Below are 72,089 nucleotides of genomic sequence, written 5' to 3' on the forward strand. Positions count from 1 at the left end.
GGTATAAGGGGTGCCATTGCTATGGGGCCCTGAGGCTTAGGGGGCCTGAACCCAGGTTATAAAGATGCATACAAATTTCCCAGATTTGCCTGCTAATTAATTGGGTCTGATCCATTGCCCAGCCTGAATTGTGTGACATTACATTTTCAGTGAGAGAATTGTGTAGTGGATGTTATAATGGTAAGGGGGCACTGTAATGTGGCATAATATGAACTGGAGGCCACTGTAATGTGTCATAATCTAATCTGCTCATTGTAATGTGGGCGTTATAATGTTACATAATATGAACTGGGGAAACTGTGTGGCATAATGTGTACTGGCAGCCCTACAACGTGACATCATGTCAACTAGGTGCTACAATGGTTTTTATAAATAAAACTAGCTGTTCTACCCATTCTTCACACGGGAGTTTCTGATTTTCACGGATGTACATATAAATGAGTGTTAATATCTATAGAGATGTAAATTTGAGACGTCTTAGTGTAAGTAAATATTAATCCATGGTTGTTGGCGTGACCCAAGGAGCACCCGCAGCAGATACGATAAAAAGTGACAGGACCATTTCTGTAGTTTAGTAAATTCTACACACTGGAGGTGCAATCCAAATTTTGATCCGATTGTCCGTTTGGGTGTTATTGTTTACGCGACGCAAGCTACACATCGGTAATGACATCATTATGTCAACCCCCTTTTCATCCCCTTAGGGGAGGTTTATTAAGATTCTAATTACATAGTTTTCCTTTTTCCCACCTGCAGAATACCTTTGTTACATTTCATCTTCCTAACATATCGGGAAGTAAGAGAATTAGTGATGAGTCAGTGAGTCAGTGAGTCAGTGAGTCAGTGAGTGAGTGAGTGAGTGAGTGAGTGAGTGAGTGAGTGAGGGCTTTCGCATTTATATACTGTATATAGATAGGGCCCTACTATAGTTCAGCTTATAAACTGGGGTACTAAATTTGGCCATAAAATTAATAACTGCTGGGGAGAGGTGTCTCTTTAGAAGCACTGGGACAGGGACCCCTTCAATATATTGCTATGCGGCCCATAAAGTCCTGTTTACTCCCCTGCATACAAGTCTTATGAGGTGCAGATGTGCAAGAAAAGGTAGGGGCGCCCTGTATGTGAATGCTCACAAGTACTTCGCTTTATAGAAGTATATAATTAATGAGGAATTTGTTATTGAAGTGCAGTTTAGGAACTTACAATTGACAGACCCAGTGCTACTCGGAATTGAGCAGGTACTCTATGGGGGGTATTCTATTAGTCGCGAGGTATAGCCCGCAAAGAATCCTTGCGGACCTCGCGCCCAGTTTTGGATTACCGTATGCATGCCCCAATTTAAAAAAGAATGTATGCTGGTTTTTCTGCTTAGAAAACCATGCAGTGTGAAAAAAAAGACAGATACTTACCGATCCGGTGGTCTCCGATGGTCAGCGCAGCTCCTGGTCATTTTCTCTTCATATTCCCACTGGGGCAGGGGCTGCTGGGAGGGGAGGTGACTGGTGGGAGATGTAGTTCTCCCTGCTGCTACCTCTGGACACACATAGGGGATCCCTCACACACACTTACTACACACACTGCTGCAGAAGACTGGATCCTGACAGAGGGGAGGAAGAAGACACCACTTCCCATTGGTTAATTAGTCATTGGGGGGGGGGGGGGAGGGGACAAAAATATTTTAGGAAATATCAGACTTGGTCTGGGGGTGCTTGATAAAAGACGCAGTGATTTGTCGTTTAATTGAATAGGAATAAACCTGCACCATATGGTTTTTAAAAAATAAGCGCACTATTGAATATGCCCCTATGGGTCTGAAAATGTTTGGCCAGAGTACTGGCCAAAATGCTGAGAATACTGTTCTTTTACAAAATGGAACTTTAATGAGCCTTGTTGGATGGATCCGGACCAGTACTTAAAGCTGGGCAAAGTACACCCAGCCAGGCATCCATTTCACCAAACTACAAGGAAACATAGAGGGTTACTGAGCTGCATGCGATTTGGAAAATTGCAAAGTTAGTGCGAGTTCTTATGTATTTCTATAATTTTTTATGTTATTTTGCCTACTGAGAATATGACTGATTTGGGAAGGAGGGAAGGGGGCATTTTTATCCCTCCTGGGGCGTGCTAGCACCCCCAAGATGCTGGGCTGCCCCCGGACACTCATTTGCCAGGACTGCCTGCCGGCTCCTACACTGCTGAGAGCCGAGTGCTGCACATAGTGTCACACTGCAACAACCAGCCTCTGTCACTGAGGAGTCAGCATTCTGGTGTCACCCCCTCCAAAGGTGACAACTGGGTTCAGCCCGCACCCCCTGCACACCCGTAGTGACACCTGTGGCAATAGGTCACATATGAGGTTATACTATGTAACAGTAATGTTCAGCATTCTGGTGTCACCCCCTCCAAAGGCGACACCTGGGTTCAGCCCGCACCACCTGCACACCCGTAGTGACACCTGTGGCAATAGGTCACATATGAGGTTATACTATGTAACAGTAGTGTAATCAGTACAAGAATTGAGGCGTATGCAAATAAAGGTAATGTAATTGCAGACTGCAATCCAGGAGCAGAACTGCTAGAGACAATGGAAGCAGTCCACTGTCCCGCTAAGCCCCAGCAAACTTTCTTTGTGATACAGCTATGGAGGGGTTGTACGGTAGCCTGGTGGGTGGACGTGGGGTGGAGGTGTGATGCCATGCCGATTGGTGCTATATGTGGAGCGGGAGCCGTGAATGCCTATGGGGAGTGGAGACGTGAGCCAGCAGTGATTGATGACTCTGCCCGCCAATCATCTTTCTCCTCAATCCAGCGCTGCAAGCTGTCAGAACGGAGGGAGTGAGTGGGATAGCTCAGAACTGATGTGGAGCACACACAGAGGTGTACCCATTCAGCACTGACAGGTGGATGCAGGCAGAGGAGAGAGGATCAATTGTTTCCATAGAGGGCACCTCTTCCTGTGCATATGCTGTGCCCCCCTGTGCTGCGCTCCTCCTCTACCATCTGCTATGACCTGCTTCCTCCAGTGAGTATGTCTACATGTCATCCCCAAAAAAACTCTAGTGTGTACAGTAAATCACTGTGCCCCCCCCCCCCCCCCAATGTGTGCGTGTCACTATGACCTCCCCTCCCCCCAGGTCCAACTGCCCCCAGGCCCCAGCATGAATGACACAATTGCATCCCCCCCCCCCCCCTCACCTCAGGCCACAGTGTGTGTTACCCTGTACCAACCAGGCCTCAGTGTGTTTGTCTCCATGTGCCCCTATGCCCCAGTATGTGCATCAGCATGTCCCCCCAGTTCCCACCAACATCTCTCTTGCCTCTGGATGCCTGGGATGAAGTTACGCCGTTGCTAGAATCACACAAATATATTAGGAAAGTTTCCCTACAATTACAGATTTTAAGATATTTAATATAGTACGGAGTATACCCTTGATGGCAAACTAAGTTTTATAGCAGCATATGTTACTTACAGTATAATTGTCAGCGCACGCAATGAGATATTCAGTTATTGATGCACCAAAGTAATGTTAGACCCCCTAGTGTTCTGTAATATGTAGCTCAAATGATGTCTCTGAAACAGACATTTCCAAAATATAAATAAAAATAACAGTAACTAGCTGCTGAAAAGCTTCCACCTAATGCAATAAAGATTTCTGCATTATAGTGCCAAGATCACCATGAATTTTTGCTTTTGGGAAATTAGCATAAGTCACAAGGAACCAGAAGGTTGTAATAAATCTAACGCACAACATTTATATTTTATTTTTTTTAATAGTCAAGCAATTTGTGCCACACAGCAGTTTTATCAACACTTTTTCCAACTTGTAATATGTACATAAGCTTCTAAGACTCCAAAGAGCTTTTAATTGGGCGAATGTTGAAAAGAGTTGTTTCTAAATTCACTATAGTAAAAGTAAGTTAAAAGTTAATTATCCCTGCACTGTATTCAGCGTCGTAATACCAATATGTCAAAAATGTGTCTAGAATTAGGACTGTCTAGTGGAAGCACTCTATAGGGGTCTTGCTATAAATGTGATTTGTGGGAATCATTAATGAAGTGCTGGACCTAACTGACTTCTTTTGGCTTTTTGTCAACATATAAAGTGCTGTATTAGCAATCATAACTTGCATGAAACTTCTGCAGCAAGTACCATGATAGAACTGGACTTTGTGCAATAAAAAAGGGCCTGACCTTCACCTACTATTGTACAGCGTAGTTTAATTCAACAGTGGTTAACTGGGGAATCATATAGAAATATACCTTAAATATAATTTTTTAGCATTTAAACTTGGTCTATGAAGCTGTCATCATTGTACTCACGTCACTACCAACATTTGGTATAATAATATCTAAATAAATGATAATATAATAATAACAATAATAATAATAATAATAATAATAATAATAATAATTGTACTTTGTTTTATTTTGTTTAAAGATGACTAGGATTTTTTATTATTATCGTAAAACCTTAACTAACCACACTCTCAAAATTTTCATTACATCTCCTATATAATATCCCTGTGATTCTGTGCCTGGGTCTCTAACGCTGGGCGTGGCTAGGAGCTCTCATTGGGTTAGTGGCAGGTCTATCACACCCAGTCCACAGCTGATTGGGCGAGAAACGCCCTCCCACACAGGTTACATCCAATGGGAGGCTCTGCCCTTTGCCTGCTGTGTTTTCACAGAGCAGGATTAGCAATGAGACAGATGGAGCTGCAGCTCCAGCCCCACACCCCAAAATAGGCCCCCTGCATCTGCAGCATCATACCCTCCAACACTTTACACATAAACATTGATGCAAATTCAGAAAGGGGGCATGGCCACGGGTACAGCGGAGTGGCCACGCCCCTTTTTCTATACTTTCAATGGAAGCTTGGAGAGTCAAAAAACGGTACAGACCATAAAAAATACGTCCTGTACCTGCCAAAAAGGCCCAGCTGGAGGGTATGTCACTGCATCTGCAGCAAGTCTCTGCGCTGAAGATAGGGGAAAAAACAATCCTTTTACTGCAGCGTCCTATGGGGGTCATTCCAAGTTGATCGCTAGCTGCATTCAATCCCTGTGCAGCGATCAGTCAAAAACTCGGCACTTCTGCGCATGCGTATGCAGCGCAATGCGCACGTGCGGCGTACTATTACAACGAACGATGTAGTTTTACACGGGGTCTACCGATGCTTTTCAGTCGCACAGGCAGTCGCAGAGTGATTGACAGGAAGAGGGCGTTTCTGGGTGTCAAGTGACCGTTTTCAGGGAGTGTTCGGAAAAACGCAGGAACTGAATTGTCTGAAGTGATTGCAAGCGCCGAGTAGGTCTGAAGCTACTCTGAAACTGCACAAAATTTTTTTGCACCCGCTCTCCGATCCCTTCGTTCGCACTTCTGCTAAGCTAAAATAACACTCCCAGTTGGCGGGGGGCATAGCGTTTGCACGGCTGCTAAAAACTGCTAGCGAGCGATCAACTCGGAATGACCACCAATGTCTTGCTGCCAGTCCACCTGCCCCCTCTGCCATCAACAATCCCCACTCTCTAGCCGCGCCGCAGGTAGAACAAAACCTGCTGCGGCCACCGGCATAGATGTGTATGAAAGCGGCGCAGCGGAAGGCTTTCATAGGCCTCCCTGCGCCGCATACTCTCTGAGCCCCGGAGCCTGCTCTGCGTGTGATGTCACAGAAGTGCCTCCCCACCACAGCCACACCCAGATCCCCAGAGGCCCTGACTCCGCAACACAGCACCTGGCCTGCCAGCCTGGAAGCCCCGAGATGGCTAATGTAGCGGATAGAGTGGGTGATATCGCAGAGGGTAATGTCTGGACGCTGAATCAATGTAAAAGGTGACAGTGCTGTGCAGTGCAGTGGGTGTGCAGTCAGGTCCGTTGCTAGAGTGTTCCGCGCCCCCCTGCAAACTATAAATTTGCACCCTCGCATGCTTTACAAACGCACAGCGCACATAATGACCCCTGTATTACAGACACTTACACATGTAATGCCCCCTTTACCAGAGATGCTTACACATGTAATGACCCCTGAACCAGTGACGCTTACACTTGTCACGCCCCCCGTACCAGTGACGCTTACACAAGTAACACCCCCTGTAGCAGTGATGCTTACACACGTAATGCCCTCTGTACCAGTGCCGCTTAGACACGTAACGCTCCCTGTACCAGTGCCGCTTACACACGTAACGCCCCCCTGTACCAGTGACGCTTACACACGTAACGCCCCATGTATCAGTTATGCTTACACACGTAATGCCCCCTCTACCAGTACCGCTTACACATATAACGCCCTCTGTACCAGTGACGCTTACACACGTAACGCCCCCTGTACCAGTGCTGCTTGCACATGTAACGCCCCCTGTACCAGTTACGCTTACACACATTATGTAGCAGTCACACATAACACACACACAATAGACACATATATATACAAACACACACACATACATACTGTACATACATTACACACATACACAGTCACACGTATATACAGTATACACAGACACTGTATACACACACACACACACACACACACACACACACACACACACACACACACACACACACACTCACTCTCTTTCCAGACACTTATCTAATGAAGTCTGGCTGGCCAAAGCTGTAGCAGCTCATCCTCCTGCTGCAGCATGGTCCCGTGTAGCTCCGCCACTTACTCCCATCTAGCTCCGCCGACTTTGGCTCCCTCCCGGCCACTGAATGTCACACAGAGGAGGGGAGGGGGGAGAGGAGGTTTTGTGCTGACGGCGCCGAGGGGGAGAGAAGGCTTTGTGCTGCCGGCGCCAAGGGGGAGAAAAGGTTTTGTGCTTCCGGCGCCGCTGCATGTGTGACAGCAGCCGGCAGCAGCAGGGATAGCAGCAGAAGCTCAGCACAGGGATGCAGAGCAGGGAGAACGTCTCTCCTTCCTGGTGCCTCCCTGCACTGCATCCCTTTGCTGAGCAGCTAGCGCCGGCCCTGTGTGCAGTGTTAACTGACACTGCACAGCACTCTCACCTTTTACATTGATTCAGCCAGTCACACAGTTCTGCCAGCCAGTCACTATTGTTAGCACCAGTGTCCCAACGCGCCGCATTATAGGGAAGTAGACGCACAAAATAAACTACAGCTCCCAGCAGCCCTTACCACCAAAGCATTCCGCCCCTTAGGGCTGCTGGGAGCTGTAGTTTATTGCGTACATCTTCTTCCCTGTAATGCGGCGCATTGGGAGACCGGCGCAAACAATAGTGACTGCCTGCTGTGCGAGTCTCTGGGAGAGCCACTGCCAAAGGGAGGACAGCAGCTTAGCTGCTGACAGGAGGAGAAGCAGGATAAGCATTACCTGCTCCTCCCCCACTCACAGTACCTCCGGGCCCCATCTGCAGCACCCCCACACAGCCCCTCCAGCAACCACGATAGCTCCAGACCCCCTCCCCCACCCGCAGCGACCCCACATCCGTACCTTCTGCCGCACCACCGCATCCGCCCCTCCCCCACCCGGGGCAACCCCGCAACTGCTCCTCCCCCACCCACAGCAGCTCCGGACCACCACCCACAGCACCCACGCACCCTACTCCACCTGCGGCACCACCGCAACCGCCCCTCCCGTGGCACCCCAGGATCCCATCCGCCTCTTCCCCAACCAAAGCACCTACTAAGTGATTCACCAGGCCCTGCGTGCACTGTTCACGCCGTTGCAAGGGGCTTCCACCCCTTAACCATTGCAAGCCCTTTGTCCGTGCAATATTTAACCACTCACACAATTATGATTGGATGTAATACTCCATATAATAAAAATATTGCACGCCACAAGGGTGTGCAAGGGTTAAGAGGGCGTAGCCCCTTACGACGGTGTGAAGAGCGCCCGTAGGGCGTGATGAATCACCTAGTTATTAATACTAGCATTAGCCCATGGCTTCGCTCACGTGGATGTCTACTATTGCTCAGCGTAACTAATACAAAGACAGTAGTGGCATCTAATATTGTGATGTATATGTTATATTGTAGGCATTGATCACAAAATGTCTATGTAATCAATATTTGCAGTTTTCCCTTCAGGATTAACACAAAAAGATGCTTGGGACTACTAACTCTTGAGCAAGCCACGTACAGCTGCCCATGGGAGAAGCAGCTGGTCCTGAGTATCTACGCCTACAGCCCTGAGCGTTTGTCCCTGTGACAGTACGTCGATAAGCAATAATCCACACTTTTCTGGGTTTTTTTTACGTAAACCACAAATCCAGTTCAAAGGGCAATCAATCCCACAGTCCTGTCTAAAGGTGGGTACACACTAGGCGATGTGCTCAGTCAGCGACATCGCCTAGTGTGTTCCCCTTCCAGGCGAGGCCGGGATACCTGATGGTGGGCAGAGACACTGGTGGTCATTCCGAGTTGTTCACTCACTAGCAGTTTTTAGCAGCCGTGCAAATGCTATGCCGCCTCCACTGGGAGTGTATTTTAGCTTAGCAGAAGTACGAACGAAGGAATCGCAGAGTGGCGTCAAAGTTTTTTTGTGCAGTTTTAGAGTAGCTCAAAACCTACTCAGCGCTTGCGGTCACTTCAGACTGTTAAGTTCCTGTTTTGACGTCACAAACACGCCCTGTGTTCACCCAGCCATGCCTGCATTTTTCCAGGCACGCCTGCGTTTTTCCGAACACTCCCTGAAAAGGGTCAGTTGACACCCAGAAACGCCCACTTCATGTCAATCACTCTGCGGACAGCAGTGCGACTGAAAAGCTTTGCTAGACCCTGTGTGAAACGACATAGGCCCTCATTCCGAGTCGTTCGCTCGGTATTTTTCATCGCATCGCAATGAAAATCCGCTTAGTACGCATGCGCAATATTCGCACTGCGACTGCGCCAAGTAATTTAACAATGAAGATAGTATTTTTACTCACGGCTTTTTCATCGCTCCGGCGATCGTAATGTGATTGACAGGAAATGGGTGTTACTGGGCGGAAACACTGCGTTTTATGGGCGTGTGGATGAAAACGCTACCGTTTCCGGAAAAAACGCAGGAGTGGCTGGAGAAACGGGGGAGTGTCTGAGCGAACGCTGGGTGTGTTTGTGACGTCAAACCAGGAACGACAAACACTGAACTGATCGCACAGGCAGAGTAAGGTTGAAGTTACTCAGAAACTGCAAAGTAGTTTGTAATCGCAATATTGCGAATACATCGGTCGCAATTTTAAGAAGCTAAGATACACTCCCAGTAGGCGTAGGCTTAGCGTGTGTAACTCTGCTAAATTCGCCTTGCGACCGATCAACTCGGAATGAGGGCCATTGTTCATTGTAATAGTACGACATGCGTGCGCATTGCGCCGCTTATGCATGCGCAGAAGTGCCATTTTTTAGCCTCATCGCTGCACAGCGAATGAATGCAGCTAGCGATCAACTCGGAATGACCCTCACTGTGCGCTATCGCTTGAAATAACACACAGTGATGTCATGCCATGACTGGAGCATGCAGGTTTGGACAGTGAGTCTAAATTGAGCTACTGTACATGCATGGCCAAGGGTCATTAGCAATCTGTGGGGCCGCACATCACTCATTGTTTACAGCGTGCACATTAGTCGATACAGTAAATAATGTCGCTCACGAAGGGTCAAAATTAGCAACGTCGTTTACTATATCGACTAGTGTGGACGGGCCTTAAGTTCACTTTAGTCAAATAAATATTATCTTGTTGACCTCAAATCTGTTGCTACTTAACCTACAGCACAGGTTCTCAAACTCGGTCCTCAGGACCCCACACGGTGCATGTTTTGCAGGTCTCCTTACAGAATCACAAGTGACATAATTAACTCCACCTGTGGACCTTTTAAAATGTGTCAGTGATTAATTAATACACCTGTGCACCTGCTGGGTTACCTGCAAAATATGCACTGTGTGGGGTCCTGAGGACCGAGTTTGAGAACCACTGACCTACAGTAACACTGAAAGTTTGCAAGTAACATGACCAGCGACGCTATTATACTGTATGTAGTATGTCTTGGTGCGCCATCTACTGGATTGACATGTATACTGCAACTTCATGACTCAAGATAAGCTTCCTGATTAGTGATATAGTCGGATTTTCCTACAAAATAGATCTTGAGATACAGTATATATATCTATATATTAGTGATGAGCGGGTTCGGTTTCTCGGAAACCGAACCCCCCCGAACTTCACTCTTTTTACACGGGTCCGAGGCATACTCGGATTCTCCCGTATGGCTCGGTTAACCCGAGCGCGCCCGAATGTCATCATCCCGCTGTCGGATTCTCGCGAGATTCGGATTCTATATAAGCAGCCGCGCGTTGCTGCCATTTTCACTCGTGCATTGGAAATGTTAGGGAGAGGACGTGGCTGGCGTCCTCTCCGTTTATTCATTGTTGATGCAAATATTTGTGCTTGCTTAGTTATATCTTAATTGTGGGGACTGGGGAGCAGTTGTATTATATAGGAGGAGTACAGTGCAGAGTTTTGCTGATCAGTGACCACCAGTTTTATCCGTTCTCTGCCTGAAAAAAAACGCTCCTTATCTGTGCTCAGTGTGCTGCATATATCTGTGCTCACACTGCTTAATTGTGGGGACTGGGGAGCAGCTGTGTTATATAGCAGGAGTACAGTGCAGAGTTTTGCTGACAGTGACCACCAGTATACGTTGCCTGCCTGAAAAACACTCCATATCTGTGCTCAGTGTGCTGCTTTATTGTGGGGACTGGGGACCACCAGTATAATATTATATAGGAGGAGTACAGTGCAGAGTTTTGCTGACCAGTGACCACCAGTATACGTTGTCTGCCTGAAAAACACTCCATATCTGTGCTGCATTGTAGACAGTATATAGTAGGAGTACAGTGCATAATTTTGCTGACCACCAGTATATAATATATAGGAGTACGGTACAGAAGGCCACTGCTGTACCTACCTCTGTGTCGTCAAGTATACTATCCATCCATACCTGTGGTGCATTTCAGTTTTGCACAGTTTGCTGACAACCAGTATATAATATATAGCAGTACGGTACAGTAGGCCACTGCTGTACCTACCACTGTGTCGTCAAGTATACTATCCATCCATACCTGTGGTGCATTTCAGTTTTGCACAGTTTGCTGACCACCAGTATATAATATATAGCAGTACGGTACAGTAGGCCACTGCTGTACCTACCTCTGTGTCGTCAAGTATACTATCCATCCATACCTGTGGTGCATTTCAGTTTTGCACAGTTTGCTGACCACCAGTATATATTATATAGCAGTACGGTACAGTAGGCCACTGCTGTACCTACCTCTGTGTCGTCAAGTATACTATCCATTCATACCTGTGGTGCATTTCAGTTTTGCACAGTTTGCTGACCACAAGTATATAATATATAGCAGTACGGTACAGTAGGCCACTGCTGTACCTACCTCTGTGTCGTCAAGTATACTATCCATCCATACCTGTGGTGCATTTCAGTTTTGCACAGTTTGCTGACCACCAGTATATAATATATAGCATTACGGTACAGTAGGCCACTGCTGTACCTACCTCTGTGTCGTCAAGTATACTATCCATCCATACCTGTGGTGCATTTCAGTTTTGCACAGTTTGCTGACCACCAGTATATAATATATAGCAGTACGGTACAGTAGGCCACTGCTGTACCTACCTCTGTGTCGTCAAGTATACTATCCATCCATACCTGTGGTGCATTTCAGTTTTGCACAGTTTGCTGATCACCAGTGTATAATATATAGCAGTACGGTACAGTAGGCCACTGCTGTACCTACCTCTGTGTCGTCAAGTATACTATCCATCCATACCTGTGGTGCATTTCAGTTTTGCACAGTTTGCTGACCACCAGTATATAATATATAGCAGTACGGTACAGTAGGCCACTGCTGTACCTACCTCTGTGTCGTCAAGTATACTATCCATCCATACCTGTGGTGCATTTCAGTTTTGCACAGTTTGCTGATCACCAGTATATAATATATAGCAGTACGGTACAGTAGGCCACTGCTGTACCTACCTCTGTGTCGTCAAGTATACTATCCATTCATACCTGTGGTGCATTTCAGTTTTGCACAGTTTGCTGACCACCAGTATATAATATATAGCAGTACGGTACAGTAGGCCACTGCTGTACCTACCTCTGTGTCGTCAAGTATACTATTCATCCATACCTGTAGTGCATTTCAGTTTTGCACAGTTTGCTGACCACCAGTATATAATATATAGCAGTACGGTACAGTAGGCCACTGCTGTACCTACCTCTGTGTCGTCAAGTATACTATCCATCCATACCTGTGGTGCATTTCAGTTTTGCACAGTTTGCTGACCACCAGTATATAATATATAGCAGTACGGTACAGTAGGCCACTGCTGTACCTACCTCTGTGTCGTCAAGTATACTATCCATCCATACCTGTGGTGCATTTCAGTTGTGCGCAGTATATATAGTAGTAGGCCATTGCTATTGATACTGGCATATAATTCCACACATTAAAAAATGGAGAACAAAAATGTGGAGGTTAAAATAGGGAAAGATCAAGATCCACTTCCACCTCGTGCTGAAGCTGCTGCCACTAGTCATGGCCGAGACGATGAAATGCCATCAACGTCGTCTGCCAAGGCCGATGCCCAATGTCATAATAGAGAGCATGTAAAATCCAAAAAACAAAAGTTCAGTAAAATGACCCAAAAATCTAAATTGAAAGCGTCTGATGAGAAGCGTAAACTTGCCAATATGCCATTTACGACACGGAGTGGCAAGGAACGGCTGAGACCCTGGCCTATGTTCATGGCTAGTTGGTCAGATTCACATGAGGATGGAAGCACTCATCCTCTCGCTAGAAAAATGAAAAGACTTAGGCTGGCAAAAGCACAGCAAAGAACTGTGCGTTCTTCTAAATCACAAATCCCCAAGGAGAGTCCAATTGTGTCGGTTGCGATGCCTGACCTTCCCAACACTGGACGGGAAGAGCTTGCGCCTTCCACCATTTGCACGCCCCCTGCAAGTGCTGGAAGGAGCACCCGCAGTCCAGTTCCTGATAGTCAAATTGAAGATGTCACTGTTGAAGTACACCAGGATGAGGATATGGGTGTTGCTGGTGCTGGGGAGGAAATTGACAAGGATGATTCTGATGGTGAGGTGGTTTGTTTAAGTCAGGCACCCGGGGATACACCTGTTGTCCGTGGGACGAATATGGCCATTGACATGCCTGGTCAAAATACAAAAAAAATCAGCTCTTCGGTGTGGAATTATTTCAACACAAATGCGGACAACAGGTGTCAAGCCATGTGTTGCATTTGTCAAGCTGTAATAAGTAGGGGTAAGGACGTTAACCACCTAGGAACATCCTCCCTTATACGTCACCTGGACCGCATTCATCAGAAGTCAGTGACAAGTTCAAAAACTTTGGGTGACAGCGGAAGGAGTCCACTGACAACTAAATCCCTTCCTCTTGTAACCAAGCACCTGCAAACCACACCACCAACTCCCTCAGTGTCAATTTCCTCCTTACACAGGAAAGCCAATAGTCCTGCAGGCCATGTCACTGTCAAGTCTGACGAGTCCTCTCCTGCCTGGGATTCCTCCGATGCATCCTTGAGTGTAATGCCTACTGCTGCTGGCGCTGCTGTTGTTGCTGCTGGGAGTCGATCATCATCCCAGAGGGGAAGTCGGAAGACCCCTTGTACTACTTTCAGTAAGCAATTGACTGTCCAACAGTCCTTTGCGAGGAAGATGAAATATCACAGCAGTTATCCTGCTGCAAAGAGGACAACTCAGGCCTTGGCAGCCTGGGCAGTGAGAAACGTGGTTCCGGTATCCACCGTTAATTCAGAGGCAATTAGAGACTTGATTGAGGTACTGTGTCCCCGGTACCAAATACCATCTAGGTTCCATTTCTCTAGGCAGGCGATACCGAAAATGTACACAGACCTCAGAAAAAGACTCACCAGTGTCCTAAAAAATGCAGTTGTACCCAATGTCCACTTAACCACGGACATGTGGACAAGTGGAGCAGGGCAGACTCAGGACTATATGACTGTGACAGCCCACTGGGTAGATGTATTGCCTCCCGCAGCAAGAACAGCAGCGGCGGCACCAGTAGCAGCATCTCGCAAACGCCAACTCGTTCCTAGGCAGGCTACGCTTTTTATCACCGCTTTCCAGAAGAGGCACACAGCTGAAAACCTCTTACGGAAACTGAGGAACATCATGCAGAATGGCTTACCCCAATTGGACTCTCCTGGGGATTTGTGACATCGGACAACGCCACCAATATTGTGCGTGCATTACATCTGGGCAAATTCCAGCATGTCCCATGTTTTGCACATACATTGAATTTGGTGGTGCAGAATTATTTAAAAAACAACAGGGGCGTGCAAGAGATGCTGTCGATGGCCCGAAGAATTGTGGGCCACTTTCGGCATTCAGCCACCGCGTGCCGAAGACTGGAGCACCACCAAACATTCCTGTACCTGCCCTGCCATCATCTGAAGCAAGAGGTGGTAACGAGGTGGAATTCAACCCTCTATATGCTTTAAAGGATGGAGGAGCAGCAAAAGGCCATTCAAGCCTATACATCTGCCCACGATATAGGCAAAGGAGGGGGAATGCACCTGACTCAAGCGCAGTGGAGAATGATTTCAATGTTGTGCAAGGTTCTGCAACCCTTTCAACTTGCCACACGTGAAGTCAGTTCAGACACTGCCAGCCTGAGTCAGGTCATTCCCCTCATCAGGCTTTTGCAGAAGAAGCAGGAGACATTGAAGGAGGAGCTAAAACAGAGCGATTCCGCTAGGCATGTGGGACTTGTGGATGGAGCCCTTAATTCGCTTAACCAGGATTCACGGGTGGTCAATCTGTTGAAATCAGAGCACTACATTTTGGCCACCGTGCTCGATCCTAGATTTAAAACCTACGTTGTATCTCTCTTTCCGGCAGACACAAGTCTGCAGAGGTTCAAAGACCTGCTGGTGAGAAAATTGTCAAGTCAAGCGGAACGTGACCCGTCAACATCTCCTCCTTCACATTCTCCCGCAACTGGGGGTGCGAGTAAAAGGCTAAGAATTCCGAGCCTACCCGCTGGTGGTGATTCAGGGCAGTCTGGAGCGAGTGCTGACATCTGGTCTGGACTGAAGGACCTGCCAACGATTACTGACATGTCGTCTACTGTCACTGCATATGATTCTCTCACCATTGAAAGAATGGTGGAGGATTATATGAGTGACCGCATCCAAGTAGGCATGTCAGACAGTCCGTACGTATACTGGCAGGAAAAAGAGGCAATTTGGAGGCCCTTGCACAAACTGGCTTTATTCTACCTAAGTTGCCCTCCCTCCAGTGTGTACTCCGAAAGAGTGTTTAGTGCAGCCGCTCAACTTGTTAGCAATCGGCGTACGAGGTTACTTCCAGAAAATGTGGAGAAGATGATGTTCATCAAAATGAATTATAATCAATTCCTCCGTGGAGACATTCACCAGCAGCAATTGCCTCCAGAAAGTACACAGGGACCTGAGATGGTGGATTCCAGTGGGGACGAATTAATAATCTGTGAGGAGGGGGATGTACACAGTGAAAGGGGTGAGGAATCGGAGGATGATGATGAGGTGGTCATCTTGCCTCTGTAGAGCCAGTTTGTGCAAGGAGAGATTGATTGCTACTTTTTTTGGTGGGGGCCCAAACCAACCAGTCATTTCAGTCACAGTCGTGTGGCAGACCCTGTCGCTGAAATTATGGGTTCGTTAAAGTGTGCATGTCCTGTTTATACAACATAAGGGTGTGCGGGAGGGCCCAAGGACAATTCCATCTTACACCTCTTTTTTCTTTCATTTTTCTTTGCATCATATGCTGTTTGGGGACAATTTTTTGAAGTGCCATCCTGCCTGACACTGCAGTGCCACTCCTAGATGGGCCAGGTGTTTGTGTCGGCCACTTGTGTTGCTTAGCTTAGTCACACAGCGACCTTGGTGCGCCTCTTTTTTTTTTTTGCATCATGTGCTGTTTGGGGACAATTTTTTTGAAGTGCCATCCTGCCTGACACTGCAGTGCCACTCCTAGATGGGCCAGGTGTTTGTGTCGGCCACTTGCATCGCTTAGCTTAGTCACACAGCGACCTTGGTGCGCCTCTTTTTTTCTTTGCATCATGTGCTGTTTGGGGACTATTTTTTTGAAGTGCCATCCTGCCTGACACTGCAGTGCCACTCCTAGATGGGCCAGGTGTTTGTGTCGGCCACTTGTGTCGCTTAGCTTAGTCACACAGCGACCTTGGTGCGCCTCTTTTTTTATTTGCATCATGTGCTGTTTGGGGACAATTTTTTTGAAGTGCCATCCTGCCTGACACTGCAGTGCCACTCCTAGATGGGCCAGGTGTTTGTGTCGGCCACTTTTGTCGCTTAGCTTAGTCACACAGCGACCTTGGTGCGCCTCTTTTTTTCTTTGCATCATGTGCTGTTTGGGGACAATTTTTTTGAAGTGCCATCCTGCCTCACACTGCAGTGCCACTCCTAGATGGGCCAGGTGTTTGTGTCGGCCACTTGTGTCGCTTAGCTTAGTCACACAGCTACCTTGGTGCGCCTCTTTTTTTCTTTGCATCATGTGCTGTTTGGGGACAATTTTTTTGAAGTGCCATCCTGCCTGACACTGCAGTGCCACTCCTAGATGGGCCAGGTGTTTGTGTCGGCCACTTGTGTCACTTAGCTTAGTCACACAGCGACCTTGGTGCGCCTCTTTTTTTCTTTGCATCATGTGCTGTTTGGGGACAATTTTTTTGAAGTGCCATCCTGCCTGACACTGCAGTGCCACTCCTAGATGGGCCAGGTGTTTGTGTCGGCCACTTGGGTCGCTTAGCTTAGTCACACAGCGACCTTGGTGCGCCTCTTTTTTTCTTTGCATCATGTGCTGTTTGGGGACTATTTTTTTGAAGTGCCATCCTGCCTGACACTGCAGTGCCACTCCTAGATGGGCCAGGTGTTTCTGTCGGCCACTTGTGTCGCTTAGCTTAGCCATGCAGCGACCTCGGTGCAAATTTTAGGACTAAAAATAATATTGTGAGGTGTTCAGAATAGACTGAAAATGAGTGTAAATTATGGTTATTGAGGTTGGTAATACCATGGGATCAAAATGACCCCCAAATTCTATGATTTAAGCTCTTTTTGAGGGTTTTTTGTAAAAAAACACCGAATCCAAAACACACCCGAATCCGACAAAAAATTTTCAGGGAGGTTTTTGCCAAAACGCGTCCGAATCCAAAACACGGCTGCGGAACCGAATCCAAAACCAAAACACAAAACCCGAAAAATGTCCAGTGCACATCACTACTATATATTTGTATATGCATACATATATAACTGTTTGCATTTGGGGTGTACGGTATATATTGCATATATATCTTTATATACATATAGACATTCCGATAAAAAGATTTTTGTCTCCATAGTTCATAAACAGTCCCTAGAAGTATTTTTGTTCCCCCGAAAAATTATATTTTAAACATATGGTTTTTTTCTTGAGGAGCCTGCACACTGCACACGCCGAGTGTCAAGTGTCTTGTTTTTCCTTCATTGCTCCTCTCCTTGATGCCCCACTGAGATCATACACAACTCAGTTTCTTTCTAGGTGACTACGCTATACAATAATGAAAACACCATCCAAAGTTACCCCCCGTAGTTTTTGCGTGATGTCGGAATGAACAGACAGACAAACAAATATTCAGAAAACTTTTTTTTTTGTCTTCATAGTTCATACACAGTCCAAAGGAATACATATCTCCCCCAAAAATGTTATGTACAGACATAACCATTAGAGATGAGCGGGTTCGGTTCCTCGGAATCTGAACCCGCCCGAACTTCAGCTTTTTTTACACGGATCCGAGCGACTCGGATCTTCCCGCCTTGCTCGGTTAACCCGAGCGCGCCCCGAACGTCATCATGATGCTGTCGGATTCTCGCGAGGCTCGGATTCTATCGCGAGACTCGGATTCTATATAAGGAGCCGCGCGTCGCCGCCATTTTACACGTGCATTGAGATTGATAGTGAGAGGACGTGGCTGGCGTCCTCTCCGTTTAGAGAAGAAATAGATAGGAGAGTGAGAGTGAGACAGTGACACTTCATTTACTGGAGCTTAGGAGGAGTACTCAGACAGAGAGTGCAGAATTTTGCTGATAGTATTAGTTAGTTATACTAGTGACAGAGTGAGACAGTGACACTTCATTTACTGGAGCTTAGGAGGAGTACTCAGACAGAGAGTGCAGAATTTTGCTGATAGTATTAGTTAGTTATACTAGTGACAGAGTGAGACAGTGACACTTCATTTACTGGAGCTTAGGAGGAGTACTCAGACAGAGAGTGCAGAATTTTGCTGATAGTATTAGTTTGTTATACTAGTGACTGACCAGTGACCACCAGTGCAGTTTTATATTATTTAATATAATCCGTTCTCTGCCTGAAAAAACGATACACAGTGACTCAGTCACATACCATATCTGTGCTCAGCCCAGTGTGCTGCTGCATCATCTATGTATAATATCTGACTGTGCTCACACCAGGGGCGGATTGGGACGCCGGGACACCGGGCCAGTTCCTGGTTGGCCGGTCCCATTGTCCCCTTAGCGGGCTGACTCACCCCTCCACCTGGCCTCCGGCCGCGATCGGAGCTCAGCTCCGATCAGGCAGAGCTTGGAAACGGCCCCTGCACACAGTGCACAGCATCAGCAACTGCCAGTGATGCTGCAGTCCGTGCAGCACAGCACTTCCTCATACAGCAAGCTCCGGACTAGGCATGACGTCATGTAGGGGGCGTGGCTAGCACTCGGCACTGCTCTGCTGCAGAGAATTTAGAGAAGTGACTGAACCGACTACAGGGGCAGAAAGAGGTACAGTAGCTCAGTGCACGGTAAAGTACAGTATTAAGATGTAGTAGAAGAAAGGATGAGGGAGAGGACAGACAGGTATATGGATTACTAATGAAAATAAAAGTGAGTGAAAGAAAATAAATTGAGGTGGCAAAGAAAAGTATGTGATAGAGAGAGAGAGAATAAGGCAAGTAATAGGCTCTATGTCACAGGGATTAGGAAGGAAAATATGTCAGTAAGCTATTATGGAGAAAAAGGAAGACAAAATAAATGAGACTAAAGTAAGACTTAAGGTGCATACACACGGTGAGATTCGGACTTATCCGATTCTCACCGTGCGACAGGGGGCCGGGTCGGCACTTAGCCAGTATCGCAAGCACATAATGACTGTGCTTGCGATGCTGGCTATGTGCGATTTCAATCCTGACTATCTCTTCTATAGAGATAGTCAGGATTGACTTGCCTGTACAGCCTATTTTTTCTGCCGATGCCGACCGCGCGGGGCCGCGCATCGGCATCGGATCGGGATCGCAAGGTGACTGTCACCTTGCGATCTGCACTATCTTTTCTTCCGATTCTGACTATATAGTCAGAATCGGAAGAAAAAATCGACCCGTGTGTACACACCTTAAGGAGGCTTCAAAGAGTGTAAAGAGTCAAGAAAAGGGAAGTGTTGTAATATAGAGGGACAGGGACTTACTTGCGTTTGTAATATAAAGTGACAGGGATTTGTGTGTTGTAATATAGAGGGACAAGTATTTGCATGTTGTAATATAGAGAGACAGGTACTTGCGTGTTGTAATATAGAGGGACAGGTACTTGTGTGTTGCAATATAGAGGAACAGGGACTTGCGTGTTGTAATATAGAGAGACAGGTACTTGCGTGTTGTAATATAGAGAGACAGGCACTTGCGTGTTGTAACATAGAGGGACAGGGACTTGCGTGTTGTAATATAGAGGGACAAGTACTTGTGTGTGTTGTAATACAGAGTGACAGGGACTTGCGTGTTGTAATATAAAGGGACAGGGACTTGCATGTTGTACTATAGCAAGACAGGCACTTGTGAGTTGTAATATAGAGGGATAGGGACATGTGTATGTGTGATAGATAGCAAAGCGTACCTGTAATCTCTTGCCAATCCGGTTGCGGCCTCTCTGGTCGTTCGGTTCTTGCTGATTGCGACGTTGGGCGGAGTCTGCGTGGAGAGAGCTGCGGAGGACCTGGGCAGAAGGGAAAGGGATACCCCAATATAGACAACCCCCCCCTTAAGGTGAAAGGACCACTACGATGGGATACAGTAACAAGATTTATTGTAGAAACGATTAATCCCCAACTCAGGGAAACTAAGTCAGCAATCAGTAAAACTAGCACATTTCAGTTAAGGTCATCTCCATTGCTCATATATGATTCGCTAATACATTACGAATATAACACAACAATGACACAAATGCAATTCAGAACTTTAGCATCCTAAAAGAATCTTTTTGCAAAGCAAGCTTCACAGATATACCGGCAGTTCATTGAACACGCCACTAGGTGGCATTAGAACTCAATAAAAGGGTCTCTGTCCTACTGATCCATATAATCCGGAGAAGTTCATGGGTTGTTGCCCGGTAATGTCACTGGAGGTACATTTATTCCCTTACAGAGCTTAGCTAATCCTGCTCACGGTGTGCAGGGCTATTGTCCATGGGGATGGCAGCCTTTAGAATTACGGGCTACTCCCTTAAATATAACATGAGAGGAGGATGCAGGTCAATGGTGCTGTTCCTTTAGGGCCGGTCCCGCTTTCCTGGGGGACAGTCACGGGGTAACTAATAGGTGGCACTTTAAGCCCACCCAGTCCACGATGTCAGTTCTGTGGTGGCTCAGAGAACTCCCTCTTTACTGGCGCTGCAGTGTGCTGAGGGTGTAAATTATGCGGGGAAGGGAAGCAGTTGCAACCGGCCAGCGTTGGGGTAAGTGCGGCCGAACAGTCTCTGTACCCTTGTAAGGTGCTTCACACTGGCAGCGTGGTAGGGGAAAAGTTACTATAAGTCACTTCTGCAAGTACCTGATTCGGTGACTTCTCTCTGTTCCCTTGCTGGTAGTTGCTCCCGGTCAGCGCGGGAACGTCCCCTGCAGTGGCGCTCTGTCTGCTCACTCGGCGTCTGGCCTCCGTCTGTGCGGCAATGCTTCTCCTCTCCTGCTGCTTCCGCCAGCACTCCCGGCTACCCAGTCTCTTCCTCAGGCAGGCTCTTGTCGCGTGCGTCGCTCCGCTCCCGCTCGTCTCTTCTCCTCAGCGGCGGGGCGCACAGCCTGCCTCGTCAGCCGCGCTCTGCTCTCCCGCTCTCTGCCGCCGAGTCCTTTTACAGGCTCCGTCACGCCCCCCCTGTTCTCCCGCTCGCTGGGCTGCCAATCCCCTTTGGTCTCCAGATCTCGGTCCAGACCGCCCTAGTTGCCTAGCAACCGGGCAGCAGCTGCAATAGCAGATAAGAGTGTCCCGGATAGACAGCTGCTAGGTATCACATTTTCCCCCTCTGGAAGATTGCGTGTCCTCACGCATTAGGCCACCTACCGACAGTCAATGTAACTATAATAACAGGTGAATACAATCAAGTGGGGTACTGATACATAAATATACATTCCTGAACAACGTATCTACCAATTGAAGATTAGCCTATTCCCTGTATCTAGAGGGCGGGACGCCCTTTGTGCTACGTCCCGACCTTCTAATTTCTTCCATGGAGGCTCGGGGTTCACTATGGGTAGTGACTGAAGGGGGTCGACTCTGGCCCTCTGAGGGTCCATTAACCACGGGGGCTATGGTGTCGCTAGATGCTGAGCTCAATGCGGGCGGACCGCACATAAAGAGTAAGAGCTCCATGGGGTCAAGTAGGGGTATGTCGCCCGGGGACCCCCGCCCTTCTGCCGCAGGTGAGTTTGTTACTCTCGGTGATGCTTCGGAGGTGTAAGGCTTGAGTTGCTCTCGGGACACAACACTGAGGGGCCCATCTTGACCTCGGCGGACCTTATAGGTGAACCGTTCTCCCTCCGGGATGCTGATGACAACATAGGGTACATCTTCCCACATAGTGTCCAACTTACTGGTGCGGTGGTTCCGTTTCTTCCAGACCAGGTCGCCCACATACAGAGGCGTAGGACGGATGGTCGCATTGTAATTCTTCTCTTGGCGGGATCGGACGGTCCCCATCCGCATTTCCACCAGTTCTCTGGCTGCCTCCATTCTTCGCTGATGCTCACGAACCCAGTCAGTTTGCAGAGTGGCAGGCGGCGTTAACCTGGGGGCAAGCTCGAGGTCTTGAGGCAATTTACCTTGGCGGCCGAACATAAGATAGTAGGGTGTAAAGCCGGTGGAGGAATGTTCCGCATTATTGTAGAGATAGACGAGTTCGGGCAGCAAGGTCGGCCATCGGGCGCGGTTTTCAGCGGGTAGACTTCGGAGCATTCCCACGAGGGTCTGGTTAGCTCTCTCGCACAAACCATTCCCCTGGGGGTGGTATGCCGTCGTTCTTGCTTTTTGACAGCCATAGTAGGAGCATAGTTCATAGAATAGCTGCGACTCAAAGGCGGGCCCTTGGTCAGTTAGTATGCACTCGGGATACCCGTAGGGTCTGGCGAAGTGTTTCAGGAATAGGTCAGCCGTAGTCTTAGCAGTCAGATCTTTTGCAGGGACCGCCACTAGGAGTTTACTATAGTGGTCGGTCATTGTTAAGGCATAGTTGTATCCACTGGTGCTGGGCTCTAGTTTCACGTGATCGAGAGCGACTATTTGTAGTGGACGGTGACTCTTGATGGGGTGCAAATAATCTTTCTGGTGCGCATCCGGGCGCCTTTTCAGGTTGCAGGGAATACAGTCCCGACACCATCGTTCTACGTCGTCATGCAGACCTATCCAGAAGTACCTGGTCCGTAAAATGGCTTCTGTTTTTTGCGTACCGAAATGTCCCGACTTGTCGTGGTAGGCGGCAAGTAGGAAGTTTGCCTGTTTCCGGGGGACAACCACTTGATCCACTGTCTGGTGAGTACCAGGATCAATGCTGGTTCGTACCAAGATGCCCTGTTTCAGGTGGAATTGCCTTCGATGTCGCAATAGCTTTACCAACTCCGGGTCCGCTTCGGCACGTTGTATTCGGGTCAGTTGATGGTTACTCCGGAGGAGGGTTGCAAGTTCCTTCAGGACTGGGTTCTGTCGCTGGATCGATTCCCAATCTACAGCAGGGACTTCAGACAATTCCGGCCGTCGTCGGCCTGTGACGGCTAATGGGTCTGAGGTGACCGTCCATCTTTTCTTCGAGGCTTTGAAGACAGGGGTTTCCACCTCTTCCGCAATATCTCTCTCTTCTTCCGCTACATCGGTGGTGGGTAACCGGGACAGAGCGTCGGCGTTACCGTTGGACTTCCCACTCCTGTAGGACACAGTATACTGGAAGTTAGCGAGTCGTGATACCCATCGCTGTTCAAGGGCGCCGAGTCGGGCCGAGGACAGGTGCGCCAAGGGGTTGTTGTCTGTCATGACGACAAATGGCGTCGCAGCGAGATAGTGTTTGAATTTTTCCGTGACAGCCCAGACTAGGGCGAGCAGTTCCAGCTTGAAAGCACTGTAATTTTCGCAGTTCCGTTCTGTCTTGCGTAACCCTCTACTGGCATATGCGATAACCCTCTCACGTCCATTCTGCACCTGAGACAGTACGGCTCCTAATCCATGATGGCTGGCGTCTGTGCAGACTTGGAACGGCTGCTCGTAGTCTGGGTAAGCCAATAGCGGGGCTTCCGTCAAGGAGGTCTTCAACTGGAGGAAGGCCTGCTGTTGTTCTTTGCCCCACTGCACTGGTGACGATCCCCTTCTCTCACGGCCGGACTGACCTCTCAGCAGTTCATGCAATGGAGCTGCCACCTTGGCAAAGTGTTCCACAAAACGCCTGTAATAACCCACGAACCCGAGGTAGCTTCGGACATCTTTCACAGTCTTTGGCACTGGCCAGTCCCGGACCACTCGGACCTTCTCGGGGTCGGGCATCACGCCTTCTGCGCTGACGACATGGCCTAAGTACTGAACCTTGGGTTTGAGTAGATGGCATTTCGTGGGTTTCAGTTTCAGACCACACTTCGTCAGTTGTTGGAGCACCTCTTCTAGATGCTGCAAGTGATCTTCATAATTTTTCGAGAAAATGATTACGTCATCAAGGTACAGCAAGGCCATCTCAAAGTTGTGTTGTCCAAGACAGTGTTCCATGACGCGCTGGAAGGTGGCGGGCGCATTACAAAGTCCGAAAGGCATCCTTACGAATTCAAACAGACCCATTGGCGTTGTAAAGGCTGTCTTTTCTATGTCCTCCGGGGCCATTTGAATCTGCCAGTATCCACTGGTGAGGTCGAGGGTGGAGAAGTAGGCAGCAGTTTTCAGGGCCGTCAGGGATTCTTCAATCCGGGGAAGCGGATAGGCGTCCTTATGGGTAACCGCATTGAGCCTGCGGTAATCGACGCAGAAACGTAGACTGCCGTCCTTCTTCTTAACGATTACCAGCGGAGCTGCCCACGGACTGTGACTTTCTTTGATAACTCCCGCGTCTTTCATTTCTGCTAACATTTTTCTCACGGGCTGGTACAAGGCGGGAGGAAGGGGTCGGTGTCTTTCTTTAATAGGAGGAGTCGTTCCTGTGGAGATGTGATGATACACTTGGTCGGCCCTGCCGAAGTCGGAAGGGTGTTGGCTAAAAGCTGCTGCATTCCGCCGCACCACTCGTAACACTCCCTCTTTCTGTTCATTGGGGGTATCAGCGTTGCCGATCTGAATATCCGCCCACCACGGGGGCTCTTGACCCGTCGTTGATGGCCCCTCGGTCGTCTCTTGGGCCGCGGTGATTACCTCTTGGCCTATGATATCTTGGAAGTCGATTGAGCTTATTTTCGCTACCAGGCAGCGTTTGTGTAGTCTGATAGCATAGGGGTGCGGGTTCAGTATACGCACTGGCACTCTTCCGTGTTTCACCTTTGCTAGCGTTCTCGCCACCGCGAAGGGTTGCTGGCCCTCTGAGTCACAGGGTTCTACCAAGGCTTCATAGTCTCTCCCTCCTGGACCAATTCTTGCTCTACACCAGACTACGTGTTCGGAGTTCGGCCTCAAGAGGGTGGCCCGTTGATCGGCGATTCTGGCCTTCCCCACCTCCCCTTGATGGTTGGCGAATTTCTTCTCCTTCTCCAGCAGGTGCACCATCTGCTGCAAGGCTCTCCGCTCTACTGGGGCGGCTATCTGCATCTCTTGTCGAAGGACTTCTACTAGCTCGTCCGGGCAGTTTTTCAAGACGTTCATTCCCAGGATGACGGGGGGTAGGTGGTTGTTAGGAGCTGTGGTGATAAGATACCCTTGCCGGGGTAACGTTGCGTTTCCAATTTGTGTGTCTGCTTCCCAGTAACCCTGATACGTTATGGGTTGTCCATTGCTTGCCAGCAGATGGAGCCAGGTGGTTGGTGGGGACACAATGGCGGCTTCGTCCCAGTCCCGAAGGAACTCGGTGATCCGGATGGTGGAGACCTGTGACCCAGTATCCAACAGAGCTGGAATTTCGATTCCATCGATACAGATCTTCAGGTGTGGGCACTCCCCAACATATCTGGACCATTCTTGGGGCAGTGGCCCGCTTACTGATTCCTCTCCCGAAGGTCGGTCCGCTGCCTCGGGAGTTCCTCGTTTAAAGCATCCACAGGACAATTCCTTTCGATATGGCCATTTTGCCGACACCTTCTGCATATCGGGCTCCCCTGCGAGTCGAACTGATCGGTGGGTCTTCGGCCATATTCTTTTACCACATCCCAGCGAGGCCGACTTCGCCCACTTCGTTCCTGCCGCCATTCCTGGCGCCTGTTCCTCCCTTGGTCCCTGTCGAGCTCGTCCATCCTCCGATTCATTCGAGAGAGAGTCGCCGTCACCTCCGCCAGCTTTTGATTGAGCGTTTCCATAGACTCTGAACTTGGCGAGGCTTGTGCTTGTTGGAGGACCGTTCCTCCCTGGGTTGGTCCATCAGATTTCCTGAGCGGTGTGGTTTCCCTATAGCTATCTTCTTCGCTCCACTCCAAAGACGCGTCTTTCTCTACATTATTACTCTGATTCCTCCCCAGGATCTGCAGCATCGTTTCCTTGAATTCGGAGAAGGAGCTTTCTGGTTGTCGTCGTCTCTCCATGCGCATTTGGGAACGAATCGTCTCTCCTCTTGCCCCTTCCACAAACAGGTCTGTTAATGTTTTATCTATCCCTTCAATTTCTCGTTCATCTAAGGCCCGTATAGTCTTTGCAGCTTCTTGTAGGGCCAGCGCGAAATCGCGCAATGATTCATCGGGTCTTTGTTTCCTCGCGTAAAGGCGACTCTTTAATTCCGCTACGGTCTGGCAATCGAATATGGTGACTAGTTTCTTGAAGATGCATTCGACGGTCTTCTTTTCGCTGTCTTCCCATGCCTTCACTTCTCGGAGTGCCGAATCCGTCAATTGACCCATCACGATCTCTATTTTCTGTTCCTCAGTTAGCGGGTACAGGCGAAACATGGAGTACATTTTATCTTTGAATTCTTTAAACGTACTTGACCCCGGCACCTGTTTTCCTGCGAACGTTGGTAACCATGGCGCTCCAAAATAGTATGGCATAGTCAACGGTGATGCCGCCATAGTGGTCGTGTTTCCCTGTGCGGGTGGCGGTGGTAGCATGGGAGCAGCAGGAACCTGTGGATCCGTCATCTCGTTCGTATCCTGTTCGTGACGCCAAATGTGATAGATAGCAAAGCGTACCTGTAATCTCTTGCCAATCCGGTTGCGGCCTCTCTGGTCGTTCGGTTCTTGCTGATTGCGACGTTGGGCGGAGTCTGCGTGGAGAGAGCTGCGGAGGACCTGGGCAGAAGGGAAAGGGATACCCCAATATAGACAACCCCCCCCTTAAGGTGAAAGGACCACTACGATGGGATACAGTAACAAGATTTATTGTAGAAACGATTAATCCCCAACTCAGGGAAACTAAGTCAGCAATCAGTAAAACTAGCACATTTCAGTTAAGGTCATCTCCATTGCTCATATATGATTCGCTAATACATTACGAATATAACACAACAATGACACAAATGCAATTCAGAACTTTAGCATCCTAAAAGAATCTTTTTGCAAAGCAAGCTTCACAGATATACCGGCAGTTCATTGAACACGCCACTAGGTGGCATTAGAACTCAATAAAAGGGTCTCTGTCCTACTGATCCATATAATCCGGAGAAGTTCATGGGTTGTTGCCCGGTAATGTCACTGGAGGTACATTTATTCCCTTACAGAGCTTAGCTAATCCTGCTCACGGTGTGCAGGGCTATTGTCCATGGGGATGGCAGCCTTTAGAATTACGGGCTACTCCCTTAAATATAACATGAGAGGAGGATGCAGGTCAATGGTGCTGTTCCTTTAGGGCCGGTCCCGCTTTCCTGGGGGACAGTCACGGGGTAACTAATAGGTGGCACTTTAAGCCCACCCAGTCCACGATGTCAGTTCTGTGGTGGCTCAGAGAACTCCCTCTTTACTGGCGCTGCAGTGTGCTGAGGGTGTAAATTATGCGGGGAAGGGAAGCAGTTGCAACCGGCCAGCGTTGGGGTAAGTGCGGCCGAACAGTCTCTGTACCCTTGTAAGGTGCTTCACACTGGCAGCGTGGTAGGGGAAAAGTTACTATAAGTCACTTCTGCAAGTACCTGATTCGGTGACTTCTCTCTGTTCCCTTGCTGGTAGTTGCTCCCGGTCAGCGCGGGAACGTCCCCTGCAGTGGCGCTCTGTCTGCTCACTCGGCGTCTGGCCTCCGTCTGTGCGGCAATGCTTCTCCTCTCCTGCTGCTTCCGCCAGCACTCCCGGCTACCCAGTCTCTTTCTCAGGCAGGCTCTTGTCGCGTGCGTCGCTCCGCTCCCGCTCGTCTCTTCTCCTCAGCGGCGGGGCGCACAGCCTGCCTCGTCAGCCGCGCTCTGCTCTCCCGCTCTCTGCCGCCGAGTCCTTTTACAGGCTCCGTCACGCCCCCCCTGTTCTCCCGCTCGCTGGGCTGCCAATCCCCTTTGGTCTCCAGATCTCGGTCCAGACCGCCCTAGTTGCCTAGCAACCGGGCAGCAGCTGCAATAGCAGATAAGAGTGTCCCGGATAGACAGCTGCTAGGTATCACATATGTTGTAATATAGAGGGACAGGGACTTGTGTGTTCTAATATAGCAGGACAGGGACTTGCGGGTGTTGTAATATAGAAGGACAGGGACTTGCGTGTTTTAATATAGCGGGACAAGTACTTGCGTGTGCTGTAATACAGAGGGACAGGGACTTGTGTGTTGTAATATAGCGGGACAGGGACTTGTGTGTTGTAATATAGCGAGACAGGGACTTGTGTGTTGTAATATAGCGGGACAGGGACTTGCGTGAGTTGTAATGTTGAGGGACATGGACTGTTGTACTATAGAGGGACAGGTACTTGCGTATGTTGTAATATATAGGGACATGTACTTGGGTTTGGTAATATAAAGGGATAAGGATTTGTGTGTTTTTTAACACAGAGGGACAGGGACTTGTGTGTGTTGTAGTATAGAGGGACAGGTACTTGCGTGTTTTGTAATATAGAGGGAAAGGGATCTGTGTGCGGTATAATATAGTATGAGTATGTAGTATGAGAGCGTGGACAGATAAAAAATTAAGGAAACTAAAAAGAGAAATTTGGAGAAAGTAAAGGATGAAGAGTAAAGATAATGAGAATAATATTACTTTGATAAAATAAAGGAGAGACTATATAATAAGTGAAGTGGAACAAGAGTAAAGTTTAGGGCATGACAGAATGTACAAAGAAGAAAGAGGATAAAAGGTACAGATGAGACAGTGCGGTTCGGTATGATTTACCATCTGTATCCCGACATCGGCATCCTGAGCGGTAGAATGCCGGCAGGGGGTCGAGCAAAACGAAGCCCCTTGCAGGCTCGGTGGCAAGCTTCAATCACCTCAGGTTCTATTCTCCCTCTATGGGTGTTGTGGACACCCATAGAAGGGGAATGATCTACTTCACCGGTATATCGGCAGCAGTATGGTGCCCCCCGCCGTCGGGATCCCGGCATCGGTATTGTGACAGTCGGGATCTCGACGAGTTAACCGCATACCACAGAATGTAACAAAAATATATTGTAGGAGCATTAGGAATCTAGCAGAACTGAGGATTCAAGTTCAGAATATGGGATCCCTTGGATTAGTATAACTACACTGGTCAAAACAATAAATGTACCATCGTGGGCTTGCGTCGCTTGCCATACTTCGGGCGGGGCGGCTCGCTCCACTTTGCTTGCCACAGGTTACTGTTCCCATTAGATGTCCACGTGAATAGTGAAACTAATAGACCAGGGTTCCCATGTTCTGAACTTGAGCCAGACTAAGCAATGACCACTGATTAGGACAGTAAAGTACTGTATATAGGCCCTCATTCCGAGTTGATCGGTCGCAAGGCGAATTTAGCAGAGTTACACACGCTAAGCCACCGCCTACTGGGAGTGTATCTTAGCATCTTAAAATTGCGAACGAAGTATTCGCAATATTGCGATCACAAATTACTTAGCAGTTTTAGAGTAGCTCCACACTTACTCTGCCTGTGCGATCAGTTCAGTGCTTGTCGTTCCTGGTTTGACGTCATAAACACACCCAGCGTTCGCCCAGACACTCCCCCGTTTCTCCGGCCACTCCTGCGTTTTTTCCGGAAACGGTAGCGTTATTATCCACACGCCCCTAAAACGCTGTGTTTCCGCCCAGTAACACCCATTTCCTGTCAATCACACTACGATCGCCGGAGCGAAGAAAAAGCCGTGAGTAAAAATACTATCTTCATTGTAAAATTACTTGGCGCAGTCGCAGTGCGAACATTGCGCATGCGTACTAAGCGGATTTTCACTGCGATGCGATGAAAACGAAAGAGCGAACGACTCGGAATGAGGGCCCTAGTGAGAATAGACAAATGCCACCATGGAAGGGTTATGTAGTAGAATTAGCATAAATGTCAGAGGCCCAACTGCAGCAAAAGATGCAAGGACGGCTGTGTCAGGCTCTATGAAGAGTATCCCACCCTCTCAACATACCCCACCCCTTCAACAGACCCCGCCTCCATTAGGGCTGCTTCCAGAAATTTCCCGGGCTGGTTTTCCATCCCAATCCGCCCCTGGCTCACACAGCTTAATTGTGGGGGAGACTGGGGAGCAGTTAGGTTATAGCAGGAGCCAGGAGTACATATTAAAAAATTAAACAGTGCACACTTTTTTTCTGCAGGAGTGCCACTGCCAGTGTGACTGACCAGTGACCTGACCACCAGTATATAGTATACTATATTGTATTGTGAATGTCTGCCTGTAAAAGTTAAACACACGTCGTGTGACTTGTGTGGTGTTTTTTTATTCTATAAAATAAAAAACTCATTCTGCTGACAGACAGTGTCCAGCAGGTCCGTCATTATATAATATATACCTGTCCGGCTGCAGTAGTGATATATATATATTTTTTATATCATTATTTATCATCCAGTCGCAGCAGACACAGTACGGTAGTTCACGGCTGTAGCTACCTCTGTGTCGGCACTCGGCAGTCCATCCATAATTGTATACCACCTACCCGTGTTTTTCTTTTTCTTTCTTCTTTATACATACTACATCTCATTATCATCCAGTCTATATTAGCAGCAGACACAGTACAGTACGGTAGTCCACGGCTGTAGCTACCTCTGTGTCGGCACTCGGCAGTCCGTCCATAATTGTATACCACCTACCCGTGTTTTTTTTTTCTTTCTTCTTTATACATACTACATCTCATTATCAACCAGTCTATATTAGCAGCAGACACAGTACGGTAGTTCACGGCTGTAGCTACCTCTGTGTCGGCACTCGGCAGTCCATCCATAATTGTATACCACCTACCCGTGGTTTTTTTTTCCTTTCTTCTTTATACATACTACATCTCATTATCATCCAGTCTATATTAGCAGCAGACACAGTACAGTACGGTAGTCCACGGCTGTAGCTACCTCTGTGTCGGCACTCGGCAGTCCGTCCATAATTGTATACCACCTACCCGTGGTTTTTTTTTTCTTCTTTATACATACTACATCTCATTATCATCCAGTCTTTATTAGCAGCAGACACAGTACAGTACGGTAGTCCACGGCTGTAGCTACCTCTGTGTCGGCACTCGGCAGTCCATCCATAATTGTATACCACCTACACGTGGTTTTTTTTTCTTTCTTCTTTATACATACTACATCTCATTATCATCCAGTCTATATTAGCAGCAGACACAGTACAGTACAATAGTCCACGGCTGTAGCTACCTCTGTGTCGGCACTCGGCAGTCCGTCCATAATTGTATACCACCTACCCGTGGTTTTTTTTTCTTTCTTCTTTATACATACTACATCTCATTATCATCCAGTCTATATTAGCAGCAGACACAGTACAGTACGGTAGTCCACGGCTGTAGCTACCTCTGCGTCGGCACTCGGCAGTCCGTCCATAATTGTATACCACCTACCCGTGTTTTTTTTTTTCTTTCTTCTTTATACATACTACATCTCATTATCAACCAGTCTATATTAGCAGCAGACACAGTACGGTAGTCCACGGCTGTAGCTACCTCTGTGTCGGCACTCAGCAGTCCATCCATAATTGTATACCACCTACCCGTGGTTTTTTTTTTCTTTCTTCTTTATACATACATACTACATCTCATTATCATCCAGTCTATATTAGCAGCAGACACAGTACAGTACAATAGTCCACGGCTGTAGCTACCTCTGTGTCGGCACTCGGCAGTCCATCCATAATTGTATACTAGTATCCATCCATCTCCATTGTTTACCTGAGGTGCCTTTTAGTTGTGCCTATTAAAATATGGAGAACAAAAATGTTGAGGTTCCAAAATTAGGGAAAGATCAAGATCCACTTCCACCTCGTGCTGAAGCTGCTGCCACTAGTCATGGCCGAGACGATGAAATGCCAGCAACGTCGTCTGCCAAGGCCGATGCCCAATGTCATAGTACAGAGCATGTCAAATCCAAAACACCAAATATCAGTAAAAAAAGGACTCCAAAACCTAAAATAAAATTGTCGGAGGAGAAGCGTAAACTTGCCAATATGCCATTTACCACACGGAGTGGCAAGGAACGGCTGAGGCCCTGGCCTATGTTCATGGCTAGTGGTTCAGCTTCACATGAGGATGGAAGCACTCAGCCTCTCGCTAGAAAACTGAAAAGACTCAAGCTGGCAAAAGCACCGCAAAGAACTGTGCGTTCTTCGAAATCCCAAATCCACAAGGAGAGTCCAATTGTGTCGGTTGCGATGCCTGACCTTCCCAACACTGGACGTGAAGAGCATGCGCCTTCCACCATTTGCACGCCCCCTGCAAGTGCTGGAAGGAGCACCCGCAGTCCAGTTCCTGATAGTCAGATTGAAGATGTCAGTGTTGAAGTACACCAGGATGAGGAGGATATGGGTGTTGCTGGCGCTGGGGAGGAAATTGACCAGGAGGATTCTGATGGTGAGGTGGTTTGTTTAAGTCAGGCACCCGGGGAGACACCTGTTGTCCGTGGGAGGAATATGGCCACTGACATGCCTGGTGAAAATACCAAAAAAATCAGCTCTTCGGTGTGGAAGTATTTCAACAGAAATGCGGACAACAGGTGTCAAGCCGTGTGTTGCCTTTGTCAAGCTGTAATAAGTAGGGGTAAGGACGTTAACCACCTCGGAACATCCTCCCTTATACGTCACCTGCAGCGCATTCATAATAAGTCAGTGACAAGTTCAAAAACTTTGGGCGACAGCGGAAGCAGTCCACTGACCAGTAAATCCCTTCCTCTTGTAACCAAGCTCACGCAAACCACCCCACCAACTCCCTCAGTGTCAATTTCCTCCTTCCCCAGGAATGCCAATAGTCCTGCAGGCCATGTCACTGGCAATTCTGACGAGTCCTCTCCTGCCTGGGATTCCTCCGATGCATCCTTGCGTGTAACGCCTACTGCTGCTGGCGCTGCTGTTGTTGCTGCTGGGAGTCGATGGTCATCCCAGAGGGGAAGTCGTAAGCCCACTTGTACTACTTCCAGTAAGCAATTGACTGTTCAACAGTCCTTTGCGAGGAAGATGAAATATCACAGCAGTCATCCTGCTGCAAAGCGGATAACTGAGGCCTTGACAACTATGTTGGTGTTAGACGTGCGTCCGGTATCCGCCGTTAGTTCACAGGGAACTAGACAATTTATTGAGGCAGTGTGCCCCCGTTACCAAATACCATCTAGGTTCCACTTCTCTAGGCAGGCGATACCGAGAATGTACACGGACGTCAGAAAAAGACTCACCAGTGTCCTAAAAAATGCAGTTGTACCCAATGTCCACTTAACCACGGACATGTGGACAAGTGGAGCAGGGCAGGGTCAGGACTATATGACTGTGACAGCCCACTGGGTAGATGTATGGACTCCCGCCGCAAGAACAGCAGCGGCGGCACCAGTAGCAGCATCTCGCAAACGCCAACTCTTTCCTAGGCAGGCTACGCTTTGTATCACCGCTTTCCAGAATACGCACACAGCTGAAAACCTCTTACGGCAACTGAGGAAGATCATCGCGGAATGGCTTACCCCAATTGGACTCTCCTGTGGATTTGTGGCATCGGACAACGCCAGCAATATTGTGTGTGCATTAAATATGGGCAAATTCCAGCACGTCCCATGTTTTGCACATACCTTGAATTTGGTGGTGCAGAATTTTTTAAAAAACGACAGGGGCGTGCAAGAGATGCTGTCGGTGGCCAGAAGAATTGCGGGACACTTTCGGCGTACAGGCACCACGTACAGAAGACTGGAGCACCACCAAAAACTACTGAACCTGCCCTGCCATCATCTGAAGCAAGAAGTGGTAACGAGGTGGAATTCAACCCTCTATATGCTTCAGAGGTTGGAGGAGCAGCAAAAGGCCATTCAAGCCTATACAATTGAGCACGATATAGGAGGTGGAATGCACCTGTCTCAAGCGCAGTGGAGAATGATTTCAACGTTGTGCAAGGTTCTGATGCCCTTTGAACTTGCCACACGTGAAGTCAGTTCAGACACTGCCAGCCTGAGTCAGGTCATTCCCCTCATCAGGCTTTTGCAGAAGAAGCTGGAGACATTGAAGGAGGAGCTAACACAGAGCGATTCCGCTAGGCATGTGGGACTTGTGGATGGAGCCCTTAATTCGCTTAACAAGGATTCACAGGTGGTCAATCTGTTGAAATCAGAGCACTACATTTTGGCCACCGTGCTCGATCCTAGATTTAAAGCCTACCTTGGATCTCTCTTTCCGGCAGACACAAGTCTGCTGGGGTTGAAAGACCTGCTGGTGAGAAAATTGTCAAGTCAAGCGGAACGCGACCTGTCAACATCTCCTCCTTCACATTCTCCCGCAACTGGGGGTGCGAGGAAAAGGCTCAGAATTCCGAGCCCACCCGCTGGCGGTGATGCAGGGCAGTCTGGAGCGACTGCTGATGCTGACATCTGGTCCGGACTGAAGGACCTGACAACGATTACGGACATGTCGTCTACTGTCACTGCATATGATTCTCTCAACATTGAAAGAATGGTGGAGGATTATATGAGTGACCGCATCCAAGTAGGCACGTCACACAGTCCGTACTTATACTGGCAGGAAAAAGAGGCAATTTGGAGGCCCTTGCACAAACTGGCTTTATTCTACCTAAGTTGCCCTCCCACAAGTGTGTACTCCGAAAGAGTGTTTAGTGCCGCCGCTCACCTTGTCAGCAATCGGCGTACGAGGTTACATCCAGAAAATGTGGAGAAGATGATGTTCATTAAAATGAATTATAATCAATTCCTCCACGGAGACATTGACCAGCAGCAATTGCCTCCACAAAGTACACAGGGAGCTGAGATGGTGGATTCCAGTGGGGACGAATTGATAATCTGTGAGGAGGGGGATGTACACGGTGATATATCGGAGGATGATGATGAGGTGGACATCTTGCCTCTGTAGAGCCAGTTTGTGCAAGGAGAGATTAATTGCTTCTTTTTTGGGGGGGGGGTCCAAACCAACCCGTCATATCAGTCACAGTCGTGTGGCAGACCCTGTCACTGAAATGATGGGTTGGTTAAAGTGTGCATGTCCTGTTTATACAACATAAGGGTGGGTGGGAGGGCCCAAGGACAATTCCATCTGTCGCTTATCTTACTCACACAGTCAGCTACCTCATTGCGCCTCTTTTTTTCTTTGCGTCATGTGCTGTTTGGGGAGGGTTTTTTGGAAGGGCCATCCTGCGTGACACTGCAGTGCCACTCCTAGATGGGCCCGGTGTTTGTGTCGGCCACTAGGGTCGCTTATCTTACTCACACAGTCAGCTACCTCATTGCGCCTCTTTTTTTCTTTGCGTCATGTGCTGTTTGGGGAGGGTTTTTTGGAAGGGCCATCCTGCGTGACACTGCAGTGCCACTCCTAGATGGGCCCGGTGTTTGTGTCGGCCACTAGGGTCGCTTATCTTACTCACACAGTCAGCTACCTCATTGCGCCTCTTTTTTTCTTTGCGTCATGTGCTGTTTGGGGAGGGTTTTTTGGAAGGGCCATCCTGCGTGACACTGCAGTGCCACTCCTAGATGGGCCCGGTGTTTGTGTCGGCCACTAGGGTCGCTTATCTTACTCACACAGTCAGCTACCTCATTGCGCCTCTTTTTTTCTTTGCGTCATGTGCTGTTTGGGGAGGGTTTTTTGGAAGGGCCATCCTGCGTGACACTGCAGTGCCATTCCTAGATGGGCCCAGTGTTTGTGTCGGCCACTAGGGTCGCTTATCTTACTCACACAGCGACCTCGGTGCAAATTTTAGGACTAAAAATAATATTGTGAGGTGTGAGGTATTCAGAATAGACTGAAAATGAGTGTAAATTATGGTTTTTGAGGTTAATAATACTTTGGGATCAAAATGACCCCCAAATTCTATGATTTAAGCTGTTTTTTAGGGTTTTTTGAAAAAAACACCCGAATCCAAAACACACCCGAATCCGACAAAAAAAATTCGGTGAGGTTTTGCCAAAACGCGGTCGAACCCAAAACACGGCCGCGGAACCGAACCCAAAACCAAAACACAAAACCCGAAAAATTTCCGGCGCTCATCTCTAATAACCATTACAACTTTATTATAATGATAGATATACTTTATACTATAACACACTGAATTACATAATTAGGATGCACTGGATACGCCCAGGGGGTGCCCGGGGCACTTAAGGCAGAGGGGGCCCTGGTGAAAGGGGAGGGGGGGGGTGTATATTAATTTGTGCATACCTCCCCATATGACCCATTCCAGAAGGGACAAAATGCTCTCTACCTGGACTTACCTCTTATTATATGATTGGTGTCACCTGTGTTTAAATATTTAATTTATAAGAAAGGCGTTTCAACACAGATGATTGCAATCATAAATTAAGAGGGAAGTCCAGGTAGACAGCATTTTGTCTCTACTGGAATGGGTTCTGTTGGGAGGTATGGATTGTTTAAATAAAATTTAAATCAATGGTGTATATTAGATTTAAACAAATAGTTTAATAATGCCTGAGTACTGTTTATAGCTCCACCTAATTGAAAGACAACTATTTTATAAAGTTTTCTTGTAGTGGAACAAAGACAGCTTAAACAACCTTAAAATTAGTGATGTGCACCGGAAATTTTTCGGGTGTTGTGTTTTGGTTTTGGATTCGGTTCCGCGGCCGTGTTTTGGATTCGGCCGCGTTTTGGCAAAACCTCCCTGAAATTTTTTTGTCGGATTCGGGTGGTTTTTTTCAAAAACCCCTCAAAAACAGCTTAAATCATAGAATTTGGGGGTCATTGTGATCTCATAGTATTATTAACCTCAATAACCATAATTTCCACTCATTTCCAGTCTATTCTGAACACCTCACAATATTATTTTTAGTCCTAAAATTTGCACCAAGGTCGCTGGATGGCTAAGCTAAGCGACCCAAGTGGCCGACACAAACACCTGGCCCATCTAGGAGTGGCACTGCAGGGTCAGACAGGATGGCACTTCAAAAAATAGTCCCCAAACAGCACATGATGCAAAGAAAAAAAGAGGTGCACCAAGGTAGCTGGATTACTAAGCTAAGCGACCCAAGTGGCCGACACAAACACCTGGCTCATCTAGGAGTGGCACTGCAGTGTCAGACAGGATGGCACTTCAAAAAATAGTCCCCAAACAGCCAGAGCCGGCCTTAGGCATAGGCAAACTAGGCAAATGCCTAGGGCATTTTGGTATGCTTAGGGGCACCAGCAGCTTCTGCTGATTAAAATGATATGCGGCATGCCTATATTCTGTGTGACTGCGGCTGTATCTGCATACGAAATGCTACGTTTCAGTGTATTCCTGGAAATCACTGTAATGTAGCATTTCATATGCAGCTACAGCCGCAGTCGCACACAGAATACAGGCATGCTGCATATAATTTTAATCAGCAGAAGCAGCTTGTGCGTCCTAGCCGCGGGTGTAGTATGGTATGCCGGCGGCCGGGCTCCCGGCGACCAGCATACCGGCGCCGGGAGCCCCACCGCCGGCATACCGACAGTGTGGCGAGCGCAAAGGAGCCCCTTGCGTGCATGGTGGCACGCGCTATTTATTCTCCTTCCAGGGGGGTCGTGGACCCCCATGAGGGAGAATAGCTGTCGGTATTCCGGGTGTCGGGATCCCGGTGCCGGTATAATGTGCGCCAGGATCCCGACATTCGTCATACTGAAGACCACCCCTAGCCACATAGTAATGCAAATAAGATGCATTTTCATAAACAAAAGGCGCCCAACGTTAGCAGAGCTGCCAGCTGACTCATGCCAGGCATTTCCTGCAGAACTAGCGGCGGTGCTAGGGGGCACCAGCCAAAATCTTGCATAGGGCATCAAATTGGTTAGGGCCGGCTGTGCAAACAGCACATGATGCAAAGAAAAAAAGAGGTGCACCAAGGTCGCTGGGTGGCTAAGCTAAGCGACCCAAGTGGCCGACACAAACACCTGGCCCATCTAGGAGTGGCACTGCAGTGTCAGACAGGATGGCACTTAAAAAAATAGTCAGCACTTAAAAAAAGTGGTCAGCAAAATTCTGCACTGTCCTCCTACTATAATACTGCGCACAACTACAATGCAGCACAGATATGTATAGTATACTTGACGACACAGAGGTAGAGCAATGGACTACTGTACCGCACTGCTATATATATATACTGGTGGTCAGCAAAATTCTGCACTGTCCTCCTACTATATACTGCGCACAACTACAATGCAGCACAGATATGGATGGATAGTATACTTGACGACACAGTGGTAGAGCAATGGACTACTGTACCGTACTGCTATATATAGATATTGGTGGTCAGCAAAATTCTGCACTGTCCTCCTACTATATACTGTGCACAACTAAAATGCAGCACAGGTATGGATGGATAGTATACTTGACGACACAGAGGTAGAGCAATGGACTACTGTACCATACTGCTATATATATATACTGGTGGTCAGCAAAATTCTGCACTGTCCTCCTACTATATACTGCGCACAACTACAATGCAGCACAGATATGGATGGATAGTATACTTGACGACACAGAGGTAGAGCAATGGACTACTGTACCGCACTGCTATATATATATACTGGTGGTCAGCAAAATTCTGCACTGTCCTCCTACTATATACTGCGCACAACTACAATGCAGCACAGATATGGATGGATAGTATACTTGACGACACAGTGGTAGAGCAATGGACTACTGTACCGTACTGCTATATATAGATATTGGTGGTCAGCAAAATTCTGCACTGTCCTCCTACTATATACTGTGCTCAACTAAAATGCAGCACAGGTATGGATGGATAGTATACTTGACGACACAGAGGTAGAGCAATGGACTACTGTACCATACTGCTATATATATATATATACTGGTGGTCAGCAAAATTCTGCACTGTCCTCCTACTATATACTGCGCACAACTACAATGCAGCACAGATATGGATGGATAGTATACTTGACGACACAGAGGTAGAGCAATGGACTACTGTACTGTACTGCTATATATATACTGGTGGTCAGCAAAATTCTGCACTGTCCTACTATATACTACAATGCAGCACAGATATGAATGGATAGTATACTTGATGACACAGAGATAGAGCAATGGACTACTGTACCGTACTGCTATATATATACACTGGTGGTCAGCAAAATTCTGCACTATCCTCCTACTATATACTGCGCACAACTGCAATGCAGCACAGATATGGATGGATAGTATACTTGACGACACAGAGGTAGAGCAATGGACTACTGTACCGTACTGCTATATATATACTGGTGGTCAGCAAAATTCTGCACTGTCCTCCTACTATATACTACAATGCAGCACAGATATGGATGGATAGTATACTTGACGACACAGAGGTAGAGCAATGGACTACTGTACCGTACTTCTATATATATATACTGGTGGTCAGCAAAATTCAGCATTTTCCTCCTACTATATAATGCGCACAACTAAAATGCAGCACAGGTATGGATGGATAGTATACTCAGAGCCGGCCCTAACCAATATGATGCCCTAGGCAAGATTTTGGCTGGTGCCCCCTTGCACCGCCGCTAGTTCTGCAGGAAATGCCTGGCATGAGTCAGCTGGCAGCTCTGCTAATGTCAGGCACCTTTTGTTTATGAAAATGCATCTTATTTGCATTACTATGTGGCCAGGACGCACAAGCAGCTTCTGCTGATTAAAATGATATGCAGCATGCCTATATTTTGTGTGCGACTGCGGCTATATCTGCATATGAAATGCTATATTACAGTGATTTCCAGGAATACACTGAAACGTAGCATTTTGTATGCAGATACAGCCGCAATCACACACAGAATATAGGCATGCCGCATATCATTTTAATCAGCAGAAGCTGCTGGTGCCCCTAAGCATACCAAATGCCCTAGGCATTTGCCTAGTTTGCCTATGCCTAAGGCCGGCTCTGAGTATACTTGACGACACAGAGGTAGAGCAATGGACTACTGTACCATACTGCTATATATATACTGGTGGTCAGCAAAATTCTGCACTGTCCTCCTACTATATAGTGCGCACAACTACAATGCAGCACAGGTATGGATGGATAGTATACTTGACGACACAGAGGTAGAGCAATGGACTACTGTACCGTACTGCTATATATATATACTGGTGGTCAGCAAAATTCTGCACTGTCCTCCTACTATATACTACAATGCAGCACAGATATGGAGCGTTTTATCAGGCAGAGAACGTAGATATTTGCAGCACACTGAGCACAGATATTTGCAGCACACTGAGCACAGATATTTGCAGCACACTGAACACAGAAACTGAGAGAACGCAGCCACGTCCTCTCGCTATCATCTCCAATGCACGAGTGAAAATGGTGGCGATGCGTGGCTCCCAGAGGCGGAACTACCGCCAGTGCAACCAGTGCGTTGCACTGGGGCCCGCCTCTGTCCAGGGGCCCAAAGCATGTAATGAGTCAAACTGACTCATTACATGCCGCTGTGCGCTGCGGGCAACCGCTGCCCGCAGCGCACAGCCGCCCGAACAGAGAGGAGAGGCGTAGCGGTACGGGGGAGAAGGAGGAGGAGGGAGCCGAAGGAGGGAGCCGCAGCAGCGCTTTACTACTGGTGGAGGCGCTGCTGCTGCTGCCCCTCTGCTTCACTATAGGCTGTCTTCCGAGAACAGCCTATAGTGAAGCAGAGGGGCAGCAGCAGCAGCGCCTCCACCAATGACACAGCGCTGCTGCGACTCCCTCCTCCACCTCCCTCCTCCTCCTTCTCTCCAGCCCGGAAATCGTCTGACGCTGAACCGAGGTGCCTGAGCCAGTGGAGACGCCGGAGAGGGTAAGTATAATTCTTTCTTTCTGTCTCTTTCTTTCTTTCTTTGTTGGGACTGCCTGCCGCTATGTGTAAAAATGGGGGACTGCCTGCCGCAATGTGTAAAAATGGGGGACTGCCTGCCGCAATGTGTAAAAAGGGGGAATCTGCCTGCCGCAATGTGTAAAAATGGGGGACTGCCCGCCGCAATGTGTAAAAACGGGGGACTGCCTGCCGCAATGTGTAAAAATGGGGGACTGCCTGCCGCAATGTGTAAAAATGGGGGACTACCTGCCGCAATGTGTAAAAAGGGGGAATCTGCCTGCCGGAATGTGTAAAAACGGGGGACTGCCTGCCGCAATGTGTAAAAAGGGGGAATCTGCCTGCCGCAATGTGTAAAAAGGGGGGACTGCCTGCCGCTATGTGTAAAAATGGGGAATCTGCCTGCCGCTATGTGTAAAAAGGGGGAATCTGCCTGTTGTAATGTGTAAAAAGGGGGACGCTGTCTGCCGTTATGTGTAAAAAGTGTACACTGTCTGCCGCTATGTTTAACAAGGGCACGCTGTCTGCCGTTATGTGTAAAAAGTGTACGCTGTCTGCCGTAATGTGTAAAAAGTGCACGCTGTCTGCCGCTATGTGTAACAAGGGCACGCTGTCTGCCGTTATGTGTAAAAAGGGGACGCTGTCTGCCGTTATGTGTAAAAAGTGCACGTTGTCTGCCGTAATGTGTAAAAAGGGGGACGCTGTCTGCCGTGATGTGTAAAAAGGGGACGTGTCTGCCGTAATGTGTAAAAAGAGGAATCTGTCCGCTGTAAGGTGTAAAAGGGTCTCTACCTGGTGTAGTGGTGCTACTGTGTGGCATAATTTGAAGAATGGAGACTACTGTGCACCGTTTTATGAATTGGTATTATTTTGTGGCCACACCCCTTCCCCACGAAGCCACGCCACTATGTATTTTGCCCCACGCCACTGCCCCTGTTTTGCATGCAGGTTTGGGGCTCCGATGCCGTTTCTTGCACACAGTGCTAAAATGTCTAGTTACGGCACTGTTGCTAGGTATCCATTTCTCTGGCCCTGAGCATGTCCCCCTCACCAGATCCTCTCCAGGGGTGAGGGGGTGGACTTGGATGGGATGTGTGTGTGGGGGGGGGGGGGGCAAAGCATTTTGTCGCACCTGGGCCCACAGCTCGCTAGTTCCGCCACTGGTGGCTCCTTATATAGAATTCGAATCTTGCAAGAATCCGACAGCGGGATGATGACGTTCGGGCGCGCTCGGGTTAACCGAGCAAGGCGGGAAGATTCGAGGCTGCCTCGGAACCGTGTAAAATGGGTGAAGTTCGGGGGGGCTCAGATCTCAACGAACCGAACCCGCTCATTTCTACTTAAAATACTCCTAGAAAAATAAAATCTATCATCTATGCCTATGGTGTCCCATGTAGAATAGCAGCAGCCTCTGTACTACTTACACACTGGGACAGGAATTAGGAGTACACTCTGTGTGTGTCTCTCTCTAGACCCAAATGCAGTCATTACAGTACATAACAGGTTACAAAGGACCCAGGCAGGGAGGAGGAGAAGCTGGGATCCCTTGGCACTTACAGCTCTCTCCCTCCTTCTAGCTCTCCTCTGGTCAGGAAGCTCCATTGGTAGCTCATAAAACCTGATACTCCTGTGCCTCTGCCTGCACTGCATACTGTCCTGCTCACATTCTTGCTGCCTGGTTCATCTACTGCACAAAAAGGAGAGCTAGTGATGTCACTGTGCTCCGTCTAGGGGGGCCCCTGACAGAGGGGGGCCTGGGGTATAGTATGCCCTGCGTCCCCCTCTTAATCTGGCTATGGATACGCCCATTTTTAAAAAATAAAAATCTGTATTTGAATAGATAATGTTACTTAGGATGCATTTATTAACATATTTTATCCTAAATAAGTTATTACCCCCTCTTATTCATGTTATTTTTTCTATATTCCCAATTGTACAGTGCAATGGAATATGCTGGCGCTATATGAAAAAATGTTAATACGTTGATCTCACTCCATAGAATTGGAAGGTAACTGTATTTATTCTGGTTGTGTGTAAGTGTATATGACCTGGCACTTATGTTACTGGTTCCAGCCCTCAAAGATCAAGTGGCTGATTCAGAGATGGCCACTGGTGCTGCCTGCATCTGCAAACTGGGCATGCGCAACCTTAGGCGCCGCATCCTGGGAGGATGCGACCGCAATGTGATTGACAGTGGCGGGCGTTTGCAGGGTGGCGACGCAGTGTTGTGGGGGCCTGGAGTGTTTTCAGGGGTGGCTGCGTGATGTCACATGCAGCCACTCCGATTAAAAAAATGCCAGCGGACTGCCTGACAACGCAGCCAGGATGTGCTGCCAGGGTTCAACCTTAATTCGATTTGTCCGCAATATAATTGCGGACACATCAGGAGGTGGCCCGTCACACATATTGGACAGCCTCGCCCTGTGCTGGGTGGCCCCCAGCATGTGAGGAGATGGACACAGATCTGGCTGCATAAGATTGATGCGTCCCAGAATAGACAATGTCAGACACAAAAAGTCAGCATTCCTTGTTGTAAAATAAATGTAATCTACAGTATACTTGGTATATTGGTATGCATTAGAATAATACTCTATCCATAGATCAGGCAACATATAGAATATGAAAATATGATTTTTAAAAAATGGCAATTTAAGGAACTTTTGGACATGATATTACTCTTATCTCCACAGTACCACTGCCAATTTGGACGTATCTTGAGTTTAGCCTTAGTATAAATACTGTAGGCTATTTTTACTTGCACCTTTTCGTGAATCAGCCCCAATATGATTATAACTTTTTTTTTATACTGCAGATGCATTAAACCCTGCAAAATTCTCTTTCCACCAATTTACCCAAAATTCAGATGAAATATTATGAAATGATACCAAAATTCAAAGATCACCAGTTTAAATTGTTAGATCACATGGCAATTTTCAAAATGAAAAAGCACATACATGTAAGCAGATAATTCACATAATCATGGAGCAATGCAGACAAAGTCCGATATTGACTATGTGATCGGGCTGGAGGCATGAACCTTCAATATAGTCAATATTGGCCTGCCTGCACAGTCTATTTTTCCTTGTGATGCCGACCCTGCAGGACCACGCATCGGCATCGCAAAGTATATACAAACGGTGCGATATGCATATATAGTCCACATCAGTAGTCATATTGCACCCTGTGTATGCGGCTATAGATGTACATTGCATTGGTACACAAGCAGATAGTCAGATCTAAATCAGATTGGCACACAAGCAGATAATCAGATAATCAGATATAAATCGGATTGGCACACAGATAGTCAGATGTAAGTTGAATTGGCACACAAGCAGATAGATAGAAATTGGGTTGGCACACAAGCAGATAGTTACAGTAGATGTAAGTTGGATTGGCACATAGATAGTCAGATGTAAATTCGATTGGCACACAGATAGATGTAAATTGGATTGGCACACATGCAGATAGATAGAAATCAGGTTGGCACACAAGCTGTCACTGACCTAGGTTGGGGGTGTTGTGAACTCGGGGGTTCTCCCGATGGTAGGGGAGAGGAACCACAGTTGGGTCGGAACAGGGATGGCTTGATATAGGTCTTCCTCATACAGGACTCTGACAGTAAAGCTTGGTGAAATATTAAAGAACTTTATTGCAGGAAGGGAGCAACACAATGTCACATAACAGAGAAGGAACATATGGAGGGAATGTCCAGGCCTATAGGAGAACTTGTAAGCAATGTTAAAGATTCCAGGAAAAGAAGTACTTGTGGGTGGTGACTGAAGAACTTGTGAGTGATGTTTTTATAAATACTGATGATTTGAAGAACTGGTGAACGGTGGTTAAAGACTCCTATGATTTGAAACACTTATGAGCGGTGGTTGCTGATGATTTGTATGACTTGAGAGCGGTGACTAAAGATACTGATGATTTATAGAACTTGTGAGCGGTGGTTAAAGACACTGATGATTTGTATGACTTGAGAGCGGTGATTAAAGACACTGTAGAACTTGAGAACGGTGGTTAAAGACACTGATGATTTGTATGACTTGAGAGCGATGATTAAAGACACTGTAGAACTTGGGAGCGGTGGTTAAAGACACTGATGACTTGTAGAATTTGAGAACGGTGCTTAAAGACACAGATGACTTGTAGAACTTGAGAGCGGTGTTTAAAGACACAGATGACTTGTAGAACTTGAGAGCGGTGTTTAAAGACACTGAAGACTTGTAGAACTTGAGAGCGGTGTTTAAAGACACTGAAGACTTGTAGAACTTGAGAGCGGTGTTTAAAGACACTGAAGACTTGTAGAACTTGAGAGCGGCGTTTAGCCCGCAGCCCACGCTGACTCCAAGAAACACTGGTGACTGGATTGCAGAGGAACACACCAGCCGCTGTATACGCTGGAACTTTGCAGCAACTGGCACCTGGAAGCGCCGGAGACACTAGGGTACGGCTGCAGAGAGACTCGCCGGGAACAAGAGCACTGGCATCCACTTCAGGGGAAAAGACGATACTCAGGCGCCGAGGCCCGTAGTCTGCCTTTGAATCTCCCGCCTCCGCTGGATTGGCGGAACTGTCTGATGACGTCACCTGCTCCCCGTCCACGTGATGCCGGGTGTCATGGCGGCGCCCCTGCCCCGGGGAACCGCCGGGAGCCGCGCCAGCCAGGCGCCGGAGCCCGTGGACCATCGAAGGCGGAGGCCGCAACACAGGCCAGCAGGCACGCAGGGGTAAGCGCGGTGAACGCCGCCTATGGCGTGTGACACAAGCATATAGTCAGATGTAAGTTGGATTGGCACACAGATAGTCAGATGTAAGTTGAATTGGCACAAAAGCAGATAGATAGAAATCGGGTTGGCACACAAGCAGATAGTCAGATGTAAATTGGATTGGCACACAAGCAGATAGATAGAAATCGGGTTGGCACACAAGCAGATACAGGTTGAGTATCCCATATCCAAATATTCCAAAATACGGAATATTCAGAAATACTGAATTTTTTGAGTGAGAGTGAAATAGCGAAACCTTTGTTTTCTGATAGCTCAATGTACACAAACTTTGTTTAATACACAAAGTTATTAAAAATATTGTATTAAATATCCTTCAGGCTGTGTGTATAAGGTGTATATGAAACAAATGAATTGTGTGAATGTACACACACTTTGTTTAATGCACAAAGTTCTTAAAAATATTGGCTAAAATGACCTTCAGGCTGTGTGTATAAGGTGTATATGAAACACAAATGATTCTGTGCTTAGGCTTGGGACCCATCACCATGATATCTCATTATGGTATGCAATTATTCCAAACTACGGAATAATCCAATATCCAAAATACTCGTGGTCCCAAGCATTTTGGCTAAGGGATACTCAACCTGTAGATAGAAATCGGGTTGGCACACAAGCAGATAGTTAGATGTAAGTTGGATTGGCACACAAGCAGATAGTCAGATGTAAGTTGAATTGGCACACAGATAGTCAGATGTAAATTGGATTGGCACACATGCAGATAGATAGAAATTTGATTGGCACACAAGCAGATAGTCAGATGTAAATTGGATTGGCACACAGATAGTCAGATGTAAATTGGATTGGCACACATGCAGATAGATAGAAATTTGATTGGCACACAAGCAGATTGTCAGATGTAAATTGGATTGGCACACATGCAGATAGTCAGATATAAATTGGATTGACAGACAAGCAGATAGTTATATATCAGATTGGCACACAAGCAGATATTCAGATATAAATTGGATTGACAGACAAGCAGGTAGTCAGATGTATATGAGATTGTGCAAATCTTGTGCTAAACCAATCTGCTTGTGTCTGACAAATAGACTGATGCAGTGGCGGCTACTACCTGCTGTTTTCAGGAGGGCTGTCAGCGCCTCCTGCTGCTCTGCCCGCAGACTGCATCTCCATTGGCTATGAGCCCGATCAGACCTGATCGATGTGCTGCAAATTACGCTGTCCTGCGATCAGATAGTCGCCGCCCAGGGGAAGTGAAAATTTGCCCGGTGCAAGTGTGCGATTGCATGTGTACGCTGTGCAAAAAATTCCCCTCATTCAGCGGACAGCTGCAAAACCATTCGCCTCACACTCACCATCAAATGTTTTTCCATTCTGTGCAGTGTGTGCAGTCTGTGCGTAGCTCAATACTTACTCCTACAGTGCGATACAAACAGGCTGATTGGGTCCGGAGCTGACGTCACACACCCGCCATGAAAACGCGTTTTTCCAGACACTTCTTGAAAACTTTCAGTTACCACCCACCAATGTCCTCTTCCTGTCAATCAGCTTTCCAACGCCCTTGCGATTTAAATTTTCGAACCATCTTGTCGCTGTTCGGTGCATACGCATGTGCAGTAGTTAAATAATCGCCCGCTGTGTGAAAACGCACAGCAGCGATCAGATCTGAACCGGGCCCTATGCCCACGCTTGCCACTGTGCTGGCCGCCGCACTTCGGGAAGTGGGTATAAAGGAGAGAAAAAAGAATAGGCCACAGTCAGTGTCTGCTGAGAAGAAAAAAAACCCAGTGTCGCTCATGCGCACTGGCTGCTGTTGACTGCACCAGCTGCAGCCCACATAGGATCATTATGGCTGGCAGGGAAACCTGCGCATGCAAACCCCTACCAACCCCCCCCCCTTCCTTCTCCACTGCAGCTTTTTGGGACTGCATTAGCTGCAGCCCTTGAAACATGTCACAGGTGGCAGAAAGGCTTCCCATTGGAATCCCTATCTGCTGATCACAGTCCAGCAATCACTGGGGGCTCACTGATGTTGGCGGATTTTTACTGGGGATGGGCTGCAGCCCTGAAGCCCCTAGGTAAAATCTGCCACTGGATAGATGTCTTGTTATAATCTAGGAGTACTATAGTGTATCCTTGCATTGATAACCAGTTATGTGTTCTAAACTAACGATGTACCAAGCAATTGCTTTACATCCCGCCACTTACCACACTGATACTAATCGCATATTTACTAACATATGCGCTTAGTATCGCAAAGGGCAGCTCTCCTGATAACAGCTTCCCTTTGCAATGGCCGTTGGTCCCTGGACTTCCGGGTTTATGTCACAGGGATCTGTCTGCGCATGTGCAGGGTGGCCATGCGGGATGCTGGGATGGATCCGATTGGATTCTTCTGACAGCACCAATATAGAAAGAAGCCCATAAGCTTCTATAGGGTAACACCAGCTTTAGCTGGCGTTGCCCTTCACATCGGAAACTCAGCGTCCGGAGCTTAGTACATATGGGAAATGCGGTAAAACCTGGAAAACAGGGATTTTACCACATGTTCCCAGCAGGGCCGGTTCTATGATTTGTGGCGCCCCGGGCAAAATATGGGGGGCGTGGCTTCGATTGGGGGCGTGGTCAGCACGCTGAAAGAAAAAATAAAAATAAATAAAAAGTATACTTACCATCCCCGTTCCTGATCCAGACCCCCTCCGCCGGCGGCGCCGCTCTTCTCCTCTCCTCCTCTCTTCTGTTCTCTTCGATCTATGGGAGAGACGTTATTACGTCTCTCCCATAGAACAGCATAGACACTAGAGGTCAATTATGACCCCTAGTGTCTGTGCCACTATGCTGTGCGGTGCGTGATGACGTCATCGCGCATCGCACAGCAAAGGTCCTCTAGACGAAGGGAAACTAGACCGTAGCGTCTAGTTTCCCTTCATGGAGAGGACCTTTGCTGTGCGGTGCACGATGATGTCATCGCGCACCGCACAACTAAGGTCCTCTCCATGAAGGGAAACTAGACGCTACGCGTCTGGTTCCCTTCAAAGCGGGGGGGGGGGGGGGCACAGCAGGGCACTACGGGGGGCACAGTGGCGGATCTTGCCCTGGTGCGGCGCCCTCCGGATGGCGCCGGCACCCTCCGGAAGGCGGCGCCCCGGGCAAAAGTACCGCTTGCCCGTGGCAAGAACCGCCACTGGTTCCCAGTAGTACATCCCACCCATGAAGTCTTTACTGTTTTATGCAGTTTTTGTAAAAAATTTTTATTCCTTCTCTGTTGACTTGATATAGAAGAATTATCATCATTTCTCTTACGTCCTAGAGGATGCTGGGGACTCCGTAAGGACCATGGGGTATAGACGGGCTCCGCAGGAGACATGGGCACCTAAAACAACTTTCTAGTATGGTGTGCACTGGCTTCTCCCTCTATGCCCCTCCTCCAGACCTCAGTTAGATCTTGTGCCCAGAGGAGATAGGGTGCATTACAGGGAGCTCTCCTGAGTTTTCTGTAAAAATAATTTTGTTAGGTTTTTTATTTTCAGGGAGCTCTGCTGGCAACAGACTCCCTGCATCGTGGGACTGAGGGGAGAGAAGCAGACCCACTTCTTAAGAGTTAAGGGCTCGGCTTCTTAGGCTACTGGACACCATTAGCTCCAGAGGGAGTCGGAACACAGGTCTCACCCTGGGGTTCGTCCCGGAGCCGCGCCACCATCCTCCTCACAGATGCCAGAAAAAAGAAGCCGGGTGAGTATGTCAGACATAAGAAGACATCAGGCGGCAGAAGACTTCAGATCTTCATGAGGTAAGCGCGCAACAGGAAGCTGCGCGCCATTGCTCCCACACTTACACACACACATGTCACTGATGGGTGCAGGGCGCAGGGGGGGCACCCTGGGCAGCAATAAACCTCGTTTTAGGCAAAAAAGTATGTAGTTAGGCTGCGGAGGCAGTAAACTACGGATCCCCGCCATTTTTTTCAAATTCACGAGCGGGACCGAAGCCCGCCGCGCGAGGGGGCGGAGCTTGATCCCTCAGCACTGACCAGCGCCATTTTCTCCACAGAGGCTGCAGAGAACGCTGGCTCCCTGGACTCTCCCCTGCTGAGCATCAGAGGGCTGAAAAAAAGAGAGGGGGGCACATAATTAAGGCGCAGTGAGTGGGGAAATCTATATACATTTATATATATATATAAAAGCGCTATCTGGGTTTTTTTTTCCCCTGGGTCAGTTGGAGCTGGTGTGTGCTGGCATACTCTCTCTCTGTCTCTCCAAAGGGCCTTCTTTAGGGAATTGTCCCCTTATAGTTATATCCCAGTGTGTGGGGGGTGTCGGTACGTGTGTCGGCATGTCTGAAACGGAAGGCTTATCCAAAGAGGAGGTGGAACAGATGAGTGGTGTGTCTCAGTTGGCGGTGCCGACTCAGGATTGGATGGATATGTGACATATGTTAAATGCTAGAGTAGCTTCACTGCATAAAAGACTGGACAAAGCAGAGTCCAGTGCGTCGGCAGATAATCAATCTACGGATTATACCGACTCACAGGACCCGCCGGGGTCTCAGAAACGTCCCTTCTCACAAATAAGGGACACAGATACCGACACGGACTCTGATTCCAGTGTAGACTATGATGAAGCAAGATTGCACCCCAGGGTGACAAAAAGTATTCAGTGCATGATTATTGCAATAAAAGATGTGTTACATATCACTGATGAGCCCTCGGTGGCCGACATGAGGATACACATGTTTAAGGGAAAGAAACAAGTTATAAACTTTCCTCCTTTCCATGAATTTAATGAGTTATGTGAAAAAGCATGGGAAACTCCAGATAAGAAACTGCAGATTCCCAAAAGGGTTCTTATGGCGTACCCTTTCCCTTCACAGGACAGGGTACGTTGGGAATCCTCTCCCACAGTGGACAAAGCCTTAACATGCCTTTCCAAGAAGGTGGCGCTACCGTCCACTGACACAGCGGCCCTCAAGGATCCTGCGGACCGCAGGCAAGAGACTACACTAAAGTCTATCTACACTCATACTGGTACTTTGCTTAGACCGGCAATTGCGTCGGCATGGGTATGTAGTGCAGTAGCAGCTTGGACGGATACCCTGTCAGCTGACCTTGATACCCTAGATAGGGACACAATTTTGTTAACATTAGCTCATATTAAGGACGCAGTCTTATATATGAGGGACGCTCAAAGAGACATTGGTTTACTGGGTTCAAGAGCCAATGCTATGGCTATTTCGGCAAGAAGATCCTTATGGATCCGCCAATGGACGGGGGATGCAGACTCAAAAGGGCATATGGAGGTTTTACCTTACAAAGGTGATGTATTGTTTGGGGACGGCCTCGCGGACCTGATCTCTACAGCTACCGCGGGTAAGTCGACCTTTTTACCTTTTGTTCCCCAACAGCAAAAGAAACCCCCACAATATCAGATGCAGTCCTTTCGGTCGCATAGATCCAGAAGAGGTCGGGGCTCCTCTTTCCTCGCCAGAGGTAAGGGTAGAGGCAAGAGGACACCTGCTGCGGCAGGTTCCCAAGAGCAGAAGTCCTCCCCGGCTTCCGCTAAGTCTACCGCATGATGCTGGGGCTCCCCTGCGGGAGTCCGCACAGGTGGGGGCACGCCTTCGCCTATTCAGCCAAGTCTGGGTTCAGTCAGACGTGGACCCTTGGGTGATAGAAATAGTGTCCCAGGGCTACAAGCTGGAATTCGAAGAGGTGTCCCCACGCCGATTTTTCAAGTCGGCCTTACCAGCTTCTACCCCAGAGCGGGAAGTAGTGCTAGCTGCAATTCAAATGCTGTGTCAACAGCGAGTGATTATCAGGGTTCCCCTGAGCCAACAGGGAAAAGGGTATTATTCAACCCTATTTGTGGTTACGAAGCCGGATGGTTCGGTAAGGCCCATTTTAAACCTAAAATCCCTGAACTTGTACCTGAAAAGATTCAAATTCAAGATGGAATCACTCCGAGCGGTGATAGCCTGCCTGGAAGGGGGGGATTTTATGGTGTCACTGGACATAAAGGATGCTTACCTTCATGTCCCCATATATCCCTCTCATCAGGAGTACCTGAGATTCGCGGTACAGGATTGTCATTATCAGTTTCAGACGTTGCCGTTTGGGCTGTCCACGGCCCTGAGGATTTTCACCAAGATAATGGCGGAAATGATGGTGATCCTGCGCAAGCGAGGAGTCACAATTATCCCATACTTGGACGATCTCCTGATAAAAGCGAGATCAAGAGAGCAATTACTGGAGAACGTGTAACTCTCTCCAGAGAGTGCTTCAACAACATGGGTGGATTCTCAATCTACCAAAGTCACAGTTGGTTCCGACAACTCGACTACCGTTCCTAGGCATGATACTGGACACGGAACAAAAGAAAGTTTTCCTCCCGTTGGAAAAAGTCCAGGACCTCCAGAACATGGTCCGAGAACTACTAAAGCCGAAAAGAGTGTCAGCCCATCAATGCACTCGGGTTCTGGGGAAAATGGTGGCAACTTACGAGGCCATTCCCTTCGGCAGGTTCCATGCAAGGACGTTTCAATGGGATCTTCTGGACAAATGGTCCGGGTCCCATCTACAATTACATAAAAAAATAACACTGTCCCACAGGGCCAGGGTGTCTATTCTATGGTGGCTTCTAGAGGGTCGCAGGTTCGGCATTCAGGACTGGATCCTGGTAACCACGGACGTGAGCCTCCGAGGATGGGGAGCAGTCACCCAAGGAAGAAATTTTCAGAGACTATGGTCAGACCAGGAGTCCTGTCTACACATCAACGTGTTGGAGCTAAGGGCCATATACAATGGCCTTCGACAAGCGGAGAATCTTCTTCGCAACCTACCGGTTCTGATTCAATCAGACAATGTCACAGCAGTAGCTCATGTGAACCGCCAAGGCGGGACAAGAAGCAGAGTCGCGATGGCGGAAGCCACCAGGATTCTTCGCTGGGCGGAAAATCACGTAAGCACTCTGTCAGCTGTCTTCATTCCGGGAGTGGACAGCTGGGAAGCAGACTTCCTCAGCAGACGCGATCTCCATCCAGGAGAGTGGGGACTTCATCAAGAAGTCTTTGCAGAGATAACGGGTCTCTGGGGAGTTCCTCAAATAGACATGATGGTGTCGCGCCTCGTGCCAGGACCCGGGACCCTCAGGCAATAGCAGTAGACGCTCTGGTAACGCCATGGGTGTTCCAGTCGGTCTATATGTTTCCTCCGCTTCCTCTCATCACAAAAGTGTCGAGGATCATAAGACGAAAAAGAGTACAGACAATACTCATTGTTCCAGACTGGCCTCGAAGGGCCTGGTACTCAGATCTTCAGGAGATGCTCACAGAAGATCCTTGGCCTCTTCCTCTAAGAGAGGACCTGTTACAGCAGGGGCCCTGTCTATTCCAAGACTTACCGCGGTTACGTTTGACGGCATGGCGGTTGAACGCCGGATCCTAGCGGAGAAGGGTCTTCCGGAGGAGGTCATACCTACTCTAATAAAGGCTAGGAAGGAGGTGACGTCAAAACATTATCACTGTATCTGGCGGAAATATGTCTCTTGGTGTGAAACCAAGAATGCTCCTACGGAAGATTTCCATCTGGGTCGTTTTCTCCACTTCCTACAGACAGGAGTGGATATGAGCCTAAAGTTAGGCTCTGTTAAAGTGCAGATTTCGGCTTTGTCAATATTCTTTCAGAAGGAATTGGCTTTTCTTCCAGAAGTCCAGACTTTTGTAAAAGGAGTACTGCACATCCAGCCTCCTTTTGTGCCCCCAGTGGCACCATGGGACCTGAACGTGGTGTTGCAGTTCCTTAAATCACACTGGTTTGAACCCCTTAAAACGGTGGAGTTAAAATTTCTCACCTGGAAGGTGGTCATGTTGTTAGCCTTGGCATCTGCGAGGCGTGTGTCAGAATTGGCGGCCTTGTCTTACAAGAGCCCTTACTTGATTTTTCATGTGGATAGAGCGGAATTGAGGAATCGTCCTCAATTTTTACCCAAGGTGGTGTCATCATTTCATATGAACCAACCTATAGTGGTGCCTGTGGCTACGAGTGACTTGGAGGATTCCATGTCCCTGGATGTAGTCAGGGCCTTAAAAATGTATGTAGCCAGGACGGCTAGAATTAGGAAAACAGATGCATTGTTTGTCCTGTATGCTGCCAACAAGATTGGCGCGCCTGCTTCGAAGCAGACTTTTGCTCGCTGGATCTGCAACACGATTCAGCAGGCTTATGTTACGGCTGGATTGCCGTTACCGCATTCAGTAAAGGACGATTCCACTAGGAAGGTGGGCTCTTCTTGGGCGGCTGCCCAGGGCGTCTCGGCATTACAGCTTTGCCGAGCAGCAACTTGGTCGGGGTCAAACACCATTGCTAAATTCTACAAGTTTGATACCCTGGCTGATGAGGACCTAGCATTTGCTCAGTCAGTACTGCAGAGTCATCTGCACTCTCCCGCCCGATTGGGAGCTTTGGTATAAACCCCATGGTCCTTACGGAGTCCCCAGCATCCTCTAGGACGTAAGAGAAAATAAGATTTTAAACCTACCGGTAAATCTTTTTCTCCTAGTCCGTAGAGGATGCTGGGCGCCCGTCCCAGTGCGGAAAATCTGCAAGACTTGTATATAGTTATTGCTTACATAAGGGTTATGTTACAGTTAGAATCGGTCTTGGACCGATACTGTTGTTTGTTCATACTGTTAACTGGTTAGGTGTATTCCAGGTTATATGGTATGATTGGTGTGGGCTGGTATGAATCTTGCCCTTAGATTAACAAAATCCTTTCCTCGTATTGTCCATCTCCTCTGGGCACAGTTCTCTAACTGAGGTCTGGAGGAGGGGCATAGAGGGAGGAGCCAGTGCACACCATACTAGAAAGTTTTTTTTAGGTGCCCATGTCTCCTGCGGAACCCGTCTATACCCCATGGTCCTTATGGAGTCCCCAGCATCCTCTACGGACTAGGAGAAAAAGATTTACTGGTAGGTTTAAAATCTTATTTTTTCATAAGATTTGGCTGATTTGGTGTAGTGTATCAATTCATTAGTACGAGACACCTGAGATGTGAAATTCTGCTGGTCAGTAAATATGGATGACACGCTCACTAGAGATGAGCTGGTTCGGTTCCTCGGAATCCGAACCCGCCCGAACTTCAGCTTTTTTTACACGGATCCGAGCGACTCGGATCTTCCCGCCTTGCTCGGTTAACCCGAGCGCGCCCGAACGTCATCATGACGCTGTCGGATTCTCGCGAGGCTCGGATTCTATCGCGAGACTCGGATTCTATATAAGGAGCCGCGCGTCGCCGCCATTTTCACACGTGCATTGAGATTGATAGGGAGAGGACGTGGCTGGCGTCCTCTCCATTTAGATTATAAGAGAGAGAGATTTACTGGAGCTTAGGACTAGGAGGAGTACTGTAGAAGTGTAGAGAGTGCAGAGAGTTTACTAGTGAGTGACCACCAGACAGTGCAGTTTATTTAATATATCCGTTCTCTGCCTGAAAAAAGCGATACACACAGTGACTCAGTCACATACCATATCTGTGTGCACTGCTCAGGCTCAGCCCAGTGTGCTGCATCATCTATATATATTATATATCTGTCTGACTGCTCAGCTCACACAGCTTATAATTGTGGGGGAGACTGGGGAGCACTGCAGTGCCAGTTATAGGTTATAGCAGGAGCCAGGAGTACATAATATTATATAGTGAGTGACCACCAGACAGTGCAGTTTATTTAATATATCCGTTCTCTGCCTGAAAAAAGCGATACACACAGTGACTCAGTCACATACCATATCTGTGTGCACTGCTCAGGCTCAGCCCAGTGTGCTGCATCATCTATATATATTATATATCTGTCTGACTGCTCAGCTCACACAGCTTATAATTGTGGGGGAGACTGGGGAGCACTGCAGTGCCAGTTATAGGTTATAGCAGGAGCCAGGAGTACATAATATTATATTAAAATTAAACAGTGCACACTTTTGCTGCAGGAGTGCCACTGCCAGTGTGACTGACCAGTGACCTGACCACACTGACCACCAGTATAGTTAGTAGTATACTTATATTGTGATTGCCTGAAAAAGTTAAACACTCGTCGTGTGACTTCACTTGTGTGTTGTTTTTTTTTTTATTCTATAAAAATAAAACTCATTCTGCTGACAGACAGTGTCCAGCAGGTCCGTCATTATATAATATATAATATATACCTGTCCGGCTGCAGTAGTGATATATATATATTTTTTATATCATTTATCATCCAGTCGCAGCAGACACAGTACGGTAGTTCACGGCTGTGGCTACCTCTGTGTCTGCACTCGGCAGGCAGTCCGTCCATAATTGTATACCACCTAACCGTGGTTTTTTTTTCTTCTTTATACATACATACTACTACGACATCTCTTTATCAACCAGTCTATATTAGCAGCAGACACAGTACAGTACGGTAGTTCACGGCTGTGGCTACCTCTGTGTCTGCACTCGGCAGGCAGTCCGTCCATAATTGTATACCACCTAACCGTGGTTTTTTTTTCTTTCTTCTTTATACATACATAGTTACATAGACATCTCTTTATCAACCAGTCTATATTAGCAGCAGACACAGTACAGTACGGTAGTTCACGGCTGTGGCTACCTCTGTGTCTGCACTCGGCAGGCAGTCCGTCCATAATTGTATACCACCTAACCGTGGTTTTTTTTTCTTTCTTCTTTATACATACATAGTTACATAGACATCTCTTTATCAACCAGTCTATATTAGCAGCAGACACAGTACAGTACGGTAGTTCACGGCTGTGGCTACCTCTGTGTCTGCACTCGGCAGGCAGTCCGTCCATAATTGTATACCACCTAACCGTGGTTTTTTTTTCTTTCTTCTTTATACATACATAGTTACATAGACATCTCTTTATCAACCAGTCTATATTAGCAGCAGACACAGTACAGTACGGTAGTTCACGGCTGTGGCTACCTCTGTGTCTGCACTCGGCAGGCAGTCCGTCCATAATTGTATACCACCTAACCGTGGTTTTTTTTTCTTTCTTCTTTATACATACATATTTACATAGACATCTCTTTATCAACCAGTCTATATTAGCAGCAGACACAGTACAGTACGGTAGTTCACGGCTGTGGCTACCTCTGTGTCTGCACTCTGCAGGCAGTCCGTCCATAATTGTATACCACCTAACCGTGGTTTTTTTTTCTTTCTTCTTTATACATACATAGTTACATAGACATCTCTTTATCAACCAGTCTATATTAGCAGCAGACACAGTACAGTACGGTAGTTCACGGCTGTGGCTACCTCTGTGTCTGCACTCGGCAGGCAGTCCGTCCATAATTGTATACCACCTAACCGTGGTTTTTTTTTCTTTCTTCTTTATACATACATAGTTACATAGACATCTCTTTATCAACCAGTCTATATTAGCAGCAGACACAGTACAGTACGGTAGTTCACGGCTGTGGCTACCTCTGTGTCTGCACTCGGCAGGCAGTCCGTCCATAATTGTATACCACCTAACCGTGGTTTTTTTTTCTTTCTTCTTTATACATACATAGTTACATAGACATCTCTTTATCAACCAGTCTATATTAGCAGCAGACACAGTACAGTACGGTAGTTCACGGCTGTGGCTACCTCTGTGTCTGCACTCGGCAGGCAGTCCGTCCATAATTGTATACCACCTAACCGTGGTTTTTTTTTCTTTCTTCTTTATACATACATACTACTACGACATCTCTTTATCAACCAGTCTATATTATTAGCAGCAGACACAGTACAGTACGGTAGTTCACGGCTGTGGCTACCTCTGTGTCTGCACTCGGCAGGCAGTCCGTCCATAATTGTATACCACCTAACCGTGGTTTTTTTTTCTTTCTTCTTTATACATACATAGTTACATAGACATCTCTTTATCAACCAGTCTATATTAGCAGCAGACACAGTACAGTACGGTAGTTCACGGCTGTGGCTACCTCTGTGTCTGCACTCGGCAGGCAGTCCATAATTGTATACTAGTATCCATCTCCATTGTTTACCTGAGGTGCCTTTTAGTTGTGCCTATTAAAATATGGAGAACAAAAATGTTGAGGTTCCAAAATTAGGGAAAGATCAAGATCCACTTCCACCTCGTGCTGAAGCTGCTGCCACTAGTCATGGCCGAGACGATGAAATGCCAGCAACGTCGTCTGCCAAGGCCGATGCCCAATGTCATAGTACAGAGCATGTCAAATCCAAAACACCAAATATCAGAAAAAAAAGGACTCCAAAACCTAAAATAAAATTGTCGGAGGAGAAGCGTAAACTTGCCAATATGCCATTTACGACACGGAGTGGCAAGGAACGGCTGAGGCCCTGGCCTATGTTCATGGCTAGTGGTTCAGCTTCACATGAGGATGGAAGCACTCAGCCTCTCGCTAGAAAAATGAAAAGACTCAAGCTGGCAAAAGCAGCACAGCAAAGAACTGTGCATTCTTCGAAATCCCAAATCCACAAGGAGAGTCCAATTGTGTCGGTTGCGATGCCTGACCTTCCCAACACTGGACGTGAAGAGCATGCGCATTCCACCATTTGCACGCCCCCTGCAAGTGCTGGAAGGAGCACCCGCAGTCCAGTTCCTGATAGTCAGATTGAAGATGTCAGTGTTGAAGTACACCAGGATGAGGAGGATATGGGTGTTGCTGGCGCTGGGGAGGAAATTGACCAGGAGGATTCTGATGGTGAGGTGGTTTGTTTAAGTCAGGCACCCGGGGAGACACCTGTTGTCCGTGGGAGGAATATGGCCGTTGACATGCCAGGTGAAAATACCAAAAAAATCAGCTCTTCGGTGTGGAGGTATTTCACCAGAAATGCGGACAACAGGTGTCAAGCCGTGTGTTCCCTTTGTCAAGCTGTAATAAGTAGGGGTAAGGACGTTAACCACCTCGGAACATCCTCCCTTATACGTCACCTGCAGCGCATTCATAATAAGTCAGTGACAAGTTCAAAAACTTTGGGTGACAGCGGAAGCAGTCCACTGACCAGTAAATCCCTTCCTCTTGTAACCAAACTCACGCAAACCACCCCACCAACTCCCTCAGTGTCAATTTCCTCCTTCCCCAGGAATGCCAATAGTCCTGCAGGCCATGTCACTGGCAATTCTGACGAGTCCTCTCCTGCCTGGGATTCCTCCGATGCATCCTTGCGTGTAACGCCTACTGCTGCTGGCGCTGCTGTTGTTGCCGCTGGGAGTCGATGGTCATCCCAGAGGGGAAGTCGTAAGCCCACTTGTACTACTTCCAGTAAGCAATTGACTGTTCAACAGTCCTTTGCGAGGAAGATGAAATATCACAGCAGTCATCCTACTGCAAAGCGGATAACTGAGGCCTTGGCATCCTGGGTGGTGAGAAACGTGGTTCCGGTATCCATCATTACTGCAGAGCCAACTAGAGACTTGTTGGAGGTACTGTGTCCCCGGTACCAAATACCATCTAGGTTCCATTTCTCTAGGCAGGCGATACCGAAAATGTACACAGACCTCAGAAAAAGAGTCACCAGTGTCCTAAAAAATGCAGCTGTACCCAATGTCCACTTAACCACGGACATGTGGACAAGTGGAGCAGGGCAGGGTCAGGACTATATGACTGTGACAGCCCACTGGGTAGATGTATGGACTCCCGCCGCAAGAACAGCAGCGGCGGCACCAGTAGCAGCATCTCGCAAATGCCAACTCTTTCCTAGGCAGGCTACGCTTTGTATCACCGGTTTCCAGAATACGCACACAGCTGAAAACCTCTTACGGCAACTGAGGAAGATCATCGCGGAATGGCTTACCCCAATTGGACTCTCCTGTGGATTTGTGGCATCGGACAACGCCAGCAATATTGTGTGTGCATTAAATATGGGCAAATTCCAGCACGTCCCATGTTTTGCACATACCTTGAATTTGGTGGTGCAGAATTTTTTAAAAAACGACAGGGGCGTGCAAGAGATGCTGTCGGTGGCCAGAAGAATTGCGGGACACTTTCGGCGTACAGGCACCACGTACAGAAGACTGGAGCACCACCAAAAACTACTGAACCTGCCCTGCCATCATCTGAAGCAAGAAGTGGTAACGAGGTGGAATTCAACCCTCTATATACTTCAGAGGTTGGAGGAGCAGCAAAAGGCCATTCAAGCCTATACAATTGAGCACGATATAGTAGGTGGAATGCACCTGTCTCAAGCGCAGTGGAGAATGATTTCAACGTTGTGCAAGGTTCTGATGCCCTTTGAACTTGCCAGTTGCCACACGTGAAGTCAGTTCAGACACTGCCAGCCTGAGTCAGGTCATTCCCCTCATCAGGCTTTTGCAGAAGAAGCTGGAGACATTGAAAGAGGAGCTAACACGGAGCGATTCCGCTAGGCATGTGGGACTTGTGGATGGAGCCCTTAATTCGCTTAACAAGGATTCACGGGTGGTCAATCTGTTGAAATCAGAGCACTACATTTTGGCCACCGTGCTCGATCCTAGATTTAAAGCCTACCTTGGATCTCTCTTTCCGGCAGACACAAGTCTGCTGGGGTTGAAAGACCTGCTGGTGACAAAATTGTCAAGTCAAGCGGAACGCGACCTGTCAACATCTCCTCCTTCACATTCTCCCGCAACTGGGGGTGCGAGGAAAAGGCTCAGAATTCCGAGCCCACCCGCTGGCGGTGATGCAGGGCAGTCTGGAGCGACTGCTGATGCTGACATCTGGTCCGGACTGAAGGACCTGACAACGATTACGGACATGTCGTCTACTGTCACTGCATATGATTCTCTCAACATTGATAGAATGGTGGAGGATTATATGAGTGACCGCATCCAAGTAGGCACGTCACACAGTCCGTACTTATACTGGCAGGAAAAAGAGGCAATTTGGAGGCCCGTGCACAAACTGGCTTTATTCTACCTAAGTTGCCCTCCCACAAGTGTGTACTCCGAAAGAGTGTTTAGTGCCGCCGCTCACCTTGTCAGCAATCGGCGTACGAGGTTACATCCAGAAAATGTGGAGAAGATGATGTTCATTAAAATGAATTATAATCAATTCCTCCGCGGAGACATTGACCAGCAGCAATTGACTCCACAAAGTACACAGGGAGCTGAGATGGTGGATTCCAGTGGGGACGAATTGATAATCTGTGAGGAGGGGGATGTACACGGTGATATATCGGAGGGTGATGATGAGGTGGACATCTTGCCTCTGTAGAGCCAGTTTGTGCAAGGAGAGATTAATTGCTTCTTTTTTGGGGGGGGTCCAAACCAACCCGTCATATCAGTCACAGTCGTGTGGCAGACCCTGTCACTGAAATGATGGGTTGGTTAAAGTGTGCATGTCCTGTTTTGTTTATACAACATAAGGGTGGGTGGGAGGGCCCAAGGACAATTCCATCTTGCACCTCTTTTTTCTTTTCTTTTTCTTTGCATCATGTGCTGATTGGGGAGGGTTTTTTGGAAGGGACATCCTGCGTGACACTGCAGTGCCACTCCTAAATGGGCCCGGTGTTTGTGTCGGCCACTAGGGTCGCTAATCTTACTCACACAGTCAGCTACCTCATTGCGCCTCTTTTTTTCTTTGCGTCATGTGCTGTTTGGGGAGGGTTTTTTGGAAGGGACATCCTGCGTGACACTGCAGTGCCACTCCTAGATGGGCCCGGTGTTTGTGTCGGCCACTAGGGTCGCTAATCTTACTCACACAGCTACCTCATTGCGCCTCTTTTTTTCTTTGCGTCATGTGCTGTTTGGGGAGGGTTTTTTGGAAGGGACATCCTGCGTGACACTGCAGTGCCACTCCTAGATGGGCCCGGTGTTTGTGTCGGCCACTAGGGTCACTAATCTTACTCACACAGCTACCTCATTGCGCCTCTTTTTTTCTTTGCGTCATGTGCTGTTTGGGGAGGGTTTTTTGGAAGGGCCATCCTGCGTGACACTGCAGTGCCACTCCTAGATGGGCCCGGTGTTTGTGTCGGCCACTAGGGTCGCTAATCTTACTCACACAGCTACCTCATTGCGCCTCTTTTTTTCTTTGCGTCATGTGCTGTTTGGGGAGGGTTTTTTGGAAGGGACATCCTGCGTGACACTGCAGTGCCACTCCTAGATGGGCCCGGTGTTTGTGTCGGCCACTAGGGTCGCTTATCTTACTCACACAGCGACCTCGGTGCAAATTTTAGGACTAAAAATAATATTGTGAGGTGTGAGGTATTCAGAATAGACTGAAAATGAGTGTAAATTATGGTTTTTGAGGTTAATAATACTTTGGGATCAAAATGACCCCCAAATTCTATGATTTAAGCTGTTTTTTAGTGTTTTTTGAAAAAAACACCCGAATCCAAAACACACCCGAATCCGAAAAAAAAAATTCGGTGAGGTTTTGCCAAAACGCGTTCGAACCCAAAACACGGCCGCGGAACCGAACCCAAAACCAAACCACAAAACCCGAAAAATTTCAGGCGCTCATCTCTAACGCTCACATCCACTATTTATGCCCTTATTTATCAATGAGTGATAAATTTCACTGTAAGTGATAAATTGCACCAGCCAATCTACTCCTGTCATTTTTCAAACCCAGCCTGTGACATGGAAGTTAGGAGCGGAATGGCTGGTGCAATGTATCACTCACAGTGAAATTTATCACTCATTAATAAATAAGGACATTATTAGTTTCTAGTGCTACACTCCTAGGCTTTATCCAGCTGAGAGAGACTGTTAGATTTACAGCACACTGACTACTTCACCAACATCATAGTACTTAGGTCAGCTCCCTATGTACTTCTCGTAGTGGGGAGAGGTATCAACCTTTTGAGCTAGATAAAAGTGGATAAGTTGCCCATAGCGACCCAACAGCTTCTGTCATTTTAGAGACCGTGCCAGATAAATGATAGCTGGAAAATGATTTATTGCTGTAGGCAACATCTCCACTTTATTGGGTATATTTACTAATGTTCTATTTTGTATCCAATTTCTCCCCCTTAGCACAGCAGCTGTCAGTCTTCCTCCTGAATTGGTGGAGCCTCACCAGAAGCAAGGAGCATGATACTCCCCAGCCAGCAGGCACTCCGCTCTACTCTCCCATTGGCTCCAACTTTTGCTCCTCAAATTGCTGTTTTTTGAAATGGCACTGGCCTCTAGTTTTCCAGAATACCTTATCTGAACTGGATATCGCACTTGTCTTGGAAAACTAGAAGCTGTCACCCAGAGTCACAGAAATCTGCAGCAGCGTACTGTAGGTAAGCAATCTGCCTAGGTTCTGTCCCCCAATTTTACAGTGTATTAGGGGCCTATTTATCACCATCCGCATCCAGGATGCAGATGACAGGTGATAAAATCGCCCAAACTCGCACTGCGATAATTGATTACATTGCAGGGATGTATCAATTATTGCATGCAGGAACAGAGCTTGCGGTCAAGCTCTGTCCCTGTGATGCCTCTTTGCAGCATCATCTGGGTATTTTTCGTAAAAAATACCCTGATGTCCTGCTGTGCATGCGCAGCCCCCACCGTCTTCACCGCTACCGCCGCCGCCAGGTCGACTTCCCCCGTCACGACTATCCCCGCGTGCCGCGGACCCCCCCAGCAGGATAATATACTCACCTGTCCAGGGAGCCGGTCCGCGGTGCTTCAGGAGGATGCCGGACGCCGGGTCCTTCTCCTGCGCTGTGACCCCCGGTGCTGTAAAATGCGCTGCTATTCTGCAGCATCACTTTACTGCACTGGGGTCACATTGCAGCATATGGGGGACCCGGCGCCCCGCAGCGCTCACCGAAGCAGCGGACACCGGCTGCCTGGACAGGAGAGCATGACTTGGGTTTTTTTTTACTTTTTTTTATATTTACACTGTGATCAGCTTGTGTGTCCATCGGACACACAGAGCTGATCACTGGAGCCGGGTCCCCGCTCAGCTTTCTCTCCCAGGGGCAGAGAAAATGGGGCAAAAGGGTGCTTATTGCAGTACTGCCCTGCAAACTCGCCAGCCTGAGCTGGCGACATTATAACAGGGCACACTTCGGTATTTTTTCACTTTTTTTTAAAGTAAATCTGGTTGGATCCCATTTCCCATTATAAGTATGGGGAATGCGATGTGGTTTACTTAAAAAAAGTGAATTAAAGGGTTTGGAGCAGTTTTTCATGAAAACTGCTCTAAATGCCCTTTAATACATTCAGGTGATATTAAAATAATGTGAAAACCCCTTTTCACAATATTTTAGTAAAAATTATGTTAATAAATAGTCCACTTAATATGTTAAATTTCAGAGCTGTACCTACTTATTAACCTGCATCTTTCTTTCCTAAACAATCATTTTAATTGCCTTCGTACACTTGCTAAGCAGTGGCGGATTTTACCTATGGGATGCAGGGCTGAGGCAGCCCCAGGGGGAGGTGTATTCTCCGTCTGGGACTGCCAGACCCTGATAAGCAGAGAGCATGCTTCCTGTTGGAAGCCACTCCTTGCCTTTTGGGAATCGCTATCCAGCTTCTTTGGGCTGCAAATGATGCCAGTGAGTCCCAGGCAGCAATGTTTGGCAGCATTTAGGGAAGCCGTTGGCGTGACTTCCCTATTTGAATTTTGGATTGCTCTGTAGCCGCCACTGGTTTCGCCTAAAGATGCACCAGGCAGTATTACAGTCTAAAGAGGGAGTCTCAGTCCTTGCATATTCAGTCACATAGAAACATAGAATTTGACGGCAGATAAGAACCACTTGGCCCATCTAGTCTGCCCCTTTTTTTGACATATTTTTACCTCAGACCTTATTTGATCCTTATTTCTTTATAAGGATATTCTTATGTCTATCCCATGCATGTTTAAATTGCTCTTCTGTCTTAGCCTCTACCACCTCTGATGGGAGGCTATTCCATTTGTCCACTACCCTTTCTGTGAAGAAATTTTCCCTTAAACTTCCCCTGAATCTTCCTCCCTTCAATTTCAGTGTATTTCCCTGTGTTCTAATACTTCTCTTCATTTGATATATTTGAAAGTTTCTATCATGTACCCCCTTTTCCTTCTCTGCTCACACTTGTACGCCAGGGAAGGGCTTGGAGTGGGACCTCCATAAAGTTGCAAACATACTGTACAACCAGCAAAGACGCGCAAACAGGCTCTGCGTCCAACTCACTCATATATTTTTATAGTAACTTTTACATTTTTCTTAAATTGTAGTATACTAGAAATATATTTTTAAAAATCTTGTTTAGAGCATACTTATTGCCTGGTTATAGCCTAAACATTTTAAAAAGCTTTATTTTGCAAATATTGAATGAATATACAAAAAATTGGTCACCACGGGGTGCAATCTGTGAGGACTCAGAAGGGCTGTATGCTCCTTTTTTAAATTATAAATGTGACACTGTTGATTAGTGTGATTCTCCCGAGCTTAATTTTTCACAGCAATTTAAAGTGAATCGTGAACTATCCACAAGTTATTTAGATGACTGCGAACCTCTGAAATTCACGATCTCTATTGCGGGAAGACATTTATATCTATGTGTACAATATACAAATATTTCCAAAGTTTCTATCATTAACTTTCCTTCTGCTGTAAGAAAGAGACAAGAAATAAAACTAAAGGGTGCATTTCACAGAAGTGAGCTATGGCTCTGTGTTCAGCTCTCCACTAACAATTCAAGAATCATGGCGACTATTAAAATGGATTAATTCCTGAAGGATTTATAAAGTGGAACTTCATTGAAGTCTAGCTCAGTATTTTTGCAGACATTGTACGTAAGCTAGTAATAAAATTCTAACAATATATTCTGTTATTTAGGCAATTACATTATATTGATTGTATATGATTTATTAATATGACTAAATGCATTGATAACTTTTATATCAGGCTCCACACTATAAAATCAGAGTACAGGCTGGCTATTTGTCACACGTTTGCCAGATTACTGGTTCCCTAAGTCTGGAAGTTGAACAAATATATTTTTTATGTCCTACAAATAACTACTAGGCATAATTGTTTCCCACAAAGTATTACATATACTGTATATATATATATATATATATATATACATACTGTATGCAGAAAAAATGACAGTTAATGTAAATATACTATAATCAACAGTGTACTAAATGGAATTAAATTGAATACAAAACAGTGATTAAATGACACAGGGTAACAATAATTAATACTGGTCTATTATAGAACTATTTGCGTCTCCCAGTGGGTAAGTTGTAGCCTTAGGAGGGGATGTACTGGCTTGGACTCTATTTGAACCTGGCGCCGGGCACCACCTCCACTGTGGAGACTTACCTTGTAATCCTCCACCAATGGGCTCTAGTTCACTCTGCCGGCAGTGCGTGTCCTCAGCTTCTCTTGGTACTGAGACCTCTGGTGTTGGCAGGTCACGTGACCGCAGTGCAAGCTCTCCAGGTTTCCCCTAGTATACCTGTATACCATGTCCAGGATTCCTATGTGATGATCTGTATGCTGATTCTATAACTGTAGTGAATGCTCTCTGTATCTTCTTCTGTTGAATTGTGATTGAAGTTTCTTACCCTGTACTTCATAATTGCTAATCCTAGAGCACTTTCGCCTCAATCGTTAATATTGTCCTGCTGGAATTTTGTTTAACCAGTTAGGATGATTGCCCCTGGAGACTAGGATAAAACTGTTGACATCCACAGTCTTGTAGAATATGCTAATATATATCTAATTGTCCACATTGAAAATGTACCTACTAGGAATTCGACCTGTGTTTTTATGTTAGTAAATCACAAATTATGCTGGTTATCATTGATGTAAGTGATAAAATGGGTAACTGAATCTAAATCTCCCCCGCCAGATGAAAAAAATGTCATCTATAAATCTAGCCCAGATGTCACGGGTTTGTGTCAAGTTCACACTTAGACCAAATTAAATTGTGCTCCCACTTGCTCATAAAGAGATTTGCTTAACTTGGTGCAAACTTTGTCCCCATTGCTGTCCCTGCAGTCTGATTGTAGTATTCATCATAACTGTGGGTTAAAATGAAATGAATGCCCTTAACAAGTAAATCTCTTAGTGCTGTGGTCATGCCCAGGTTTTTGTCTAAATAGTACTGTGCACTTTCTAAACATTATGCATGGATAATGATTGAGTAGAATGACATCAAATCACTGGTAGTAGCCAGTAGTCTTTGTCCCATTCTATTTACTGTAGTTTGTTCAGAATGTCAGTAGTATCCCTAAGGTAGGTTTCTGCATTTTACCTTAAGGTTGTAGGTAAATGTCTAGATATTGTGATAAGTTGGAAGTTAGTGACTCAATACCAGATATAAATGGCCTAGCTGATTGATTTTTATGATTCTTATGGATTTTTGGAGATAGTTGAATTCTGGAATGATGGAATTTTCACCTGAGGAACATAGCCAGAATCAAGCACTTAATTCCCTCAGATGATATGCCAAAAGTCATACATGCATTTGTATCATCTCGTTTAGACTACTGTAATGCCCTCTACCTTGGTCTACCAGCAAAAGAATTGCAGCGCTTACAGCTGGTGCAAAACACAGCTGCCAGGCTATTAACCAACCAGCCCCGTTCTAGCCACATAACACCCATCCTCTACTCCCTTCACTGGCTGCCTGTACGATGGTGAATCATCTTCAAAATTGGCTTACTGAGTTTCAAAGCATTACATGACCAAGGCCCAAGGTACCTGAAACAGCTTCTGACCCCATACTGCCCCACTCGATTACTGCGATCTGTAGATGAAGGACTTTTAGCAGTACCTAGAATCTACCGTAATTCATCTGGGGGTCAAGCTTTTAGTCATGCGGCTCCGACTCTATGGAACTCACTTCCCCGCACAGTGCGAGAGGCCACAACTATAGAATCCTTCAAAAGTAGACTCAAGACTTTTCTGTTTACTCAAGCATTTCCATAATGTCCCTTTTAGTATCTTCATGCTTCTGTATTTTATGAAAATGTACTTCATTATTTTCTGTACTATATTATGCTATGTATCTGTTAAGCGCCTTGAGTCCTATTGGAGAAAGTGCGCTATATAAATAAAATTATTATTATTATTATTATTATTATTATTATGGGATGGCTAATGTCCAGAAATGCGTGCTCTTGAGTTATGAGTATTCTGATGTACAATCATCATCTTAAAAGTATTGCTAGCTCATGTTTGACGTCTTTTGTTGGGTCCTTTTCATTTAGTAACTTATGTTCCTCCTTCAAATACTGTAGTTCTCCTTGTTCATGATAACTCCCCCCTCCCCCTTTATCGGTGTCCTTTACAATGATAAAATTTTTATTCTTCAAGTCTTATAAAGCAGTTTGTTCTTGCCCCACCTCTCGGTGCGACTGATTATTAGTGTCTGCATTTGCACCAGCCCCATTCAAGGTGCAAGAGACCTGCCAGAAACAGGCTTCACTTCGCTGTACATGCGACTCACACAGAGTTTTAACGACACGCTCACAACAGATTTCTTGACTGTTGCCATCCAGTTGCCGCACAGTTTCAGTCCCTTTCATGGAAACAGATCTGACAGTGATCCGGTGGACTCAGAAAAGGATGGACATTCGCAGAAATGCAGAAATACACTTCTGTCCATGCGCTGTATGATAAAACATGGCATTGGCATCTATGTACAGAGATTCATCAAATTTGTAACGGACTAGAAGCGACTGAGGAATCTATGTACTCAGTGGTATCACAATGGGGGTGCCGTGGGTGGTGCGGCTCGCACCCGGGTGTCACCTGACGAGGGGTGACACCAAAGTGCCCACTCCTCTTCAGTGACAGGACCTGAGTGCTGCACTGTGATATTACATCAAGCACCCGGCTGCTGTCACTGTTTAGTAGCCGGCACTGTACTCACACTGGTCCCTGGGGTAGATCCGCATCTCCGGGACCCCCAGAATGATGAAACGGGGGTTTGGGCTGTGAGGCCACACCCCTTCCCTGCGAGGCCATGCCCCTTACATGCTAGGCAATGCCCCTTTCGCTTGGTGCCCGTGCTCACTGTCTATACCCCGCACTAAGTGTCACCACAATTAGTGATGCATTTGTATGTACCAAGCCATGAAGAGAGATAAAGTGGAGGGAGATATAGCATCAGATGTACTAAGCCTCGGAGAGAGATAAATTGAAGAGAGACAAACTACCAACCAATCAGCTCCTGTCATTTTTCAAACACAGCCTGTAACATGGCAGTTAGAGTTATCTCTCTTCACTTTTCCTCTGTCTAAGGATTAGCAGATAGACCCCTTAATCTTATGCCGGATTCAGAGATGAAGTGATGAAGTGTTCCTACAATAAAATAATTTAGCTGTTATATTTAACGGCATATTAAAAGTTTATTACTTTAATGTAGTTTGCTCCAAGTGCTCTATATAAGTCTTATCAGAAGCTGTTCATGTCACTAAATAATATGGATGCCAATATGTCTTCATTCATTTATTAGAGAGGATTGATCTGTCACTGAACGTTTTAAATCCGTTTAGTTGAATTTGATTGATTAGTACACCCCCGGCGGGTTACTGTGCTGCTGTAATCTTATTCAGAATTTAAACCAAGGATGTTACAATGTAGCTAATATATATGTGCACTTATTGTTCATTGTGTTTTGTTAATAACTAGATTTGGATTTTGAAATTTCAAAGTTGTAATACATTTATATTTTATCAGTGGATGAGTTTTACATATTTAATTACTATATAATCCTCACCCACCTTCTCTGTTTAATAATATGTTTGTCTATAGACTACGAGGTTGTGTTTGATTGGCCAACACAATAAATGTCAGAAATTCTGTTGCACATTTTTTTTCTAACAGAAAGTACATTGGGGCAGATGTATTAACCTGGAGAAGGCATAAGGAAGTGATAAACCAGTGATATGTGCAAGGTGATAAAGGCACCAGCCAATCAGCTTCAATATGTAAATTAACAGTTAGGATCTGATTGGCTGGTGCCTTTATCACCTTGTACATATCACTGGTTTATCACTTCCTTATGCCTTCTCCAGGTTAATACATCTGCCCCACAATTCTAATCTAGTTCTTCTAGATTTATAATATCAATGCTTCAAAAAGATTTCTGATTTGAGAAATATATTATGATCCTTACATTTTTCAGTATTATTTGATGACAAGTATGTTTGAATTAAAGATTCAAATGATTTAATTAGCTTTGATTTACTAGAGCATGCCTGCAGCATCTTGTTTACAGATGGAACCACATTTATATTGGCTTCTTTGCTGCGCCTAGGCACACCATGGTTTATTAGCATTAACCCTTCGTCTATTGTTCTCAGCTGCAATACAATACAGAGAGAACAATACATCAGGGGATTAAGTCATTACAGAAGGGGATTAAGTCTGACTGACCTGGCTCAATTAATCCTATTAAATGCCAAAATAAACATGGTTCCATCTGTATGTACAGAGTTGCAATCTAGTATGAATAACACTTTAGAGTTATTGTATCACAGTTGCTTCATATACTGTATGAATGAAGGGGATGCGGTCAATTTACCTACAATCAAAATCCAGACAGTCAAAATACCAACAACCATTGACCTACGGTCAAAATCCCGACATGGTCAAAATACAGACATTTAAAATACTGACAAGGTCAAAATTACAACATTATATATACAGTGTTTCTTATAATTGGCTCAACCAGTGGCACAATTGTTTTCTAATTGGCTCTTAGAATGTGATTAGCCTCTGTTCCTGGTTTCTTATTAGTGTTTCAGAATGGGTTCAGTATGTTTTGTCAACATTCAGAATTTCAACATTTATTATCTAGACATCATAAAGTCAACAAAAAGAAAATGTCGACAGACAAAATGTTGACTTGTTCAGAGTGTCAAAACTCAATTTTCAGCCTTACCTTAACAGTAACCCCCTAACCCTACCCTTTAACTCTCACCCTATCCCTAAACCTTAACTTTCTATTATCAACATTTTGACTGTGTCAACATTTTCACAGTTGGCATTATGGTGTACAATGTATATTCTGAACTATGTACTGTATATATAGAGTGAAGGTAGGACAATTAGTCAAGTCGGGAGATGTATCAATCTTTCGAGAGAATTAAAGTAGAGTAATTTCCCATAGTAACTAGTTTCTAACAGTCATTTTATAGATAATGGTTGCTTTGGGCAACTTCTCTACTTTATCACTCCTAATGTGGTTTGTTTTATACATCTCTCCTAAAAGATGTACTGGTTGGCATTTATGAAATAAATTAGGTGTAGGGAGCATTTGAAACATTGGTGGCTGGTTAATAGAATGAATGAGTGAGTTATATAGTTGAGGGGCAACTTGTAAAAGTCTTGGAGGCGGGAATGAAAGAATGCCATTTTAGGGGGGAATTTAATTGATGACAGGAAATAAAAAAAAAACTGCGTGAGTTTTTCCAGCAGCCGCAGGGTTTTGCTTATCAATTGAAGGACTGAACATATAGAAATCACTGCATGTTTTTTTCTCACACCTCCAGAGAAAGTCTGATTTTTCCTAAAATTGTTGTTTTTAGGAAAAATCATTGGCACTTCCTCTGGCACCCTGGTGGCACCCCCCTGAGGACTGATTGAGCAATTGGAGGTTTCCAGGGTATGTGACAAGCCACCTCCCGCCCTCCCCGCCCCCTTGTAGTGTATCCCCCCAAAGCTGGCTGCTGTGAGAACTATATCTCCCAGCAGCCCTTGCGCCTCCTAGCAGCTCTGGAGCCTCCCAGCAGGCCCCAGGACTCCCAGTAACCCCAGCGTCACGATGAAAGGGAGTCTACTGGGAGCCGTGGATACCACCGCACCACAGGGTTTTCCTCACGTAATCGGAGCGCACATACATGTGGTAATCCAGAATTGGTCTTGACGTACGTAAGTTTTTTTTTTTACCTCACTACACCTCGCGTCCAACTGAATTCCTCCCATACTGAAGGGTGAGCCTGCAGTTTTTGTCAGAGCAGAGTAGTGGGAGGTAGTGTGAAGGAATGATTTTGGAGAAATAGGGGGAAAGGAGAGAATGAGGGCTTTGTAGGTGAGAGTGAGGAGGTTGAACTGAATACTATAGGGGAGTGATATAGTGATTGGCAGAGAGGGAAGGCAGAAACACAGCAACAAGAGATACAAATGAGTTTAACAGCATCATTGAGGATGGACTGATGTAGGAGAAGGCAGTTGAAAGGGAGCCCAGAGATCAGGACATGAGAAATACTGTAACAAGAGAGTGAATGAGGCTTTTGATTGTATCTTGGCTATAGAAGGATATGGTCCTGGCGATGTTGTAAAGATGAAGACGGTAGAATTAGGAGAAGTACTGAATGTGTGAAATTGGAGGGGTACAGAGTAGACAGGGGCAGATTGGTCATAGGACTCGCAGGGAAGATTCCCAGTGGGCCGTTGTGCATGTGGGGCCTGTTTTGTTTGTTGACATGTGAGGGATTGTGCTGCCGCCATGGTTACATAGTATACCTCTGCTACTGCCCATGTGAGGCCACTTCTACAAATTTCAGTTACACTTTCAGTTCCCAATCTGCCCCCTGCCCGACTTTGAAAAACAGTGCAATGGAATATGCTGACACTACATATGTAAATGGTAATAAATTAATGAATATATAGATGTCACAGACAAGAATTAGAAAACCTCTTGG

This window comes from Pseudophryne corroboree, chromosome 2 (genome assembly GCF_028390025.1).
Source record: "Pseudophryne corroboree isolate aPseCor3 chromosome 2, aPseCor3.hap2, whole genome shotgun sequence".
NCBI classification, from domain to species: Eukaryota; Metazoa; Chordata; class Amphibia; order Anura; family Myobatrachidae; genus Pseudophryne; species Pseudophryne corroboree.